Below are 72,089 nucleotides of genomic sequence, written 5' to 3' on the forward strand. Positions count from 1 at the left end.
ACATGTCAATGGAATGACCACCAAATGAAATGGTGTGTATGTCAGGAGGAAATAGTTGGGAAGATTTCCAATGCAAATTATATAAGATTTCAGTGACAAAGGTGAGTGGAGATCCAGAATCCACCGTCACTTGAATTACAATATCACCAATGGTGATGTCACAGATAGGACCACCATCATCTAATTCAGCATCAATGTATAAAATAATCTTATTAGATGGAACCACTGTACATACATTTTCTGGTTCAGAAAATTCAACATTTTCAATTGTATTAACTTTTATAGGGTTTCTGTTACACACCCTGGTGAAGTGACCAGTACGTTTACAATTAAGACAAATTTTATTAAGAACTGGACAACTTTTGGAATTGGCTAGATGTGAAGAAGAACCACACCTAAAACAAGCAAAATTTTTCTTAGGTTCTCTGGAATCTTTGTTTTTAAATTGGAAAGATTTTGGTTTAATATTTAAAGCACTGACAGTTTCAGTCAAGGTTTCATTTTTATTTTTGTTTAAAACTCTTTGTGAAGAGACAGATCTCTCAATTCCTCTAGCAAGTTCAAGAGTTTCTTTGAGAGATGGATCTCTGCAACACAGTAATCTCTCTTGGACCTTTTTATTATAACAATTAACAATTATTTGATCTCTGAGGTAAGAGTCTATGTTGCCATCAAATTCGCACGTTGCGATCAAAACTCTAAGTTCAGTTAGGAAAGTGTCAATTGACTCATATTCAAATTGATGTCTGGTATAAAATTTGTGACGTTCAACAACTACACTGGTTTCATCAATAAAATACTTAGCTAGTCTGGAAACAGCTTCTTGAAAAACATCCCAATCAGTTTCATGAGGTTGGGGAGAGACAGGTAAATGATCAAAAATGCGCTGGCCTTCAGCTCCAAGACTGTTATAAAGTAAGGCTAACTTCCTGTCTGGTTCATATTTTTGACCATCTAAAGCAATGATATAACTACCAAAACCTTTGAACCATTGTTTCCATTTGGTTTTGGGTACACCTGGATCAGAAAGAAAATAAGGAGGAGTGACAATATTTTGTGACATTTTCGTATAATATGTGAATAATGAATATAATAAAGTTAAATGATATAAAATGTAAAATAATTGTTTTTCTTAAACAACTATGCTGAATAACTTTTATAGTACTTTGTAAGATGTGCACATCATCGAGTAGAATTCCAAATAGATGTGCTGTGAAATGTGTATAATCACAGTTTTTAAACTAAAATAGAATCCAAACCTGAAGACGACTGAATTGCTTGAAGTCCAGAACTGGGCTGATAAAAATAAGTTTAAAATTGAAAAACGTTTTGAAATGTTGTTAAATGCGATTAGCCCTTTTGTGATGATAATATTTTGAGGAAACGAACGATTTCATCTCACGATGAGAAAAGTCTTGAAGAAACGAGCGCATGAAACTGATTGCGCACTTCAATATGTTGTGGAATCTGCGTGAACCGCACAAAGATGGAGGCACGTAGGGTGAACTGACGTGAAAAGCGTCACTCCGTTGTGACCTGGACGGAGTTTTATGACGACAGCAGCTGACTGGGAGTATGAGACGAGGATGGCAGGAGACTCTGATTACGTCCAATGGAATGCTCAAGCCGTGAATCGCTCGAGCGTTAGGAACGTGGAGTCTTAGTGGCGCTCGAGCAGCAGTTCGCTCAAGATTTTGAAAAGCGCTATGATGATTAAGTGTCTCTGGACAGGTAAGATTTGTCCGACAAATAAAATTTTCATACGACCTTGTGTGGATGACGGGCGCTTCTTCAAAGTAATGTTCAAGCGCACTCGGGTCGTCGAGAAGGTCTCCCAATGCTTTGGTGGTTGCTGGTGATGTGAAGGAATAAATCCCAATCGTCGCCAAATGTTACATCCAGTCTTCAATAAAGAGCGGAGAGAAGACTGGTGCAGAAAGAAGGTTCTTTAATACTTGTCCTTCACAGCAAACACGAAGCACGTCAGCCAGGAACAGAAATCAGATAGTAACTGACAACAGGTAGAACACTAAACATAGAACCCTCAATGCATTCTAGGCAATAGAGACAATTGGTGAATACAGATGGTCTATAACTCTAAACCATAGATACCACAACCTCCCTTAGGTCTGCCAAACACACCTGGGGACGCCGAGACAAAAAATGTTTTGAAGCCCAAGAGATGAATCGGGTCAGTTGACCATGTTTCCTGCAGGCATACTACTTGATGTGCGCTTATCGTATCCAACCATGGTTGCAGGTTGGATTTTGGGCGTAAACCTGCTACATTCCAGAATAGTATGGAAAAGGTGTATGGATTATTGTGGGAAAATCTAGATTCATGGGATTTCAAATCCTGAGGTTGAATGGGGTCATAGGATATCGAGGGTTTGGAATGCATAGGATTTATCCTATCATTAAGATCTGAAGATAAGTTACTGTAACCCATATTCTGTTGGGTAACCTCTGTGCTAGCTGCAACTACTGTGTGAACAGGAACCAGAATTTGATTATAGGGGTTAGGTTCTCTTTAGTGTCATTGATCCTATTCGACGGAAATATAGTATCTTCGAACCCCAACCGTCATTCGCAGCCATCAAGGCCCGAGAAGGCTTCAAATCTGTTAGGAACTTCCAATGGGGTAAATGGAAGCAAGTGATCCATATCCCTCATACCATGTGGATGATCCCTCCCCCTAAAACTGTTACCATAGCCCCTGTAGGGCACAGTATCCCACCCGAAGGCATTTTTTGGGGCCATAGGTTTGGGCACATGCGGCGGATACTGATTACTAAAATTCATAGATTGATTGATCAGTGGGCCAGAGGGGACCCAGGGACACATTATAGGGGCCACCAGGGCTCTCGGGTAGAAGTACATCAGATCAAAGGGCACAATTGTCTTACTGGTGTTCCCTGGCATCCAATTTAGGATGTATCTGACCGCACCCGGATCCCTAAAGTTTATGACTATTAGGTCGCCCTTGATGTCTTTCTCTCGACTCCCCAACCAAGGGAGGCGACGCACATGCACAATTTCGCCATTGATGTAACCAGGGAGTGGCCTATTCTGGGTGAGCCAATGCATGGTTTTATTTTTTAACTGAATGGTACCCTCTCTCCTGTCATCCTCTAATATGGGGACACCCGTGAGCACAACTACATAGGGGACTGCTTCTGGAGGTAGTTCAACTTGACGGGCTCTACGGTGTTCTACTCTATTTAGGGACGCCCTCCCTCTTGCCTCCGGCTTGTTTCTTGTAACAGCTGTATTCCCCCCCTTCGAGGTTACCTTAGGGACATGTGGGGCAGATTGATGGGCAAATATATCTCGATCAACCCCCTGATGATTTCAGCTCACAGAATTACTAGATGGATGTAAGTCCTTTTGGGTGGCAAGATTAGAAGCAGGCACTACGACTATATGGGGTGAAGCTGAATTAGCTATGTCCTTAGGAAGTCCGACTTTGTTGGTAATAGCCAATTCTAAATGCTCCATCTGTTGCTCAATCCTCTTCAGTCTTTCTAGGATGGGTACCGTAAATGACCTAATCAGGCGTTCAATGGAAGCTAGAGAAAGGACAGATGACTGTTCGTTAAGTGTGCGATCCCTAACAAGTTCTGGGCCAGATGTCAAAGCAGTTAGTGTAGGGGTCGATGATATTGCTTAAGGAATCGTTTGGGTTAAATCAGATATTAAGGTGTCTTTTGGTGTAGGTGCAAGTATAGCTCTTGCCTTAGTGCCTTTACCAAAGTCAATATGACTGATCTTGCCTCTTTGTTGAACACCACCCCTCCTTCGTCTTTTGTTCGGTGGCGGACCATACACTTTGGGCGCATCCGATTTCTTAGGTTTGGTTTTTGTAGTCACCATCACTACTTGCGGGGTATCGGATATAGCTTCTGACCCCATACTTGAGTTACTAGGAAGTAATGTAACGTTTGTATCTATATTGTTGGAGACAACTTGTGTAGGGGATGTTTCTCGCAGGAGTGATGGAATACCCTGAGAAGATAGGGGTCCTCGTTTTCTAAGACCAAACCTATAACAGGAGAGTTAGAGATCTATTTGAGATTCCTTAAATGCAAATCATCAACCATTTTCAATTTGCGAATTTGCAATTTCTGGCCGCTATTTACCACGAAGTCAGACTTCGTGGTAAATAGCGAAAACTCAGAAAAATGCACTTTAGTGCATTTTTCTGAGTGGTATGTTACATACACACATGTCCTTTGGACATGTGTGTGCGCACCATCTGGCTACATTTGCTTTTCAGGGGTGCTACAGGGTGTCCTTTGGACACCCCTGGCACCCTTGAAATCGCATCCTTATTTGCGATTAGCAAATTGCTAATCGCAAATAAGGAATAACTCCCCATTCATTCCTATGGGCCTTTAGGAATGAATGGGGAGTTATTCCTTATTTGCGATTAGCAATTTGCTAATCGCAAATAAGGAAGATGTAGGAATCGCAATATTTTTTGCAATTCCTACATGAATCCCGTTTTGCAAGTCCTTAATAGCGATTCCTCATGAATCGCTATTAAGGACTCGCAAAACTGGATAATGATGAATCTAGCTGAAAGCACCACTCGCAGTTATCTGGTCGTGCGAGACAGAGTCAATGTAACAAATTCAGGCTGACCATGATGGAGCATGGGCCGTATACCGGGACCAGGTTAGTCCCATCGAGAGGTGCTTTCAAAATCCAGCGTAAAGAGTTTAGTTTGCAGTGGAGGGACCCCGAGCAGCAGGGAGAGCTTTGCAGATGGTTGTCGATTAAGTCAAAGAGCAGTCTCTTGTCGCTATTGTGAGAACATTCTGTCAGGCATTATGAACCGTTGTTGCTGGAGATTTGCGTTGGTGGTCAACACTGGCTGTTGATTCTGCAGCACAAAGTGCAAATATTGCATTGCCAGTTGTCACTGGTGGTCACTGTGGTACAAAGAGTCGTGTTCACCGAAGCCTCGCATTGGTTGGCAGCGAAGGTGTCAAGATCTTGGCAAGAACAGGCCCATTCAGTGATACAAAGAGCTCAAAACTGCAGGATTCTCCTTTGCCTTGAAGAATAGCTCAACTGATGCCACAGCAAGGCTTTAGGACATTAGGGGCAACCTTTAGGGATGAGGCTCAAACTAGTAGAGACCAGAAGGGCTCAGGCTCAGGCAGGTCCAGTTGCAGGTCCTGTTCCAGGTCCAGGCAACTGATCAGCTGGGTAGAGGCACTGAGGGCCCGATTCACAGAACTAACTTAAGACAAAATCCTAAACTTACTACTTTCTATATTCACAGAAGGCATTTAGTAGTAGTAGAGTTAGGATGTTGTCTTAAGTTTGACTTAAGATAAACTTAAGACAGACTTAAGACAGACTTAAGTTAGGATTTTGTCCTAAGTCTGTCTTAAGTCTGTCTTAAATCTGTCTTAAGTCTGTCTTACGTTTGTCTTAAGTCAAACTTAAGACAAATCCTATTTTTACTACTACTACTAAATGCCTTTTGTGAATACCAAAAGTAGTAAGTTTAAGATTTTGTCTTAAGTTAGTTCTGTGAATCAGCCCCTGAGTCTCTGGAGTTTTTTTGCTCCCTGTAGCTCAGAACAGGAGGTCAGTCAGCTGCCCCTTGGAGTCACTCCACCCAAGAATGAAGGCTGTAGGTACAGTCTGTAGTCTCAGCAAGCAGGTCAGCAGGAAGAAGGGCTGAAGGGCAGCAGGACAGCAGAGTAGCAGTCCTTCTTACAGCAGAGCAGCACAGCACCACAGCAGTCATTCTTCTGTAGTATCCACAGGTCCCGGGGTGTTCTGAAAAGTTGGGTCTGAGGGTACAATATTTATACCTGGTGCCTGCTTTGAGGTAGGAGAAGGTATCTGGAAGTTGGAGTCACTTCAGCCTAGGAAGAAGGGTGAAGGTTTAGTCTGCTGTCTCAGCAAGCAGGTCAGGAGGCAGAAGGGCAGCAGGACAGCAGAGTAGCAGTCCTTCTTACAGCAGAGCAGCACAGCAGACATTCTTCTGTAGAATACATATGTCCAGAGGAGTACTGAAAGGTTGGGTTTGAGGGTACAATATTTATACCTGGTGCCAGCTTTGAAGTAGGAAAAGGTTCTGGAGGCTTTCATCGACAGAAGTGTTTGGCATTTCTTGTCCACCTTCCCTAGCCCCAGCTTGCCCGGGGACACAAAAAACTACTCTCAAATCCTTTGTGAGTGCGATAGACAGAATCTTAAGGATGTGCATGTGTGATAGTTGACAGCTCCTTTCCTTCATCAAGTCAGAGACGATCCTTCCTGCCAACACCTATTCCCCCGTTGTCCCACTGTCTAGGAGCAATACAAAAGGCCAAGGGCCATATGTATTAAAATGTCTTTTTGCGATTCTCAAATAGAGATTTTTTGCGAATCGCTATTTGAGAATCGCAACATGCTATGTATGTAGGATTTGCAATAAATTTTGCGAATCCTACATATTCCTTAATTGCGAATCTCAAATTGCGATTCGCAATTCAGGAATACCTCCCCATTCATTCCTATGGGTCTAGAGGCCAATAGGAATGAATGGGAAGACAGTCTCAATTTTCGATGAGCAATTTGCGAATCGCAAATTGAGAATGCAATTTCAAGGGTGCAGGGGTGTCCAAAGGACACCTTGTTGCACCCCTCAAATAAGCATGGGTGCACATGTGGCACACATACATGCCCTGAGGGCATGTATGTGCTTCACACAGCACTTTGAAAAATGCAAAAAAGTGCATTTTTCAAAGAAATCGCAAATTACCACCAACTTGAAGTTGGTGGTAATTTGCGACTCCTTAAGGCAAAATTGCACTTTTTTGGTGCTTCTTACATTGCATTTAAGGAATCGCAAAATGTGCGATTCCTTAAATGCAAACTAACGCATTTGTGCTTGATACATATGGCCCAAACTGCCAGCTACACCTAGTCATGTGACCCAGGATACGGGCTGCAAGAAACAAATGGTTGGGACAATAAAACATAACTTTCTAAAAGTGAAATTTTCAGAATGGTGACTTAAAATTTGACTTCACCATTAAAGAGGATTTTAAATCATAATTTTTTAGATACCAGACTCAACATTTCTACCAGCTTTCAATTTCAAGCTATCACTCATTGTATGTAATAAGTTAACCCAATGTTATCCTACATGAGAGGTAGGCCTTGCAGGAATGATAAATTAATTAAGAGTTTTTCAATATCTGGACATGTAAAAGTTCAACGTACATGTCTTACTCTTGAAATACAGTGCACCCTACCTTATGGGCTATTTAAGGCCTAACTAGAGGTGACTTATTTGTATTAAAAAGGATGGTTTATGTCTGGCAAAAGTTTTATTTTGCCAGGTCGAAATGGCAGTTTAAACTTCATACACAGGCTACAGTGGCAGTCATGAGAGATGTTTCAAGGTCTACTTGAGTGGGTGGCTTATAAGTAAATTTGCTGGGGACTTATAAGTAAATTTAATCTGCCAATGGATGTAAGCCAAATTTTACCATGTTTAAAGGAGAGAGTGCACATTTTTAAAGCCCTGGTGCAGTGGTAAAGTGCACAGAGTGCACAGGCCAACAAAAACGAGGTCAGCAGAAATGGAGGAGTAAAGCAAAAGGTTTGGGGGAAGACCACCCTGAGGTGGGCAGGTCTAAAAAAAAATTTGAGGGGGTGTGACCAGGCATCAAATTGCCGTAGGTCCCTATGCCTTTAAAAAAAGCACTTTAGCGTTACTTTTCTTTTATTTACTGATTGACAGAAAAAATGCCACCATCTTCATTTTGTAGGTAAGCATGTAGAATGACAGATGCGTGCATCCACATCATGCATTAGGGCACGCACAAAATGATGCACCCCTTCAGCGGCGTCATTGTACCTTTTTGTTTTGGGGTTTTTAATTCTTTTTTTGGCCATGCTTCACAGCATCTTGCGAATACCCTACAGCATTGCCGAAAGGCATTGGTAAAGTCAATGGGTCCCAAAGGCGAGATTGACTGGCTTTGCCAATGCTTGTTTTCTAGTTCTTCTGAAACCTCCCCTTTCACAGCAGGGTTCATGGCATACATGCTTTTTATAACACAGCCGGAGCCCAGACGTCTGAGCAAGCACGTGCACTTCCTAGCATTTCTTTTCTTTCCCATGAAATGTCCTCGCTTGCATGGAGCAAGTCAGGGCAGGAGAAGTCAGATCTCCTGAGAGCGTTTATCAATAGCAGCAGGAGTCTATAATCCAGGGTGTTGAACCTTGGATTGCCTGGATCTGTCAGAGGTCAATCCCTGACTTCCACGAATAGGACAGCTATACTGTTGCATAATGTTGACAGGGGTTTCCTGTTTCGGAGCATATAGGCTTCCCTTCTGCTTACTTTTGTGCTTTAGGCAGCTAATTAGGCAGCTAATTGGGGTCTCTTTCATGGACGAATTACGCAGGGCACTTAAATTGCAGCAAACATGTTATCTGGCACTTTACAATCTAGACTGTTGTGTTAATCATCGATAAGCTGCATTTGATTAACTCGCATATTCGATTTACCAGAACTGGTCAAAACAAAAACTCTGATAACCCAGAGAAATATATAGTTTTGATTCACTGGCATTGTTAATAAGCTGTCTAATCATATGCCATTTAAACAAATACCCCTTGGTAGTGTATACATTTCCTTGTTATGGATATCCAGTAGCACGATTAATAAAAATCAAATGTGCTGCTTAATGATAAAACATAATATATACACAATTGATCAACTGCCCCATCACCTATCTTTCATAATAGCTGATGTAACTCTTGAGAACTATTGACACAATAGGGCAACCAAATGATCCCCAAAGAATTTGGTAAAGTGTATGCACAAAATATTCCTTGAGGATTTACCTGTATTAACAATGAGTTCTCACAGTTATTAACGGTCAAAGGTGTGATCCAGAAAATGGAAGAAAGACATTTTTATTCAAGGATGTATTCAAATATAAATGTACTTTACTTCATTTATGTTGTATTTCATTCATTAGTGCAGTTAATACCAACAAGAGAGAGAGGGCATGAGTAGACACTCCTGTGCCCCAGAAAAGGTCGCAAATAACAACAAAGGAGTGACTCAGTGAAAAAGAAATAGAAAAAAGGTGCTGCCTTAAACAAAGAAGTGAAGCTTTTTGTTCACTCTGTACTGTGAATGCGGTCGTTATTCCCACAAACACACGTACATGGTGTCCAATCTCTGTCCCCCTGTGAATACCCAACGAGGTACCTTACCAGGACACAACCCATCGGGTACAAAGCTCACCCAAGAATAATGTAAGGGAGAGGAAATTCTTTTCTTTTTGAAGGACCCTCACTCACCACTAGTTGGTGACATGCTTCATCATTGGGTCCCCGCTGGGGTGACCGAATGTCCCCCCAGCGTGCTACAACGCCTGATTACAGCGGAGCAGGATGTGGTGAGTGTAACAGTGCCCAAATTAGGAGTGACTATAAGTGAGTGTGCCAGTGTGTTAAAAAATGCGAAGGTTGTAGCCTTTACAAAAATCTTTAATAATGGCCAACCTGCATTAGATTAAAAACAAAGTGAACGGACTACACAAGGTTCTGAGTTAGGGAACCGGAGTCCTATTAAGTATACAAAATGGTCAACATGTTTCTGCTGTATTCAGTTGCAATTTGCTCAGCATTCGTCAGGACCTAGCAAAAAGTCCTCCGGTGGTATGCGCGCACTAAGGCGCACCCTACCGTGAGGCTCTATATGTGAAAAATTCATATTTATGTGGGAAGATTCACACACCCCAGTCCAAAGATCTGGGCCCAAATCCATCGTTTTTCCACTCCACACCACCCTGGGTTAGACAATGGCGATATGCAAATGGTTAGACATGGCTTTTGTAGTTCGGACTGGACTGTTCCCATGGGGCACAGGGTCAGCGCTGATTTGCATATCGCCATTGTCTAACCCAGGGTGGTGTGGAGTGGGAAAACGATGGATTTGGGCCCAGATCTTTCTGTCCATCACTGTTGTGTTTGCAATTAGCGACTTTCTAAAAGTGGCATTATCAGAAATGTGACTTAAAATTCAACATCACCATTACAAAGGGTTTTAAATTACAATTTTTAGACACCTAACTCAACTGCTATGCCTGCTCCCATATTAAAGTTATCACTTATTATATGTGATAAGTTAACCCAATGTTATTCTATGGGAGCGGTAGGACTTGCAGTACTGAGAATGAATTTAAGAGTTTTCACTACCAGGAGAAGTAAAGGTTAAAAGTACATCTAACTTTTTAAATAGACTGCGCCCAGCACAAATGGTTTAGGCCTGGCAAAAGGTTTATTTTGTCAAGTTGAAATGGCAGTTTTCGCTTCACACACAGGCTGCAATAGCAGTCCTGAGATGTTTGAAGGGGGTACTTGAGTTGGTAGCACAACAAGTGCTGCAGGCCCACTAGTCATATTTAGTTTACAGGCCCTGGGTACATGTAGAACAACTGTACTAGGGATTTACAAGTAAATTAAACGTGCCAATAGATGTAAGCCAATGTTACCATTTGAAAGAGAAAGCACATGCTCTTTAGCACTGGTAGCAGTGTAAAAGTGCACAGAGTCCTAAGGCCAACAGAAACAAGATCAGTAAAAATGGAGGCATGAGGCAAAAGGCTTGGAGGGAAGACCATCCTAAGTTGGACAGGTCTAATATTTATGGGTTTTTTTTGGGGGGGGGGAGATTGACCACGTGGCAAATTGCCTAGGCATCCATGCCTTAAAATAAATGCACTTAAGCGTTACTTTTCTAAATTTATTTATTCTATATTCTTAGACTGATCAAGAAAATGCCACCTGGTTCATTTTGTAGGTAATCATATTATTATTATTATTTTAAATTTGTATGGCGCACATCTACCCGGAGGTTTCCGGTGCTTTCGGACGCACATTATGAAGAGGACCACGCTCTACTGATTAAATAGCTAGGTTTTTATCTCTTTCCGGAATTTAAGATAACTTGTTTCGTACCGTAATTGGAGTGGGAGTGAGTTCCACAGGAAAGGAGCCAGGTAGGCAAAAGAGCAGCCGCCCATTCTGGCTAGTTTAATCCTTGGAACTTGGAACTTCAGCTGGTTGGAGGACCGTAAAAGACGTGAGGGGAGATAGAGATGCTCCAAGGCACCCCGATAGTCGGATGCTAAGCCCATGTTGATCATATACATATAGCAAAGGGCCTTAAATTTGGCACGATTGCCAATTCTCAGCCAGTGGAGTTCACGGAGGGGACCAGTGGTGGAGGCCATTCTGGGTAGCTGGCACAGTAGTCTGGCTGCCGAATTTTGGACTACCTGCAGTTTACAAAGCACTTCCTTACTTGCGCCCATATATAACACATTTCCGTATTCCAGTCTTGACACCACCAGGGCCTGGTGAAGTTTTTTTGGGTGCAAGGCGGAAGCATTCAGAGAATTTTCCTAAGCCACTTTAGGATAGTAAAACAGGTAGACGCAACCTTGACAAGAGGCAAACCTGACAACTGGTTGTCAATAATAAAGGCAAAGCTTTATCATATAGAAGGACACACATGTGCACCAACATCATCATACATTAGGGCACCCACAAAACAGCGCGGTCCTTCAGCCACTTCATTCTGTTATTTCGTTTTGGGTTTATTCACTTCTGTTTTTTGGGCCATGTCTCTCAGCATTTTGTCAATACAGGATAGCATTTCCAAAAGTCATTTGCAAAGTCAATAGGTCCCAAAGGCAAGATTGACTGGCTTTACCAATGTTTGTTTTCTACTTCTTCTAACACCACCCATTTCACAGCAGGGTTCATGACATACATGCTTTTTATAACAGACCTGGAGTTCAGGCGTCTGAGCCAGTATGTGCGCTTCCTGGCATTTCTTTCTTTTCCCATGAAACGTCCTCGAATGCATTTAGCACATGAGGGCGGGAGAAGTCAGATCTCCTGAGAGTGTTTATCAATAGCAGCAGGAGTCTATAATCCAGGGTATTGAACCTTTGGATTGCCTGGATCAGTCAGAGGTCAATTCCTGACTTCCACAAATAGGCCTGCTATACTGTTGCATAATGTTGACATTGGTTGCCTGTTTCGGAGTATATAGGCTTCCTTTCTGCTTTCTTATATATTTGTGTGCTTCAGGCAGCTAACTGAGGTCACTGTAATAGACAAATTAAGTAGGGCATATAAAGTGCAGCAAACATGTTATCTGGCACATTACAATCTAGACTGCTCTGTTAATCATCGATTTGCTGCATTTGTTTAACTAGCATATTCGATTTACCAGCACTGGTCAAAACAAAAACTCTGATAACCCAGAGCAATATATAGTTTTGAGCAACTGGCATGTTTAATAAACTATCTAATCATATGCCATTTAATCAACTGCCTCATCACCTATCTTTCATAATAGCTGATGCAACTCTTGAGAACAGCATACAGGGCACACTCTCCTATTTAGATCAATCACCTACAATTCTATTTTGTGACACCCTAGGCTGTGGAGACAGAGCATGTCTGCATGCTGCTTGATTATTACTTTGATCCGTGCTACCCTGTCACCATCATATATCCCAAAAGATGGCTCATCAACCTGCACTTCTATAAAAGCTCTCCATTTTAACTTAAAGTGGCCATCGGGGAATGATGTCACAAAAGACCTCATAAAGCAAGCAGACGTCATCAAACAAAGAAACGTTATGGAATTTTTGTTGGTGAATGTTAGAGATGCAAGATGAGTAAAGAGAACTGCTCTTGCTCTCTGCAGTGAATGGTCCTTTAATTCTATTGAGGCCAATAAAACAACTACTCTGGAAAGCACCTCAATGCCAGTTTTCTCCTGCTCTGATTGTAGCAGACTTTTTATAATAATGACAGAGAAGTGTGATGCCTGCGGGTGCAGTGGCCTAAAGGCACCCAATTCGGATGCCATCAGTTGTATTGGCCATTACAATGACATTGCTTTTATACAGCTCTAAAATATTAAAAATGTGAATATTTATAAACACTGTAAATAACAGGCTCTGCCTTTACTGCTATCACTACTCAATGTAATGATTCTCAAGTTATCATTATGAAAGCATGAAAGGCGGAGTTAACTTTGCCAGGAGTCAAACTGCTTATCCAAACATCAGACAAACATCAGCAGTGAGTGTTTTACTCCTTGCTCCCAAATATAAGGATCATAATTGACGGAAAACAAACGCATTGAAAGAATCCATATTTTTGATAGTTGCCACAGGCTAAAACTTGCAGATTGAGATATCGCTGGCAGCTCTGTGAGTGTGTTCTTCCATGGTCATTATATAGAAGATCCTAAGATTCCTAGTGTATAAAGATATTTCATTGGACCCTGTAGGGGCTGGTGTGGAGAAAGACTCCCTTTTTGCACTTCCATACTAGAAAATTTACCTTTCCACAGCAAAGCTTCCTGTATTGAGTCATGGCTGTTCTAAAATTGGTCATATCGAGATATCACATTGTTTATTTGACAGAAGATCTGAGGCTACGAATGCAGATGGCAACTGCAGACCTGTAGTGACTGTACCCTGATGCTTTCTTTCACCCACTCCTCCATTGTCCATCACAACCACCGTCTTTTTAAAAATATATATTTTCTTTATTGTAGGAAATTGGGATACAGGCTGAGGGGGAAGGAACCGTATTCATGCAGCCACCACAATTTCTGTCAGGGTGAAGTCACAAGCAAACCCCAAATTAACTTGTGCCAAACCCTCTGGTAGCTTAGCACAAAGCAGTCGGGCCTAACTCAGAGGCAGTGCATAAAGTATTTATGCAGTGATTCAAACAGTAATGAAGTGAAAAACAACACAAGAAAATTTCCACACTTATTTAGAAAAATAGTGTAAAGTTTAATATAGTTTTCGGGACCAAAACGACAAAAATCCAATCAGTGGGTCCAGGGATATGCAATTTCAAAGACTTAAGGGAAGTATACCACCTAAAAACACAAAGCACCATTCACAGTAATTTGGTCGCGAGAGACAGGTTTAAAGTCACATGTTCAGGCCGACCGCATTGGAGTACGGGCCGGATACAGGGACCATGTTAGTCCTATTGAAAGAGTTACCTTCAAAGTCCAGCGTGAAGTGTTCAGTTCACAGTGGAGGGGCCACGAGGAGCAGGAAGAGCATTGCGCATGGTTGTCGCTGAAACACAAAAAGCAGGCCGGTCACGTGAACTGTCTTCACTATAGTGAGTACAGCTTATCAGGTATCACCGATGGTCACTGCTGGAGATTTGCGTTGGCGGTCCACACGGGCATGTTGATGCTGCAGCACTAAATGCAGATATTGCATTGCCAGGCCTGGTCCTCCCTGGACCGGAAACAAGCATCCTTGGACTGGTTTCAGGGTATGTCACCCTTCTTCAGCAAGGCTAGCTTGAATCCAGTGGCACCGTGAGCAAGGGACCCACGTCTGTGCACACCCATCCCACTGAGGGCGAAAAGTGTTACAGCAAACAAATGATGGACGGAATGCTGACAATGCAAACATTCTCCCCCAGTCAAAAGATCTGGGTTAAATCCATCGTTCTTTTGCCCACTACGCCACCCCAGCTTGGACCCATCCATATGCAAATCAGTCTTGACCCTGTGCCCCATGGGAACTGGTTTGCATATGGCTGGGTTCAAATTGGGGTGGCGTAGTGGGCAAAAGAACGATGGATTTAACCCAGACCTTTTGACTGGGGAAGAATGTTTGAATTGTCAGCATTCTTGTCCATCATTTGTTTGCACCCAAATCATCATGCATTAGGGTACCCACAAAATGATGTGGGCCTTCAGCCGCATCATTTTGTTGTTTTGTTTTGGGTTTTTCACCTTGTTTTTGGCCATGCTTCACAGCATCTTGCCAATACTGGATAGCATTACCAAAAGGCATTGGCAAAGTCAATAGGTCAAGATTAACTGGCTTTGCCAGTGCTTGTTTTTTTACTTCTTCTGACACCTCCCTTTAACAGCAGGGTACATGATATACATGCTTTTTATAACAGAGCCGAAGCCCAGACGTCTGAGCCAGCACGCGCAGTTCCTAGCATTTCTTTTCTTTCCCATGAAGTGTCCTCAAACGCTTGGAGCAGGCGAGGGCAGAAGAAGTCAGATCTCCTGAGAGGGTTTAGCAATAGCAGCAGAGTCTATAATCCAGAGTGTTGAACCTAAGGATTGCCTGGATCAGTAGGAGGTCAATCCCTGACTTCCACACATAGGCCAGCTATTCTGTTGCATACATTTGACAGGGATTGTCTGTTTCGGAGCCTATAGGATTCCTTTCTGCTTTCTTTTGTATTTGTGTGCTTCAGGCAGCTAAATTGAGATCACTGTAATGAACAGATTGCGCAGGGCGCTTGAAGTGCAGAAAACATGTTATCTGGCACTTTACAATCTAGACTGCTCTGTTAATGATCGATTTCCTGCATTTGGTTTACCTGGATATTTGATATACCAGGACTTGCTAAAACGTACACTCTGATAACCCAGTGCAATATATATTTTTAATACACTGGCATATTTAATAAACTGCCTAATCATAAGCCATTTAATGATAAAACATAATATATACACAATTAACTAGAACATCAATTCTCTGTAGATGACAAAAAGTGTCAGCCAGTATTCCCTTTTAACCATTATTTTGATAGGGTTGCTCGCATCATTCACAATTCATAATGTTCATATAAGGTAACTACACCTGGCCCTCCCTGGGCAACCCCTTGCTAATTATTTTAACCCAAGATTTCATGGACCAGCATTAGTTGTGGGTGTGGACATTTCAAATATGGCTCGTCCATTTTCAAGACCACAAGTTTCAAGCAGAAATGTACATTTTAAAAGTGATACATGTTTAAATATAACTTTGTCACCCCAGAAAGGGATCTTTCAGAATTGTTACACATGTGCATTTGTGCTTGCCAGAGGTAATTTATCTATCTTCATAAAATTATTCAAATTCAGCACATCGGGCCAGATGCATCAAGCTCAAATCCGCTCGCAAAGGGCCAGATTCTGAGAATCTGGCCCTTTGCGAGCGGTATTTTTGCATTTGGGATGCATCATCCCAAATGCAAAAGTCGCAAATAGAGAATTCGCTAAATTGCGATTGTTTGCATTTAAGGAATCTCAAATTGAGATTCCTTAAATGCAATGCATGAAAGTTTCAAAAATAGCGAATTAACTTTGAAAAATGCACTTTTGTGCATATTTCAAAGTTTCATGTTGCGCACACACACGACCTAAGGGCATGTTTGTGCGCAACATATGTGCACAGATCAAAATCAGGGGTGCAACAGGGTGTCCTTTGGACACCCCTGCACCCTTGAACTCGCAATTCTCAATTTGCGAATCGCTAATTGCGATTTGCAAATTGAGATTGTCTTCCCATTCATTCCTATGGGCCTCTAGGCCCATAGGAATGAATGGGGAGGTATTCATTAATTGCGACTCGCAATTTGCGAGTCGCAATTAAGGAATTCTAAGGAATCGCTATTTTTGTAGTGATTGCTTGATGCATTCCATTTTGCTATTCCTTATTAGCGATTCCTTATTTTTCGCTAATAAGGAATCGCAAAATGGATGCTTGATGCATCTGGCCCATAGTGTGGTAAAATTACAAAAGAGAGTTGCAAATCAGTCAATTTACCAGTTGAAAAATAAAGCGGTCTCATTTTTAGGTCTCCCCTACGCAGCGCGCATGTGCTGCTTAGGAAAAAGATCTTTAGCCATCGGTTCCCTTTTTTGCCCAAAAACGTGCACGCGTTGCATTGCTTTCAATTGCAACACTTGCACGTTTGGTGATTCCCTTGCGGGAGCGAACAGGTGCGCCATATGTTATCAATGATCGCGCCTTGCTGTTCGCCCCCGCAAGGGAATCGCACAGTCACCCTCCTCTCCCCCTCACCCTGCTGCCGCGCGAGGTGCGCGCGCTTGTGCTTGTTTTTGTTGGTGCTGTATATTGGTCCAAGAATCCCACCTCCTGTTTGTGGTCTGAGTCAAATGTATGGTGTCTGATAATGCTAGACTCCACAGGAAGGCGATGTGGTGTTGTGTGGCTTTTTAGGCTCCGAGTGAATTCTTCCGATTCATGCCCTTATATAGGTACAATTCACATTGCCCTTATATCGGTACATAAATCAATCCCTTATTTAGACATAGCCCATGCAGACCAAATACAGGCATGGCTACTTCCACTCGTACCAAACGTCACAACGATTTTTTGGAAAATCGGCTTAAGCAGTTAGGGAACTTCCCCTTGCTTGAATATTGATTTGTCCAAGAACTCATGTACTTTGCAAAGAACAACTATTCCTTAGGGGTTCTTTCCTGACGTTATTATGCCTGACTTTACGCCAATCTACGGCATTCCTAAACACCTTCAAGGTATAAATATACCTTCACTTGCTATGGCAAACTACAGTGGTTCGGAGCAGTTCGACTATCTACTTGTCTGACGCAGCTCGCTACAGCAAGTGTCGAAGGAAGCCGACCCTCCAGCTGACACACTGATCAAAACACTGCCTTTTTCTCGCCGAGAATCCAGCTCCAGTGTTTCCAAGCTCCCCTTGCGGGGAATTGGGAAATCGAGTCCTGAGGCAGAGATACCAGACCTCCTTCATTCTTAACCAAGGTATGGAGCTGATTCAAACCTAGAGAAACCTTTGGTAGATTCTTGGGAAAAACAACTAAACCTATGTTACACAATACTTACTTCTTCCCGCGTACTAGACTTAGGTTAGGTACGTTGGGGTAGGCGTATTTAGAAGCACCAGTTGAGCATTTTAGTCCATGTTATTTATGTATGTATTTTTTTATGGCTTAGAAACCATACAATACTTATTCAGTATTATTTTATAATACTCTACTCGCTGTACGCATTATACTTTGCGGTCTGCTTAATGATTGTAGCAGTTCACTTCTCTTGCATGAGAAAGAAGACTGTTCAATAAACCTTTTTATTGAAAACGCCCGTCTCTCTATTTCTCTGCAACTCTGTTGAAACGAAGCATGCATGATTGACTTAGTGAAATACTTATATATTGTTTCTGCGACTCTAGAGATATATTTCTTATTCTTGGGAAACAAAGTTGTCATGTTTATGCGGTTGTCAGAAACAAATCCCTTCTTGTGAATTCGAGAAAGTTTCTAGTGACCTCTGAGCTAGCTGGCACTCACTATTAAGCTTAGTACATTCGAAAGAGACCTAGTCAACCTCAGTCCTACGTCTAATCTATAGGATATATTATTCCAATGCGCAGAGCATATTGAAAATATAGGAACTACACTACATGGCACCCAACATTTGCTAAGGCACTAATTTAACGAAGTAACTCAGTCGTGCTTTTCTCAGAGGCCCCTTTTCCCGTAAAATACTCCAATAGACGTCTGGAGTGGGTAAAGGGATAAATATCTGCCATAGCTGAGTAGGACGAAAATCCTATGTATTAGTTTTTGGTTTATTTCAAAGTTGAAGAATACAGTGTTCCAAAACATTGTGCACCTTATCTTTGTTTCCTTGAAACTTGCTCTGTAAACTTTCATTAAACAAAAATGCCGTATAGCGACACCGAGAACGGTGAAGTTACAGGCAGCAATGCGGCAAAAGCTTTAGACTTTACAGGTCTCCAAGAGACCAACGCAGATGCTATAAGCATTCCAGAAACTTTAAGGAAAGCCATCATTATGAAACTTATAAGAAATGACCTATCATCTAGAGGTGGTAGGGTAGTTTTTGTGATAGAGGCACACAAATATCATCAGACAGAGGTATTCTATTCATGGATAGTCTTCCCTGAAGAAAATCCAAGAACAAAAGTGTTTCACTTCTACAAAGAAGATGAAGCTCCAGAGGAATACAATCCTTTCGAGGATGTTGAAATTCCACTAACATACCAAGAGCATGCGCTCTAGTTTAAAGGCGCCATAAAACATGCACATCACATTACCAGGCTCGGTCCACTAGGTAGACCAGGAGCAACATGGCCAGTATTAGCCAGCTATACACCACATCCAGCCATTGAAATGATGACAGATGCGGAACTATTAGTTCAAATAAAAGAGCTAATTAAAATCCATATACAATTGGTTCAATATGTCATGCGGACCTTTACTGTCCAAACAGCAATTAGGATTCCACAACACACCCCTTACCAGGGGAACACAAATAAAATTACACCACAGACCACCGTTCCCTCTAGGCCGCGCGCGCGCACCTTCCCTGACATCAGCGCGCACCACCTAGCATGGAGCACGCACACAGGACGTCCCTAAAGAGTTGCGCCGCCCGCCGCTTTAAAAAGCGAGCAGAGCGAACATGAGGCACTTTTCCAGTGGTGGCGGCGGTGCGGGCGTGAGTAGTTGCAGGTAAGGAGGCGGGAGGGGCGGGAGGGGCTGGTGGGGATTGTGGGGATTGTGGGGATTATGGCGCTTGCGGCTGTGTGGGAGCGGGGCAGACTGTGGCCTTTTGTTTAAATATTGCTGACAATCAGAGCCCCTTCACGGGCTCCGATTAACAGCAATACTTAAACACAGTCTTCCCCGCGCTTTCCTAACAAAAGCGTAGACACTTTCCAGACACAGCGTGTGCTAAAGTACACGCTGTGTTTGGAAACTGAATATTGGATGGCTTTGGGGATTTTTGTTGATGCCGTGGCCTGGAGATAAATGCTGACAAAACAAAATTTATGATATTTAATCCTCCGGCATCCACTCGCCTGTATCATACCCTGGGTACTGTGATATTGGAAAGGGTTACGACTTTCCAGTACCTAGGGGTTATAAAGCATAAAAATTTAGATTGCCTATGTGAAAACCACCAGCTTTTGCAAGGGGGGTTACCTGGGTTTTTGGCCCCGTGCTAGACAGCCATCTATGTAAACCTACCAAACCCACACATTTCTGAAAACCAGACACCCGGGGGCTTCCAAGGAGGTATGGCTTGCGTGGATCCTCCAACGTTCTTTTACCCAGAATCCCTTGCAAACCTCAATTTTAGCTGAAGAAAATCAGTTTATTCACACTTTTTTGTGTGGGAAAAGCGTGGCATCACTGGGCTCACATAAATTTCCTCCCACCCAGCGTTCCCCCAGGTATCCCGATAAAAATGGTACCTCAATTGCGTGAGTAGGCATAGTGGCTGCAACAGGAAAAGACCCAATTCGTACGGTGGAGACTTAAAAATTACCTTTAGCAAAACTACCTTCTTTTTTTGGGGGGTCACCTGAGCTTTTGGCCCGGGGCTCGCCGGGCATCTTTGAAAACTACCAAACCCAAACAGTTCTGGAAACTAGACCCCCGGGGGACTCCAGGGAGGTATGGTATGCGTTGGTCCCCCAATGTTTTCCTACCCAGAAATCCCTGCAAACCTTACATTTTGGTTAAAAAAACACTTTTCCATACATTTTTGCGTGGGATCTCCTTGCCGGCACAAATGTCCTACCACCCAGCGTTCCCCTTGATCTCCCGAGTAAAATGATACCTCACTTGTGTGGGTGGGCCAAAGGCCTGTGACTAGGATGACCCCAAAACAGTAGAATTCTCTGTGCTTAATTTGTCAATCCTGAATGCTACAATTTTTTAAAAATACATTTTTGGCCTGTTCTGCTTTGGCCCACCCACACAAGTGAGGTATCATTTTACTCGGGAGAACAAGGGGAACGCTGGGTGGTAGGACATTTGTGCCGGCACGGAGATCCCACGCAAAGAAGTTTGGAAAAGTGATTTTTTTACCTAAATTTAAAGTTTGCAAGGAATTCTGGATAGGAAAACATTGGGGGACCCACGCATGCCATACCTCCCTGGACTCCCCCGCGTGTCTAGTTTTCAGAACTGTTTGGGTTTGGTAGTTTCACAAGTTTGCTGCCGAGCCCCGGGCCAAAAACACAGGTGCCCCCCCAAAAAAAGAAGGTAGTTTTGCTAGAGGTTATTTTGAAATCTCCACCGTACGATTTGGGCCTTTTCCTGTTGCAGCCACTATGCCTACCCACGCAAGTGAGGTACCATTTCTTTCGGGAGACCTTGGGGAACGTGGGGTGAGTGGAAATTTGTTGATCCACACAGATTCCAGAACTTTCCACCACAGAAATGTGAGGAAAATGCGTTTTTTTGGACAATTTTAAGGTTTGCAAGGGATTCTGGGTAACAGAACCTGGTGGGAGGCAGTTGAGTCACCCCATACTGAATTCCCCTGGGTGTCTAGTTTTTAAAAATGCATAGGTTTGCTAGGTTTCCCTAGGTGCCCGCAGAGATAGGGTTCAAAAACGAAAGGTAGTCACTTTGCCAAAAAAGGGCCCGTTTTCACTGCAAAATTGCGGTGCGAACACGTTGCGTTTTGCGCTGTTTCCTGTCGCAGGCACTTGGCAGACCCAGGCAAGTGAGGTACCATTTTTTTCGGGAGACCTGTGGGAACGCGGGGTGGGTGGAAATTTGTTGATCCACGCAGATTCCAGAACTTTCCACCACAGAAATATGAGGAAAATGCGTTTTTTTGTCAATTTTTTAGTTTTGCAAGGGATTCTGGGTAACAGAACCTGGTGGGAGGCAGTTGAGTCACCCCATCCTGAATTTCCCTGGGTGTCTAGTTTTCAAAAATGTATAGGTTTGCTAGGTTTCCCTTGGTGCCGGCAGAGCTAGGGCTCAAAAACGAAAGGTAGGCACTTTGCCAAAAAAGGGCCCGTTTTCACTGCGAAATTGCAGTGCGAACACGTTGCGTTTTGCGCTGTTTCCTGTCGCAGGCACTAGGCAGACCCAGGCAAGTGAGGTACCTTTTTTTGGGAGACCTGGGGGAACACGGGGTGGGTGGAAATGTGTTGATCCACGCAGATTCCAGAACTTTCCACCACAGAAATGTGAGGAAAATGGGTTTTTTTGACAATTTTTTAGATTTGCAAGGGATTCGGGTAACAGAACCTGGTGGGAGGCAGTTGAGTCACCCCATCCTGAATTCCCCTGGGTGTCTAGTTTTCATAAATGTATAGGTTTGCTAGGTTTCCCTAGGTGCCGGCAGAGCTAGGGTTCAAAAACGAAAGGTAGGCACTTTGCCAAAAAAGGGCCCGTTTTCACTGCGAAATTGCGGTGCGAACACGTTGCGTTTTGCGCTGTTTCCTGTGGCAGGCACTAGGCAGACCCAGGCAAGTGAAGTACCATTTTTTTTGGGAGACCTGGGGGAACACGGGGTGGGTGGAAATTTGTTGATCCACGCAGATTCCAGAACTTTCCACCACAGAAATGTGAGGAAAATATGTTTTTTTGTCAATTTTTTAGGTTTGCAAGGGATTCTGGGTAACAGAAGCTGATGGGAGGCAGTTGAGTCACCCCTTCCTGAATTCCCCTCGGTGTCTAGTTTTCGAAAATGTATAGGTTTGCTAGGTTTCCCTAGGTTCCGGCAGAGCTAGGGTTCAAAAACGAAAGGTAGGCACTTTGCCAAAAAAGGGCCCGTTTTCACTGCGAAATTGCGGTGCGAACACGTTGCGTTTTCCGCTGTTTCCTGTCGCAGGCACTAGGCAGACCCAGGCAAGTGAGGTACCATTTTTTTGGGGAGACCTGGGGGAACACGGGGTGGGTAGAAATTTGTTAATCCACGCAGATTCCAGAACTTTCCACCACAGAAATGTGAGGAAAATGCGTTTTATTTGACAATTTGTTAGTTTTGCAAGGGATTCTGGGTAACAGAACCTGGTGGGAGGTAGTTGAGTCACCCCATCCTGAATTTCCCTGGGTGTCTAGTTTTCAGAAATGTATAGGTTTGCTAGGTTTCCCTAGGTGCCAGCAGAGCTAGGGTTCAAAAACGAAAGGTACTCACTTTGCCAACAAAGGGCCCGTTTTCACTGCGAAATTGCGGTCGAACACGTTGCGTTTTGCGCTGTTTCCTGTCGCAGGCACTAGGCAGACCCAGGCAAATGAGGTACCATTTTTTTCGGAAGACCTGGGGGAACATGGGGTGGGTGGAAATTTGTTGATCCACGCAGATTCCAGAACTTTCCACCAGAGAAATGTGAGGAAAATGCGTTTTTTGTCAATTCTTTAGCTTTGCAAGGGATTCTGGGTAACAGAAGCTGGTGGGAGGCAGTTGAGTCACCCTATCCTGAATCCCCCTGGGTGTCTAGTTTTCACAAATGTATAGGTTTGCTAGGTTTCCCTAGGTGCCGGCAGAGCTAGGGTTCAAAAACAAAAGGTAGGCACTTTGCCAAAAAAGGGCCAGTTTTCACTGCGAAATTTCGGTGCAACCACGTTGTGTTTTGCACTGTTACCTGTCGCAGACACTAGGCAGACCCAGGCAAGTGAGGTACCATTTTTCTCGGGAGACCTGGGGGAACGCTGGGTAGGTAGAAATGTGTTGATCCACACAGATTCCAGAACTTTCCACCACAGAAATGTGAGGAAAATGAGTATTTGTCCTCAATTATTTAGGTTTGCAAGGGATTCTGGGTAACAGAACCTTGTGGGAGGTAGTCGAGTCACCCCATCCTGAATTCCCCTGGGTGTCTACTTTTCAAAAATTTATAAGTTTGCTAGGTTTCCCTAGGTGCCGGCAGAGCTAGGGTTCAAAAACTACAGGTAGGCACTTAGCCAAAAAAAGGCCAGTATTGACTGCGAAATTGAGGTGCGACCACGTTGCGTTTTGCGCCGCTTCCTGTCGAAGGCACTAGGCAGACCCAGGCAAGTGAGGTACCATTTTTCTCATTAGACTTTGGGGAACGCGGGGTGCGTGGAAATCTAAAGATCCACGCAGATTCCAGAACTTTCCACCACAGAAATGTGAGGAAAATGCGTTTTTTTCCACATTTTTTAGGTTTGCAAGGGATTCTGGGTAACAGAACCTGGCGGGAGGCAGTCGAGTCACCCCATCCTGAATTTCCCTGGGTGTCTAGTTTTCAAAAATGTATAGGTTTGCTAGGTTTCCCTAGGTGCCGGCAGAGCTAGGGTGCAAAAACTACAGCTAGGCACTTTGCCATAAAAGGGTCAATTTTTAACTGCAAAATTGAGGTGTGACCACGTTGCATTTTGCGCCGTTTCCTGTCGCAGGCACAAGGCCGACCCACACAAGTGTGGTACCGCTTTTATCGGAAGACTTAGGGTAATACAGATTTGTAAATCAACTGTTATTACCTATTGAGTTTTCATGCATTTCTCCCTTCCCAATGAAAGACATTGTGTAAAAAAAAACAATTTTGAAAAATTACCAATAATTCTCATGCTAGTATGAGTATTCCCAATTTTGAAAATGTACAAATATATACTGTTTCTAAACTCTATAATTTGTACCCAATTCAGAAATACATAGGTGTCTTTCATACCGACTTTTCAATATATACATTTTCCAAGAATAAGTGCTCTATACCCAGTAAATAATAAAATACCATTGAAAGTTGCTGCTCAGTTTTTGGCTCTGGGTTCGTCGGGTTCTTGGTGAAACTACAAGTCCTATATATCCCCACAACCAGGAAGGTCAAACGGATGTAACAGTATATTGCTTTCAAAGAGCTGTAAAAATTACAAGAAGTTATAGGTGAAAACGTTGAGACAAAAGGCTGTTTTTTCAACTAATTTTTAATTATTCCAATATTTAAGTGTTAGTTTCTATAAAGAAACCTTCATGGATTTAGACAAATGACCCCTTTCCGAATTCAGAATGTTGTCTACTTTTTGAAAATGTATAGCTTTCCAGGATCCATTATTGCTTTCAAACTCATTTCTACCATTACCTGGAAGGTTGAAAGCTCTAAAAATAGCAAAAATAAGCTATGTCCCAGAAAGATGCCAAAACTGTGTGAAAAATGTTGGTTCTCTGACAAAAGACTGTCATTCCCTAAAAGCTGAGAAAATGGAAATGTCAGCCCCACAAACCCTTTTTTGATAACATTTGCAGGGAAAAAACCCAGAGGTTTTCTTTTTCAGCCCGGTTTTCCCATTTTTCTGAAAAAAACAAAAATGTCACTGTATTTTGCTTAATTTCTGGGACCCCTCCACGGGAATCCACAAACCCTGGGCACCTTTACAATCTACATGATGTTGGTAGAAAAGGATGCAAATTTGGCGTGGATACCTTATGTGGTCAAAAAGTTACAGGAGCCTAAGCGCGCACTACCCTAAATCGCCAAAAAAAGGCTTAGCACAGGAGGGGGAAAGGCCTAGCAGCGAAGGGGTTAAAGAAATAAAAGCCCCCATCTTGGGAACCATGGGGCTCAGCACGGGCTCCTCTTTCCTATTTAAATCACTATTGTGCCCCGGGAGCCACTCAGACTCTTCGCCCATACTGACAACGAATTTGACCCCATTGCTGGAGCGCACTGGCTCTGGGGGAACACAGGCCCCCTGGACCTCAGGACCCCCACGGGGCCCTGGAAACAAATGAGGCCATTGGTGTAGCAGCCCGCGAAGGTGGGTCCGCTCATCTCCCCAACAAGAACTGCCATGTTGGAGCGGCCCGCAACAGCGGGACCGCTCGAGATAACAAGAAGGGGCCACCCCCCCCAAGCCCTCGCTTATTGGGCTCCGGGGACTGGGTAGCAGCATCGCTCTGCATTCTTTTCCCTCAAGGCGGCAACACTTCTCCAGTGGTCACGGTGTGGGCAGGCACCGGCAATGTGCCTCGCGCCCTCACTGAACGAAAGGCTGCACAGCTTTACCCGGGCCCCCTCTTGGGACCCGGGGCGCTTCTCTCTCAGCCGCGACCGTGGGGCTCTCTCCCTCTTGAGAGCCTCGCAGGCGGCACTTTCGTCACGGCGTTCGAGGAGGCGGGGTGGGCTCCCGACCTCTTCTCTCAGCACACAACTTCCGGCGGTACTTCTCCTGCTTCCGTCCGTGAGCCCCGCCCACAGTCAGGGGGACCGCGGTTCACGGCGGCAGTGATCCTTCGGGGGCAGGAATTGAGGGGTAGGCTCCCTCGTAACGCAAAAAAATTTAGAAGTGGGGTGGGCACCGGTGCTAGAAGCCAATAAGCGGGGTAGGCTCCTGTATTATTTATCAAGTCAAAATGAAGACGCAGGGTGGGCACCTGCGCACTCGGGGCATACAAAGGGCATGAGCACTTTCCTCCGAGGGAAAACGACAGCGCTCTGCCCAGAAATGAAAAATAAAGCGCTCTCAAGGCGCTGGGGGCACAGACAGCACCAAAAGGCCCTAGAGATGACCCCTAAAGCAAGAAGGGTCCCAGCAGCACAGGACTAAGCTTCCAGGGCAAGGAGAGTCTCCCAGCCATCCTCAGGCCAGGCAGAAGGGGCCCCAGGAAGAAGTCCTCCAGCGATCCAGGGGCTGGGCAGGGCCCAGGGAGGCAAGCCTTCCCCTGGGCCCCAGCAGCAGCACGCCCCTGGTAGATTCAAGTCAGGAAACAGGAACCCTTAACATGAGGTCACAGCCTATTTTTATACACAGAAATCCTTTGTCTCCAAAGGTACAGGTAATAGGCGAACCAGATGCAACTGGTTCCTGAGCACTTTGTTTTGCTCAGCCCCCCTGCCTATTCACAGGGTGGGTCAGGGACATCAGACACACCACAGGGGGCGGAGCCAGCATTGTGGAGGGAAAGCCCAGCCCTATTCAGGTCCCAGGTGCACCCCTCCCTCACATCAACATGCAGATCTCTCCATTCACCACCGGGGCAGACCCATCCTGACTCCAGGAGCCAGGCACACCAGCCAGGTTCAGCCAATCACAAGCCAGACAGTCAATTCACATTCACTGCACAGACACACCAATTTCTAGAAGTGGCACTTCCACACTAGACACAGTAAATCCGCGCACATCATCGCGCAGCATTTAATCACACGAGTTCGCACATACCAAACTCGACGCTGCACTCCCCACACATCAGGAACTACCATGGACACACATATTCCCCAAGCATTCCTATGGGAGGGCAGGTCACTCTCACCACACATACACAGAGAGCGCACGCACTTTAAACTTGACCACAGTGAAAAAGTGCGCAGAGGCCTAAAATCACCAACACCAGGTTACAGAAACAGGCTAGGAAAAAGCAAAAAGTTTTGGGGTGAACCTGCCAAAAGGGCCAGGCCCAAAGAAATGCTTCTAGTGGTCCTGCAGCACTGATTGTGCCACCCACTTAAGTAGCCTTTTGAACATGTCCCAGGCCTGCCATTGCAGAGAATGTGTCTGAACAGTTGAAACTGCCATTGTGGCCTGGCAAAATAAATCTTTTGTCAGGCCCAAACCTTCCTTTTTAATAAATGTGCGCCACCCCTAGAGTAGGCCCTGGACAGCCCAGAGGTTAGGGTGAAATGAATTAAAAAAGCACGACATGTATTTTTAAGTTTTATATGTTCTGGTAGTAAAAAACATTGAAATTCGTTTTTCACTACCCATAGAATAACACCGGAGTTGCCATATTAATTTTTATTAGTGTAATTTCCAAATGGTAAGATAGAACTGGTTCAGGTTTGGTGTCTCTGGAATCACAATTTAGAATCCTACCTAATGGTAAAGTCGGATTTTAGCTTGCAATTCTGAAAAATTTGGTTCTTTCAACTTGTCTCTGGTCACAAGGCTGGGTGTAGTTGGCTGTTGGGCTTTGTGGCTTCCTCCTAGGCAGCCATACATATGGGAGCTTAGTTGTGACTGAGTAGGGGAATCACTGACAGGATGGGAGTGAGGAGCTGGGCCCATCCTCACTTACACCTGAATAGGTTGTGTCCTGTCTCTACACATGGGGCCGCATACCCCCATTGAGTAAGTCAGGAGTCAGAGCAGGGAAGGCAGGGCATCTCTGCACTTCAAAGGCATTTTCCCCCCACTTCAAAGGCACAACTGTGCATAAAAGAAGGACCTCAGACACCACCACTTCAGTACAATTCTGGACCCTGTGGATACTCTGCCAGGAAGAAGGGCTGTTTTGCTGCTGAAGGAATGTCACACTGCTGGACTCCTTCTTTGCTGCGCTGACCTGCTGCCCTCATGACTGGGTGAAAAGTACTGGACCTGCATCGCTTGAACCCGGAACCCAGAATCACTCTATGAGCTAGTTGGCTGGCCTTCTCATCTGAAGCCTCAGGGACATACCAGGGTTCTAATCTCCTTGCACCTGCACTATGCCATCTGTGAGTCTACCCTGCAAAGTGGTGCCACCTTAGCGCTGGACCCTTGGAAGTAGGCCTAAGGTGCTTGCCAGTGGAACTGATGCATCTTCTCTGGTGAGTGACGCATCCCTAAATAGGACCAACACCTCTCCTCGGCTGAGCAGCGCATTCTCGAGCTGAACAGACACATCACATCTGCCGCATGAATTAGACCAGCAGCAAAGATCCACATCGTCCTGACAAAGTGGCACTTCCACAACCCAGTTCCTTGCATCTCGTCAGCAGCAGCATCAATGACAACGATGGACTCCGCATCGCAGCCCTTCTTAACTGACGCATCACCCACTACGCACTGCATCCCCGACACCGGACTTTGCATCGCAAGCATCGTCAATAGGATCCTCGACAACAAAGCAACTGGACCATTCACCACTGCCTTGCTGCATCAAGGAACTGACTTGTCGCTTCTGTTACACTGTGCATCTTCAACACACATCCATCCAATGCTTCAAAACCGGAATTTAAGGTACTCTGTTCAGCGGGCCTAACAGGGTCCCTGTAGCCGGCCCACACTCCATTGCAGTCGGCTACTTAACGCTTACTGCTTTTTCATGCTATTTTCACTAAAAGCTTTATAATTTAATATCTCTGGTTGTACTAATTGGATTTTTTTTCACTTGGGTCTTGTTGTATTCATTAAAAACTACTCTATTTGTCTAAAACTGTTGTGGGTTCCTTTTGTGGTGCGTTATCACTGTTTTACTGTTTGAAACGTTGCACAAATACTTTACACATTGCCAGTGTCACGCTTGATTCCTCAGTTACAAGCTACCAAGGGGGTGAGGACAGTTTTGCTTTGGGTTTGCCTCTGCTTACCCTGACAAGGATTGTAGTTGCTGCTTGACCAGAGCTTACACCCCAGTCAACCAACAACCCAATTTCTTACAATGGGGCAGTGCGTTAACACACTTATGCCATTGGCTAACTTCACTGTAAATGATGGCATTCTGCTCTTTCACAAAAAGTAAATACACACAAAGTAGTTATCTTCTGTATGTTTGGACCACTGTGGGAAAATGTGTATTATAGGCCCAAAATGGTGTGTATCACTTACAACGCAACTTTTACGTCGTAATGCTGTTACAACGCAACTATTACAACGCAGGATCCATTACAACGCATGGCATTACAACGCATGGCATTACATCGCAGATGCTATTACAACGCATACCATTACATCGTAAGTATTGGTAAGTATATAATTTATTTTAATTTTATTTAATATTATATAAATGATTTAATTAATATTAATTATAAATAAAAATAAATAAAAATATTTATTTATGTTTTTAAATATTATAAATTAAATTTATTATTTTAAGTAATTTTTTTAATAAATATGAGTATAGGAGTATATGTATAGGTGTTTGGGGGTACAGGGTGTTTTTAGGTTTCAGGGTAGGGTTTGGGTTTTGGGGTACAGGGGTGTTTTTAGGTTTCAGGGTAGGGTTTGGGTTTTGGGGTACAGGGGTGTTTTTAGGTTTCAGGGTAGGGTTTGGGTTTTGGGGTACAGGGGTGTTTTTAGGTTTCAGGGTAGGGTTTGGGTTTTGGGGTACAGGGGTGTTTTTAGGTTTCAGGGTAGGGTTTGGGTTTTGGGGTACAGGGGTGTTTTTAGGTTTCAGGGTAGGGTTTGGTTTTTGGGGTACAGGGGTGTTTTTAGGTTTCAGGGCAGGGTTTGGGTTTTGGGGTACAGGGGTGTTTTTAGGTTTCAGGGCAAGGTTTGGGTTTTGGGGTACAGGGGTGTTTTTAGGTTTCAGGGCAGGGTTTGGGTTTTGGGGTACAGGGGTGTTATTAGGTTTCAGGGCAGGGTTTGGGTTTTGGGGTACAGGGGTGTTTTTAGGTTTCAGGGCAGGTTTTGGGTTTTGGGGTACAGGGGTGTTTTTAGGTTTCAGGGCAGGGTTTGGGTTTTGGGGTACAGGGGTGTTTTTAGGTTTCAGGGCAGGGTTTGGGTTTTGGGGTACAGGGGTGTTTTTAGGTTTCAGGGCAGGGTTTGGGTTTTGGGGTACAGGGGTGTTTTTAGGTTTTAGGGCAGGGTTTGGCTTTAGGGATAATTAAATTATATTTACCATTTTAAAATTAATTGAAATATATTTAATAAATTTAATTAATTATTTTACATTAATTACATTTTTTAATTAAATTAATTAAATTAAATAATTTAATATTATTAATTTAATTTAATTTCATTATAAAAAATATGTACATTAAACTAATTACATTTTTTAATTAAATTAAATTAATTACAATTTTTATTATATTTACATTTATTAAATAGATATTATTTTATTAAATTAAATTAATGACAATTTTTAAATGTCTTTTAATTAAATTATTTAAAAAAATTTAATTACAATAAACTAAATAACATTTTTAAAAAAAAGTCAACTTACCTATACTTACGATGTAATGCCATGCGTTGTAATAGCACCTGCGATGTAATGCCATGCATTGTAATGACATCCGTTGTAATGGATCCCGCGTTGTAAAATCTGCGTTGTAACGGAATGCGTTGTAATACAACGCGTTGTAATGACACCAATCCGCCCAAAATATATATTTTTTTGTGTTCAAACGTTTTTATCGTCAAAATACATAAAAGAAAAACAGAAAAGCAAAGAGCAGATACATAGTGAGAGATGCTTGCACATTACCAGGTAAGGTATATAACAGTTTACGATTTCATTGTAGAATGACATTACAAGAGATATGGTCTTACAGGTCGTTTTAATATTAGTAGTTGTGGTTGCCACTGGCCTTCTGAAGCTACGAAAGGGAGTAGCAACAAGTAAGAATGGACCGTGCACAAAATATTTTTCCTTTTAGTTGATGTTTATTTTTTATATTGGCGAGAGCCCGGCAGTTCCTCAGAAATGAATGATCACAAAAACCATAATAAAACAAGCACTAACAAAGCCATCACTAGACATATTGGCTTTACCAATGTTTGCTTATTGATTGCACTTGCAATGGCACAACACTGCCGAAATAATTCCATCCTGCACAGATTACATTTGCACTGCCAGACAACTGTAAAAAATTACATCTGCACCAATTAACTGGGAAAAGATGGTTTGCATACATCAGTTTGTTTGAATGGTCCAGATGGAGAAAACGTGTGTGAGACACCGACGCCAGGACCACTCAAGCTATATAAAACAGCCTGTTTTTTTCCTTTTTCATAATATATACTCCGTGGAGTGACTGTTTTGTACTAGTGAATTCGAATCTATGAATGCATTGTGCTTCTTCCTACAGCGTGTGTAATGGTCATAATCTTCACGTGTATCACTGTATTATTTGTATTTCAGTATTAATTAAATTCCAATGCAAGCTTCAACGCAATAGGGTAGGTAAGGCTGTCCAATGTTACTTTGGAAAATCGAGAAAGTACTGCAGAACTATTTGAACTACAGCTACCGGTGGTGATAAATAGATCCAGCACCAGCTGTAAAGGAACAGCGCGCAACCCCCAGTGAAAACATATCGAACATATTATTATACACATCGTATAGTACTCGAGTACTAATAGTTTAATCACGTATTTTCCATGTTGATTGAGTGCTATTTACAACCCACGTCACAAATTAAAGCACGCTAGGGATTTTGTAGGCTTATTTACAAGGCCCTGGCGCCGCTGGTACGTTACTTTTTCCCATTTAAAAAGTGACGCCGCTGTGGGGCAAGGGGCTTGTAAATATATAAGCAAGCCCCTTAGTCTCACAGCAAGCATGCAGCTCAGTTACTGCAGTTCACTAGCTCGCCGTCGTTACACGCCCGGGAGAGATCCCACGTAGGGCGGACGTTGCCTCACTTCACATGGTCAGCGACTAGCTGCCGCCTCCCCCCCAATCCGGCACCCAACACCAAGGAACGTGGACACGAGACGTGTTTACTCTTTGGAAGGCGGGCGCTAGTCGCCCGGCCGTATTTATTAAAGTATGAAATTAAAAAGGGTTTTAATTGCATAATCAACGATGAAATACAAAAATCAGCAGGACATTCAGTTATACAATCGTTATCAACAAGTTTGAGAGCCTGACCTTAACAAAACTCTAATACAAGTTGTTCCTAGCTTAACTAAACATCCTATCTTGATTTTTGTACATTTCTGGCCATATGGCAGGGTCACTACCGGTGTCAGGTCCTACAAGCTGCGCCTTCCCCTTAGAAGTGCGCATGCGCAGTGTTACCCCGGGAATTGCCCGGTCTACGCCCCAAACTCCATTTACCCACTAAGGGAGGGCCCTTACTCTGCGCCGGTGGCGTCGTGAGTCCACGCGCGCGGGGTGGCTACCAGCCTAAGGAAAGCGTGAACTACTCCTACCCGCGCTCCTTTGCATATTACCTTGCCCCTGGAGTACTGGGAGTGGCCCGCAGGCTCCTCCCCCTGGGCGGGAACCTCCATAGGATGATGCCCGCCCCCTCAGACCTCAAATATGTGCTCACCGATAATGACCTTACCGCATGCCCCATACCTAATAAATACGACGACCTATGGAAAAAAGTCTAAAGGACAACTACACTGGCTAATAAATAACAGTATCCACGCATAGCTAAAGGGGAAAAAAGCCCTAACGACACATGGCATAAAATTACAATTTAGTTCACGCATGTTGCTCATAATCACGATATCTACGTATATCTACAAAGGGAAAAAAGGCCTAACGACACATATCTTCAAATATAGTTCACTTCACACATCATTTTCTACAAAGGGAAAAAGGTCCTGACAACAGATCACAAATACCACAACAACCTATTCTCTCCCGCGGTCTATACCTATGAAACTTACCATTAGACCGGACATAACGCTGCTTAAGCTTTGTACCAAGGGATGGTGGGTGGGAAACAAAGAAGCCCCGAACGCGGGGCACAACGTTCAGCGAGGGAGCGTCCAGGGACAAGGGAGTCTCCTGGGCGCTCCCTACTTCTTATTCCCGAGGGGCCGGGTGGCCCCTCCTCACGCCCGCCCCCCCCGACCCGGAACCAGTCCATTGATTCCGGGTCAGGAGGGGCGCCGGCCAATCGGCGGTGGGCCGCGCCCCCAGGGCACGCCCCCACCGTCGAAAGACCCGCGGGGAGAGGGAGTGAGGCGGTCGCCGCGCCGCCATGCGTGCGGGGGGGCCGAGGGCCCCCCCTTTTCACATGGTCAGCGACTAGCTGCCGCCTCCCCCCCAATCCGGCACCCAACACCAAGGAACGTGGACACGAGACGTGTTTACTCTTTGGAAGGCGGGCGCTAGTCGCCCGGCCGTATTTATTAAAGTATGAAATTAAAAAGGGTTTTAATTGCATAATCAACGATGAAATACAAAAATCAGCAGGACATTCAGTTATACAATCGTTATCAACAAGTTTGAGAGCCTGACCTTAACAAAACTCTAATACAAGTTGTTCCTAGCTTAACTAAACATCCTATCTTGATTTTTGTACATTTCTGGCCATATGGCAGGGTCACTACCGGTGTCAGGTCCTACAAGCTGCGCCTTCCCCTTAGAAGTGCGCATGCGCAGTGTTACCCCGGGAATTGCCCGGTCTACGCCCCAAACTCCATTTACCCACTAAGGGAGGGCCCTTACTCTGCGCCGGTGGCGTCGTGAGTCCACGCGCGCGGGGTGGCTACCAGCCTAAGGAAAGCGTGAACTACTCCTACCCGCGCTCCTTTGCATATTACCTTGCCCCTGGAGTACTGGGAGTGGCCCGCAGGCTCCTCCCCCTGGGCGGGAACCTCCATAGGATGATGCCCGCCCCCTCAGACCTCAAATATGTGCTCACCGATAATGACCTTACCGCCACGGGCCAGTATTGTTAACCGACGATCTGGCCTCCCCCTCTAGCCCCTATCTAAGGACACATCCTCCTACCCCAGCCCTCCAGCCAAGCCCAGATATTGTCAGCCCATAGGACATTACCCTCTTCTGTCAGATGAACCCCGTCTTTCAAGTAATACTTTTGACCCCAGATGCACCCATGAGGTATTGACTGTAACACAGGAGTTCGGAACAACCTATCCAGCCGTGTGTTGATCCTCTTTACCGAGTGATTCAATGCCCTGACTGAATCGCCCCCCCGCCACTGAAGTCGAGGTATTAGTTGTGACCATACTAGCGTGCACCCGGGGCAGGTCCTAGCTATCCAACCCGCTGTTGAGATAATCTCCTCAATCAAGGTGCGACTGCCCAGTGTTGCCAATTCGTTCGCCCCAAGGTGAAGTATCACCACTGACGGTGGAGCCCGCTGGCGTGCTAACAGCCCCTGGAAGAATCCCCTAAACTCGTGAAGACACAACCCTCCTCTGCCAAAGAACGTGATATTCAATCCTAATTGTGCCGCCCTTCCCTTCTTGACACCTGACAGGAAGACACATTCCGCTCGCTTCACATATGAATGACCAACAATCCAGACATTGCTCTTTGTTGTTTCCTGGTCGCCGCTCCGTGCCGATGAATACTGGCGGTGCCCGACGACAAATTCCTCCCCTGCGTAACAGGTCTGAGAAACTGTAAGAGAGCGGAAAATAGACCAAGCGTGAGTGACAGGTAATCATAGCATGTCAATCCGAACATAACGTTTATAGCAGTCTGACGACCACCTCCCAATTGTCTTCACTCTTTCCACTGGGAGGCCCCCCGCCACCGCCTCAGTTGCTGCCCCAATCCTGAAGGAATGAGATCCAAAATCTCTAGGATCAAGACCCGCTCTTGTAACCCCTAATTCGAACACTCTCCTGAATTGATACCTGGTTAAGGGGCTCCCGTCGGCGTGGCAGAGCAACGCCCTGCCTGCTGAACCGACCAATAACCCCATGAGTGACTCCACGTGCCTCACCGGGCAGCACGGGTTGGCGGGGGCCCGTTGCAGAACTATGGTGTGACCCCTAGCTTCTTGATCGGTCTTTGATTTCTGGATAATCACCCACATGGTGTCACCCCTTATCGTCACCCCAGCCTTCTGCAAGCCACCTAGTATGTCAGCCTTAGATCCTGCCACCAGTTCACTAATTCTCAGTGCCCCATAAAATGCCAGGGAGAATGCCGCCCCAAAAAGAAGCACTTCCCACTCCGAGTTACAAACTAACTCCAGCGTGCCCAGTAAGGCTGTTAGCCGGGCCAACCCCATGGGCTTCCTCTTATCCTTCTGGTGTCCCTGAATACGGCGCCATCCCCTTAAAGCCTTGCGTATCATAAAGGTATTGGTGGGATCCCGGAAGCCCCTAGCTTGAGCGAAGAATGACACTGCTGCCCCATGTCTGGTTGCCGCTGCTACTGAGCGCCCCTCTTTGTGCATCCATTCTAAATAGGCTGCAAACCCGTCCTCCTTCGCCCAAAGCACTTCCCACTGTGGCCCCAAAAAGGAACAATAAGACAGAAACGCCCCTTCGTAAGCCGTCTTGGTCCTGGGAGCTAGGCTAGCGACCACGAGGTCTTGTAATCTGGGGCACCAATCTGCCAAAGTACTGCTGGGAAGTGTGCTGGCGAGGGGTCTGCTGTGGGGAGATGTTCCCTGAAAACCTGCATTTTGAAGCGAGAAAGGGCGTCAGCAGCATTGTTTAAAACACCAGGGACATGTTTGGCTCTAAAATTAGCATTCAGTTTAAGGCAACGCAGAACAATTTCTTTGATCAAACGAAGTATGAAAGGACACCGTGCCCCCTGCTGATTGATACATTCCACCACTGTCATGTTGTCTGACCAAAACACCACTGATCGGTTACATAGGTGTTCGGGCCAGACCATCAGTGCCACCCATATTGGAAAAAGTTCCAGGAAGCCAATGTTGCCGAGCAAACCCCATGTATTCCATTCCTCTGGCCATTGTTGAGCGACCCACCTATTCCCTAGGATGGCACCAAAGCCCACACTACCGGCCGCATCGGTCCATAGTCCCAACTCCGCTGATGTAGTGAGCGGGCCGGGCCAGACCACCCTACCGTTAAAATCCTCCAGAAATGCCATCCAAATAAGCATATCCTGGCGAATTTCAGACGATAGGCGCGTGCGGTGGTGCTTTTCCCTCAGCCCCTGCATCGCGTGCGCGATGGAGCGAGAGAAGGGGCGAGCCATTGGGATGATCCTTAGTGCGAAATTCAGTTGCCCTACCACCTCCTGTAATTGCTGCAAAGTGACCTTCTCCTTGCGGAGGCATAACCGTAGCGACGTCCTGAATTTGTGCACCTTGTCCTTAGGTAGTCTAAAACATTTCTCCATCGAGTCAATCTCGATGCCCAGAAATTCCAAGCAGGTGGTCGGGCCCACCGTCTTCCCAGGCGCAAGCGGGACCCCAAAAGCCCGCATGAGCACGCAAAATTCCTGCAATGCTAGTGCGCACTCCTGAGAACCCGCTGTACCGAGGAAGAGGAAATCATCTAAGTAATGCATGACCCTCTGATGGCTTGTCACCTGTCTCATGGCCCATTCAAGAAATGAACTAAACATCTCAAAGTAGGCGCAAGAAATAGAACAACCCATAGGCATGCATTTGTCCATGTAGAACCTATCCCTAAAGGTGAAACCTAAAAGATGTTGATCTGCCGGGTGGACTGGGAGGAGGCGGAAGGCGGACTCTATGTCTGATTTCGCCATCAGCGCCCCGGGTCCTGTGGCCTGTAATAAGGTCACAGCCTGATCAAAAGAGGCGTACTTAACACTACAGATACCTTCGTCAATGGCATCATTCAGTGAGGCCCCCTTTGGCGCTGATAGGTTATGAATCAATCTGAATTGCCCCTTCTCTTTCTTGGGGACAACTCCCAGTGGGGAACACACAAAGTTGTGTACTGGCACTGCAGAATAAGGGCCAGATATCCTGCCTAAGGAAAGCTCCTTGTCAATTTTGGCAGCCACAACAGCCGGATTCTGTGTGACTGATAATTGATTTCTACAGTGCGCACTGCCTGTGTATCCCCCGGCCGGGATCCTAAAACCTTTAGAAAAACCTTCCTGGAGTAGGGTGGCCGCTTTGTGGTCAGGGTATCTGTTCAAGAATGGAATCATTGCCACCACATCCACTGGAGTGGGGGGGCGTGACGTGTCTGACTTATAGTGGCTTACCCCTACCCCTCTGTCCCGTGTTACCTTGCTTGGACCTACAGGTAGATTCTGGATGAGAGGGGTGCCCACAGGAGGCACATGCATGCCTAAACTTACACGCTGCCCTTGTGCAGGTACGCTTATTAAAATCCCAGCACACTCCTTTCTTCTCTGGCCCACCTGCCCTAAATTTCCCAGGTACTTCACTCGTTTGGGGGGGCCGAAAGGGCTGCTGCGGTCTAGTGAACACCCTGCCCGCACCGAACTGAGGGGGAGGTGCAGTGTCAGAGAACTGTTTGTGCCAGGCCATGGAATCTACCGAGTCCCATGGTAATGCTCTATTGAATTCCAATGCCTTCCTAAAATTTACATCATAACCCTTCCATGCTTCCCCAGAATACTGCTGACTCCACCCCACAATCCTGCTCGAGTAGCAAGCCAATGCAGCCTGCAGATCTGGAGGACGCTCAGCCTTAACTGCAGTGAAAACAGCCCATGCTTGCATCCAATTATTGAGATTTTCCTCAACCCTGAATCTAGTGCACTGCGCCCTCCATTCACTTGGGAGCATCCACTCTTTCAGTGCTTTCGCCTGCTCCATTTCCCTATTATCCAATAATAAAGAATAAATGTACACGTATTTATCAGCCCAAATCATTTCTTTAACAGCTAAAGACACATGTTGAGCTAGATTTTCGCTCCTGGAAGGTACTACCCCGTCCCCCAAGAGCGGCAATGCCACTTCCTTACCAAGCGCGGGCACCGGGGGCGGCTGCCCTTGCACTCCGTCCAGCTGGGGAACACTTGGACCTGGAAGGGGAGAAGAAATTGGCAATGCAACACTGTCGGCGATCGGTGCCGATCTAATTTTTTCTACGAACCTTGCCGCCTCTGCCGCATGGTCTGCAGAATTCGGGAAGGCTCCTCCTTTTTGGAGCCATGGCATCATGGCCGTTAACTGAGATAACAATTCGGGTGGCATTGAATCTACGTTACCCCCCGGGACAACAGGTACCACTGGGGTTATGCCCAGTGGTCCTGGCACAGCTGGCAGAGCGGGCGTCGGGTGCGGCCCGCCTGTACCCGGGATTGTGGGCACCGGTGCGGAAGCAGCCCCAGCGTCTACTGGTTGACCTGCCGGCACCGGCACCCCAGGGGCAATGGGTGTAGGCACATGCGGGGGTGGGACCACCGCGGGCGGTGCGGCGGGTAACGTATCCCCTGGGCCTGGGGTGGGTACCGCCTCCTTGGGTCTTTTGGACCTAGGTTTCCCTTGCGGGGTGACAAATTCCCCTCTTGGCACTGGTGCCACCCTCTTGCGGACCGGTCTCCCGGACGGGCCCGGTGCCTCGCCATCTCTATCCTCCAGCAGGGCTTCCCGCTCCTTAATTTGTCCCAGCTGTTGTTTAATGTCACTCATCTCCCGCATCATAGCCCGCATCATAGCCTCCATGTTGGACCCCCTTTTTCCACCCCTTGGACCTGGCATGATGCTAACCCCCCCCAAAAACACCCGCTGCCTACTTAATTCCCAACAGGTCAGCTGTGTGTACCTTTCAGATGGAGGGTCACCAGGGGGCTTTCAGCACCATGCAACGGCGACCGCAACACTAGCGGCTTGTCCGCTTATGTAAGGGGGTGAGTAAACCTAATGTAGACCCACCCGGCGGCCACCAGGAGCTATGAATGCTAGCCCCCCGTACCCCTCTTACCGACCCCTCCTGTATCCTCGTCGACGACGGTGGTCTGCGGTCACAGCCCTCACCACGTTGTGTGCACCGTCTGCTGAAATGTGCCAATAATGCAGTTAAGGTTGCCTGGAACTGAAAACAAGTATTAATACCGTGTAATAAAGCAGTTGGAAAACCCACCTTAAATACAGCGGACGGTTGAACCCTCCCTTGTAAGTTGCTGTGCGGCCCTAAAAACTCCTTGTATCAATGGCCTTAAATTATACTTATGCAACCGACCGGTACATTCCTGAGCCCCTTTATTGTGCGCTTTTGTGCAACTACTCGAACAACAAGTTATTGACTAATCAATACCCCACAATAGTGACCAACACTTGAAGCAATGCCACGTTTGTATGCTTGAACAACAATTCACATCCCAGTTAATACCATATAGTAGTGAAAACACTTTCAATAAATGTCACCTTGCTTTTATATCATTCGTGGACTGACAATTACCACATTAAAAACTGTGCAGTAGTAAACAATTACGTGCTCGAGTATCATCTGCTCTTGTTCAATTTCAAAATTGCCCCACACCGGCCTTATTAGCCGTTCGCTGGAGTGCGCGCCAATTTCCCGGCGCAATTCGCTCCCACCCTCGCTATGCTTCCAAACTTAGCTCCCTCCGGCCTTATTATGCCGTTCAAATTGTTTGTGCAGTCCAGTAATCCTTTGTACAGCGTGTAATTCCTCGGTAGGACACTGTGTTGGGCCGTCCCCGATTACCGGAGCACCCCCCCGACCCTAGCGCGGTATGCAGCAGCCGGCCCGCTGCTCGACCCAGCCCTTCGCGCCCCAATTACCTTGTCTGGTCGCCGCGGACACTACCCGGTGACGCACAGTTACTTGTAACGCGGACCCCTTCTCGGCAGCTGCAGCCTCCCTTCCTCTTGCAGACGACGATCTCCTGACGCGGCTGGCTCCACGCGGCTGGCCTCGATAACCCCTGCTAACCTGGAACGATAGAAGGGAAAAACACCGGCCGCTCCCCGTTCGCCTGATGAACGCGACCACGCCGTGCAGCCGAGAAACAGAATCCAGTAGCGGTTTCCTCCACCTGCGATCACCAGGCAAACGACGCAGCTCGTGCAGCACACCAACCCGGCGACGCGGCTCGTTCAGGACACCGAACCGCACTTTCCACCGCTCCCGATCTCCTCACGATGGTCAAAACAGCGAACCTGAAAAAGGGAAGCAGAATTTTAACAAAACAAAGAAGCCCCGAACGCGGGGCACAACGTTCAGCGAGGGAGCGTCCAGGGACAAGGGAGTCTCCTGGGCGCTCCCTACTTCTTATTCCCGAGGGGCCGGGTGGCCCCTCCTCACGCCCGCCCCCCCCGACCCGGAACCAGTCCATTGATTCCGGGTCAGGAGGGGCGCCGGCCAATCGGCGGTGGGCCGCGCCCCCAGGGCACGCCCCCACCGTCGAAAGACCCGCGGGGAGAGGGAGTGAGGCGGTCGCCGCGCCGCCATGCGTGCGGGGGGGCCGAGGGCCCCCCCTTTTCATTTGTCAAGGGTGTCCGTGCAAGGAGCACGGGCTGGATTCCGTTTTCGGCGGCATTCTTGCATCGCCGGTGAGTCGTAGGGCGTGACGAGGTGGTGATTCATCTCTAGTACTGCCCTCCACCAGCTGGCCACGCCCATTTTGCTGTTTCCCATGGGAGTGAAAAGTGCAGTCCGCGCGTGGCACGGGGCAGCACGTAGCCCACGTTACTCACGGCCGAGCAAGAGGAAAATACGAGTCACTCGGTGGGACTGAGCAGAGGCTTGAAATCACCTCAATGAACTGGGAAAAACAGTCTGCCGTGTAATCAATCGTTCAAAGACAAAATTATCTCTTGATAGGCGTGCTGTGTGGCGTATTCATTCTGCTTTCCTGCAGTGGCGGCTAGTGACCTGTGAAAGTAGTGAGGCAAAGGTCTCGAGGCTCACGGTTAAAGCATGCATGCCACGGGGACTCGTGTTAACACCAACGAAAGTTAAGTGCTGCATAAATAATGCAAAACACAATTAGGGAACCTTCTGCAATTCCGTCTTCAGGTGGAGAGCTTCTCCTATTTAGTATGAAGCTCATATACAACACCAAATAGATGCTGTTTTCATTTTGACTAATACGAAGCCTCGGTACTCTACAGGCAGACACAAATTATCACCAGGCTTACAAAGGTCCGATTACAACAATCAGGCTGCAAATGGGATTTCAAATGGGGCTCAAATTGCGAGTGTTTTTTGTACCACAGGTAAAATCCAGGTCCAAAAGGTGGGATAAAATAGCAAATATGTGCTGTTCGTTCACACCAGAATAGGGAATAACATCTTTTAGTGGCGTTTTAATACCCAATTCAAGTACCTGAATCGAAATTAATGGTAAATAGTGCATCCATTAATTTGTGTACTCTGCATTAATACTAAATAGAGAATAACAAAAAAAAGCACCTACGTCAGGGGACACTACAAACATAACGCAGCTTACGGTACAATTAGAAGCAAACGCCAACAGGCAATGAGAGACTATAACTGGAGAGGCCAGGGAGAAGGCTGACATGAATCTCACAGGGACCTGAAAAAGGCACAGACACGAAGAGGCAGTGATAGCTCAGCAAGAACCAAGCTAAGGCAGTTACCAACAGCGGTAGGTAAGGGATAATTGTCAGTGGTTTTTGTGTGCACCACCGAAGCTTCTGTGGCATTTTGTTGGACAATATCTGCACGGCTGCCTAGACCGTGGGGGGTAGCACCATCCAAAGGATTTGAAGGAGGCTGTGTGATTGGAAGTGTTCCTTTCCGGTAAGCAGCAAAAGCCACTGGAAGTGATTTAACTTGAGGCTTGTTCGGGACACACTGGGGGCAAAACAATGCCTTTTAAAAAATATTATCGTTTCTCAAGGACCTACTTAAGGATAATTATGGGTTCCGTGTGGGACTACTGTATCCAGCATGCAACGGAGGGAAGGTGCATTCAGTGTGGGGTAATTTACAAGCATGCATACACGGAGCCGCCGGTGAGGAGGATATGACCTATGAAAAAGAGTTTTCTCGAAACGCGTCAGGTCAGAAATGGAATCCTGAATAAAGCAGCAAGTTACCTGATAAATAAACCGGATGGTGTCAGTGGTTTTTGTGTGCACCCCCGTAGCTTCTGTGGCATTCTGTTGGACAATATATATATATATATATATATATATTACCTACTGGCGGTCGCCAGTAGGTATATATAGTTAGGATTTTTTCCCTATGGGATTTTTGAAAATTCTATGTCTAATAACTTTGGCGTTTGTGGACGGAATTGGCTGAAATTTTCTGGAAAATGGAACATTTTGTTTCTGAGCAGCCCCTGGAAATTTGGGGGGGGGGGTTCGTCCAGGGGGGGTCGAGAAAAAAGAGGGGTCCCAAAACGTGTTTTTAACATTGAGTTTTCCATAGGGCGGTTGGCCTCACTTTTAGCCCGAACGGCTGAATGGATTTGCATGAAACTTGGCAAAATTGTAGGGACTGGTAGCCCGATGTGCCTTTTGTAGGTCTCAATATATGTGCTCCAGTGGATTTTGAGAAATTAACGTTTAAAAAAAGATATATATCTGTAACAGCGGACCGGTCCGCGCCCCGGTTCGCGGACCGGGGCGCGTACCGGAACTTCGCGTAGCGAAGCTGATTGGCTCTCCGGTGTCTGTCAACATTCTAAACAGTTAGTAGCGGCCGCCATCTTGTCTCTCGGTAGGATTGAGAGACAAGAGGAGGCCAAAACAAAGGGGGAAATGACCATAAGGGGGCATAGTAGATCCTCCCTGACCCCCTAGGTTTAATGTGGAGGCTTTAAAAGGGCCCCGCGGGGCAAAAAAAAAGAATTTTTTTTTTGTTTTTTTTGCGTGGGTAGCGCCCGGTACGCGAACCGGGAAGCGTTCTGGGCAGCGTACTACAATGAAAAAAGAATGAGAGACTTTTCAAATGCAGTATGTTAATTGATTGTTGGTTTTGTTGATTATTTTTTATTTTCTTTATTTTTTAAGCATTTTTTTTATTGTGATTGTGTTTCATAATTTATTAAACTTTCTAACATTTCATTGTCAGAAATTTCATAATTATCATGGAATATACATTGTAGTCTCTGAGGGTGTAAAATGTCCTCATTTGCAAGGAGGTTATCTACTGCTTGTACACATTGCAGTAGTTCATTGTCCCAAGTTTCATCGAAAAATTCAATGTCAATTTGATCAATTGTATCAATCAATTCTTGGCTGCTCTCTTGCAGGTCCATTTCAAAAGAAACTTGGTTTTCGCCTTCCATTTTGCCTGAAATTTGGATTAAAAAAATATATATTAGTAGAGATAGGGCAATGTTGGGAATAATTTTAGATAGGCATTTTTTATCAGTGAATTTATCTTTGGGCAGTGTATAGTATCAGAGTGGAAGTAGGAATTTAAAAAAGTGTATGTGATTTAACGTAAGTAAATTCATAATTATACAAGAGAAGCCTAACTCCATCCATAACTATAACAGAGAAGTCTCTCTAAATCTATAACTACTACAGAGGGATAGTATATATCTATCAGAAAAAGTTTACCATATTAACTTATAGTGCACAATATACTTCAGTTTTAAAAATAAAAACTTACCTTTAGAAAGAAGTTGAAGGAATTAGTGAAAATACTATTGAAATGTACAGCAAGAAGTAGTAGTCAAAATGGCTGTGTTTTCTTCTCTTCCTTTATATATATTCAGGTATATAACCAATGAAATGTCAGGTAAAAAAAGTAGAAAATGAAAGTAACATTTTCATTGGTTGTCAATTCCAACACTTCAGATGTGTTTTGTGAAGTAATTTACCTCAGGGTATTTAGAGAGGTCTACAGGCTAAATGACTAAATGGAATTCCAATCAAATTTGTGAAAATGGTAGGGATTGGTATGTAGTATGAGCTAATCTATATTTGGTGAAATTGTCTCCAGTGGCTTTTCTGTGAACTACTTTCCCACCTTTTTTGATGGTGCGCTTCCCAGGGAGCGACCCGGTACGCGAACCGGTGAGCGCCCCGGTACGCGAACCTTAAGCGTAACGGGAGTCCACCATTTTGTGTTTCGGTCGAATTAAGATACAAGATGGAGGGCAAATAATGTTCAGAATAGGTAGAAGGGGGCACGGTAGACTTATCTTGACCCCCTAGGTTTTGTGAGGGTGGCTGAGGAGGCCCATATGTGCGAAAAAAACCCATTTTTAAAAAAAAATTCGCGAGGTTAGCTCCCGGTTCGCGTACCGGGTAGCGCCCCAGGGAGCGTACTTTGTTGAAAATTAGTGAAAAATGTTAGAGTAAAATAATAATTGTGAGTGATCAGATGTAGGGTAGCTCTGAGAAGAGCTTTTGGGTTTATGGTACATTTAGGTACTTATAAGTAGGTACCAATGCACATTCTTAAATTCAGAGTGAAAATTCTGTTGCCCTCATCTGAGAAGTGAACTCCATCTCCTCTGTAGATATCTTGCATGTAGTAACGCAAGTTATTGTTGTACAGGGAGCCCATTCCATGGTCTCTCATGTAAGCTGAAACAGATTTGTTTACATGCTTCCTCGACTTCTCAATTTGTGGACAAAATTGGTTCGACCACCTCCATTTCTGTCTTTGGCATATATTTGAATATACCAAGGCAGTCTGAGGAAAAAGTGCCATTAATTGCTCAAAGGTGTCCTTTAAAAGCATTTCCAGACCTACACCAGTCAAAGTGCCCAAGTCATTACCTCCACAGTGCACAATTAACAGGTCAGGTTTGGGCAAATGCATAAAGGTTTTCACCAATGGTATCAATTGGTGACATTTTAATCCTCTGTGGCCAAACCACTTAATTTCCACATCTTGTAAATTGAGGTTAGTTAATTTCCTGTTTTCAACGTACCTTTGAGCCCAGTGAATATAACTATGTCCAACAATCCAGACAGAAAACATGGTGAGAGAAGGTTCTCCTGCAGTCAGATGAAGTGTGGCAATGAAATGGCAGTTGAAAAAATGAGAGTTTAAAATGAAAAAAACTGTGGAGTTTCTGTGTTCATGAAGCAGTAACAGTGATTGGTGGATTTTGATTGCTGAAAACAGAAAGTTAGGGTGCACGGATGTGTTCTTTGAAAGATGTATTTTGAATGGTCAATAAAAAATCATTAAATGAAAGAATGCACTGGATATGCAGGTGCACTGAGAGTTCAGAGTTCAATTGCAACAAAGTTGTGTGAACTTGCAAACACCAGAAGTCTTCCAAGAGGTGGTTGCCATGCAGAAAAGGCATGAAATGGCAGAGGGGGGAAGGGTTTTCATTTGAAAAAAAGTGAGGGAAGAGTTTTGATTGGGTGACATGAGAGATATGTGTGAAGAATTACAGCATTTCTGTGCTTTTGATAGCTGCAGACTCTGGAGTGCATACCTTTTGCTCTGCTGAAGACAAATTGGTGTGTTTCTGAGACTGTTTTCAAACTCAAAGTATTTGCTAAGGTGAGAAAATATTTCTTTAATTTAGATAGAGAATAGTGTGCTTTAAGGAGAAAATTATGAATTATGTGGCGCAAATTGCTTGTAAATATGATCCCACATGTGCATGGAAAATTTAGATTTTGAATGTTTGTGTTACATAGCCATGTTAAAAGTGATACAAACATGCTGCAAAGGCAATCAAAAAACGCTTTTATGTGTCTTAAGGACATTTTAAGTAATTTTCCCATGTGCAGTGTTTTGAAATTATGATTTGAAAATCGTTTTTGGGGAAAAGGAATTGTTTTTAAATTTATGACAAGGACATAATGGTGTATGCTTCTTTATACGGCAATTGACTGTCCCTGATGTTATTTTTCCCATTTTAATGTAAGACCTTTCTCTGTGGCGCAAGTTGCTTGTAAATATGCTCCGACCTGTGCATGGGAAATTTAGATTTTAAATGTTTGTGTTACATAGCCATGTTAAAAGTGACCCAACCATGCTGGAAAGGCAATAAAAAAACACTTTCATGTGTCTTAAGGACATTTTAAGTAATTTCCCTGTGGGCAGTGTTTTCAAATTATGAATTGAAAATCGTTTTTGAGGTAAAGGAATGTTGTTAAAATTTATGTGCGCCATATGCCCACAAATTTCGTTTTCAGGGGTGCAGCAGGGTGTTCTTGAGACACCCCTGCACCTTTGGAAAAATTCCTAATTTGCGATGAGCTAATTGCTAATCGCAAATTGCACCTTCATTCCTATGGGCCTCCTGCTCCATGGAAATGAATGGGTAATTTGCAATTAGCAATTTGCTCATCGCAAATTAGGAATGGTAAAGAATCGCTATTTATTCCTTAAAATTTGCTATTTTGGAAATGCAAAATAGTTATATGATACATATGGCGGTTGATGTCTAACAAGATAAGAAGCTTAGGGATACATTTATGATGACTGGCGCAATGAAGTGGACATCACTTACTTCATTGGTAGAGCTTTACATGTATTATGTCCTCTGTATTCTTCATCAAGCGTAACTTTAATCTGCAATCCTGAGTAGGCCTCACCTTAAACAAACCTCTGGATAGGCCACACCTTATCGTCATCCTGAATTAATCATTTAAAATGCTAGGGACAGATTTATGATAGGTGTATGCCTCTTTTGCGCCACTTACAAAACACTGTCCACGGGGAAATGACTTAAAATGTCCTTAAGACACATGAATGTGTTTTTTTAAAGCGTTTGCAATTTTTTGGGGTGACTTTTAACATGGCTATGTGACTCAAACAGTCAAAATCTAAATTCACCATGCACAGGTGGGAGCATATTTACAAGGAATGTGCTCTATGGGGAAAGGTCTTATAATGTAATGTGGGAAAAATGACATCAGAGACACTGAAATGCCTTATAGAGAAGCATACACCATTATGTCCTTGTCATAAATTTTCAAACCATTACTTTTCCCCAAAAACGATTTTCAAATCATAATTTGAAAACACTGCACATGTGGAAATTACTTAAAATGTCCTTAATTCTTAAATTTGCTATTCCTTATTTTGCGATTGCACTGAAGGATTTGCAAATTTTGCGATTCCTTAAATGCAATGTATCAAACAAAAAATATGTAAAAAATGATATTAAGGATTTGGAAACTACCACCAACTTCTAGTTTGTGGTAATTTGCGAATTCTTTTCAAAAAGCATTTTTTTTCCAAAAAACAAAAGGTGCCATATGACGCCTATACATGTCCTTAGGGCATGTATGTGTGCCATATGCCCCCAAATTTCTTTTTCAGGGGTGTAGCAGGGTGTTCTTGAGATACCCCTGCACGCTTGAAAAAATTCCTATTTTGTGATGAGCTAATTGCTAATCGCAAATTGCAACCTTCATTCCTATGAGCCTCCTAGCCCATGGAAGTGAATGGGTAACTTGCAATTAGCAATTTGCTCATTGCAAATTAGGAATGGTAAAGAATTGCTATTTATTCCTTAAAATTCGCTATTTAGGAAATGCAAAATAGTTTGATGGTACATATGGTGGTTCATCTGTAACAAGATAAGAAGCTTAGGGATACATTTATGATGACTGGCGCAATAAAGTGGACATTACTTACTTCATTGGTAGGCCTTTACATGTATTATCTCCTCTGTATTCTTCATCAAGCGTAACTTTAATCTGCAATCCTGAGTAGGCCTCACCTTAAACAAACCTTTGGATAGGCCACACCTTATTGTCATCCTGGATTAATCATTTAAAATGCTAGGGACAGATTTATGATAGGTGTATGCCTCTTTTGTGCCACTGTGCGTCACTTTTATGATGCAGCGGCGGTGCTAATTTGCAATTAGCAATTTGCTCATTGCAAATTAGAAATGGTAAAGAATTGCTATTTATTCCTTAAAATTTGCTATTTAGGAAATGCAAAATAGTTTGATGGTACATATGGTGGTTCATCTGTAACAAGATAAGAAGCTTAGGGATACATTTATGATGACTGGCGCAATAAAGTGCACATTACTTACTTCATTGGTAGGCCTTTACATGTATTATCTCCTCTGTATTCTTCATCAAGCGTAACTTTAATCTGCAATCCTGAGTAGGCCTCACCTTAAACAAACCTTTGGATAGGCCACACCTTATTGTCATCCTGGATTAATCATTTAAAATGCTAGGGACAGATTTATGATAGGTGTATGCCTCTTTTGTGCCACTGTGCGTCACTTTTATGATGCAGCGGCGGTGCTAATTTGCAATTAGCAATTTGCTCATTGCAAATTAGGAATGGTAAAGAATTGCTATTTATTCCTTAAAATTCGCTATTTAGGAAATGCAAAATAGTTTCATGCTACATATGGCGGTTCATCTGTAACAAGATAAGAAGCTTAGGGATAGATTTATGATGACTGGTGCATCACCAGGGATGTGTCAGTCGTCCTGCGCCGCTGTTCCGCCACCCATGGTGTGCTGCATTTAGAATGCGGGGCATCATGGGGCAAAAATGGCACAGATGCGTGACGTATCTGTGCTGTAAAGGTAGTGATTGCTGGAGTTGTATCGCAAGTGCGATGCAGCTCAAGCAAGGCTCAGGGGTGCCCCATCTCCACAATGTTGCGTCAAGACCTATGCCTGCTTAAAGCAGGCGAAGGGTTTTGACGAAGCTTTCTCCTATCTGATTGTAAATACGGCACACCATGGGTGGCAGAGTAGTGGTGCACGTTAACTGGTGCATGCCTGGGGATGTGCCATTTAACATAAATCTGCCCCTTTACATTTAAGTATGTGCAGGACACACAGAGTCGGTGAGGCTTATCCAAGGTTAAGAAGAGATGAGTCCTGTTCACTGAAAATTTAGACATAGTCTTCACCTGCTCAGCATTGCTGGACATGGCTAAATAATAGCTGCAAAATATTACTCTTGTTAAACAATTTTACTATTATAATCTCTGAGATTTGTCTCTTACTCTGCAACATCTCATTGTTGTTATCTTTCTTTAAAGATAAAGACAACCTCAACATGAGCGACAATCTGCAATCAGTTGATTTTGACCTCATCATTGAACTTGTAATTGAAACATCAGTGGATGTTGATCCCTTGGATGATTTAAATCCTGAGGATGAAGAAGAGCGTGATGAGGATGCAGATTTGTCCGAATTATATGACATAGGATGGGAAGCTGACCTGCTTGAGCCTATGGAAATATAAACATTTATTTTTAAAATTTATAATTAATAAAAAGTAAAAAGGTAAACCGTTTAATTTAAAAATAAAGACACCTTCAAAAGCAGGTTATGTGTAGTGTCTTCAATAAAATATTAAAATATGCTCATAAAATTAGATCAGATTCACATATAAAATAGCACAGGTAACATAAATATAAATGTCATTTCTTTTCTGCTATTTCTGTATTGTAAATTTGCAAGGACTAAAAAATCTTCTATTTAAAATGTCAAGTAGTGTGTTAAGTTTTTGATCACTGTTATTGTTTTACTGTTTGGTAATAATGGTTAATAACATTTTTTATTATATTTTACCACAGATTCAACTGCAGATCATTTCAAGATTTCACCATGCCAACAATAGAAAGACAGAGAAAGGCTGCAAAACGTCAAAGACAGCAGGTGAAACAAAATAAGCAGCAGTCCTCTAACAAAAAGATTTGTCAAGTCACGAAGAATGCACCGGGTAAGAGCACAAAATATTTCATAAGAAATATGTGTAGTAAAAAAAATATTACTACAGAAAATGTTTCAGTCCATAAAACGAGAAGGAATTCAAATGGAAAGGAAAGGCCAATGAAAAATGTTACTGCTAGAGCAAGAGATAACTCTGTGCATGATAGTAGAAGGAAACAACAGTTTAGGGAGATTCGTAAACGAATGTTCCGCAACAGGATAATTGGCAATTTGTTAAAAAATATTAAGAAAGGTCAACAGAAACTGGTTTTTTATAAGAGAAAAAAAAAAGTTGAGAAAGTTATTGATCAGGCATTTGAAATTAAACGTAAGTTATTTATTTTGATAATCAATAGAATTAGGAAGCTAAACAAGGCAATTTATGATTTCAAAAGAAATAGTAGATGGAAGAGAATAGTTAATCGTAGTAATTTTTGTGAAGTTTTTTCTGGAGAATGGATGCATAGTTCAAGCTGTGAGGCATTTTTTAATGAGGAGAGTTATTTCCAGGATAATGATTTGGTGCATGCAGTTGACACCAGTGGTCGTGCTTATGAAGTGAAAGATGGTTGTCCAGTTGAAAAAGAAAAACTTGTGACAACAGAGGCAGAAGAGGTGTTAGGTAATGAGGTTTTAGGAAGACGTGCTAAGGGTCCTGTGTACACCTGGAAGTGTAGTAGTATTTGCAGTGTGCGACAGGATACCATCAATTTGCTTTGTGATTTTGTACGGTCATTTAATAAGAAAAGTTTGAAGCAGAAAATGATGTTGTTGCAAGAATTAGATCCTTGCAGAGTGAGAGAAGTGACAGGTTTGCATGGTCATTCACTGGCTTGTCTTTCCAGGAGAGTATGCCAGAGTGTTTTTCATCATTTCAGGATGCTAGCAGTGCATCATAATAAAGTGAGGAAATTAGTTAGAATGTTGTATTATGCTAAGAGTCCAGCAATTATGCTTAAACAATTATGCGCTGCTCTTTTGCATGGTTCTGAAATAGATGTGAAGAATATATGTGAAGAAATTGAGTTTTGTTACTTTGGAAGTAAAGAGGAGAATGTTGAAATTGACCAAGAAGAAGCGGGTAATGTGGAAGATAGTGTACAGGTTTCCAGTACAGATAATTTCCAGAGGGAAATTGCGACGTTTCAGGTCAAATCAAGTGAGAGGCCAAATTTCACTTGTGTGTGTTGTCGACGCACTTATTATAAGAATCAGACTAAGTTAGTGGATTTATATGCAAAAAGTGAAAGGGAAAATAATAGTGAATGGAAGGATTTTGCAACATACTTGATGGTAGAAAATTGTTTTGATTTGGGATTGGATCAACGTGTGTGTAGTTATTGTTGTTGCAAATTAAATCAAAACCAGATGCCTGCTAGAGCAGTTCATAATAATCTGGAATTGGTTGAGATTCCTTCTGAATTGAAGGATTTAAATACTTATGAATCTATTTTGAATCAAAGTATCCATCCCTTTCAGGCTATTGTAAGAATGGAGCCAAAGACAGGGAAATTGCCTCCATCAGATTTACAGAGAGGATTAAAGGGAAGAGTTGTTTATTTGCCTCTAGATTTGAAGAAAAACATTAACACAATTGGAGTAGAAAAAGTGGAAGAGGAACCTCTGGTTATCTTAGTTAATGGGGTTCCGACAAAGAATAAGAAAATATGGCAAGATTTAGTAGATGTTAGGAAAGTTAAAAAGGCAACATTGTATTTGAAAAAAAATAATAAATACTATAAGAATGTATATGTTGCAGAAGAGGAAGTAAGTGAGGAAGAGGATAGCGATTTGTGTGCTGGTCAAATTGAGAAAGTAGAACCCTCTACTAGTGAAGAAATATATGAACATTATAGTGTTCATCCTTTGCATTCCAAGGAAGTCATGGGGAATGCTATTGAGTTGTTTCAAATGAAACAAGCCAAAGGGAGTCCCATTAGTGTTTGGGAGGAAAGTTTGGAAGCTCGGTGTTTCCCACAGCTTTTTCCAACAGGTCAGGGAGGAAGATATGATGAGCGACCTCATCAAATTCCTGCTTCTGAATACCGGACTTTGCGATTGTATGCAGGAGATGCTAGGTTTCGACAATGCATTCCCTATTTGTTTCATCTCCTGTTTGAAAGCGATCTGTCTGGACTGTCATATGCAGTGAACCACATCTTGAAAAGTGGTATACACATGCAAAACATCTCGGCAAGTGACTTTATGGATAAAGTCAATGTCCAAGACAGTATTTTGGATTCTCACCTGATTAATCTCATGGCGTGTCAGCGTGGTACTAATGAGTACTGGTACCGTCGTCATGGTGATTTAAAATGTATGTTGAGGAACTTAGGTACTCCCACATGGTTCCTCACTCTGAGCTGTGCCGAGTATGGCTGGGAAGACTTACTTGAATTTCTACGAGAGGCAAATGCTAACGTAGATAACATCGAATTCAAGACACCCGGAGAACTGTGCTCTTTGGATCCAGTCAATGTATGTAGGTACTTCAATCATAGATTTGAAGCTATGATGTCTTTCATCATGAATAAGAAGAATCCACCTCTTGGAGAGGTGTTGGATTTCTTCTGGAGAAAGGAGTACCAAGCAAGAGGTGCTCCTCATATACATATGTTGCTGTGGATCAAGGATGCACCTAAATTTGGAACGGATCCAGAAGACTCAGTGATGAGTTTCATCCAACAGTATTCTACGTGTGCTGTTCCAAACGCAAAGGAGAAGAAAAGCCTAAGAGAAAAAGTTATGCGTTTCCAAAGCCATCGATGTGGAAAGTACTGCCGTCGTAAATTCCGAAACAAGGACAAGTTCTACACTAAATGTCGTTTCGACTTTCCACGACCGGTGATTTCTAAAGGAAGAGTAAACAGTTTGATGTCTTCGCTGCGACACAATGTCATGAAGAAATCACCTAAAAACACTTACAATTTGAAGAGGAACGAAGAGTCCAAGTACATCAACGACTACAACCCGGTGATTTTGTCCATGTGGAATGCTAACATGGATATACAGTTTGTGGCTGATAACTGTATGGCTGTGGCTCGGTATGTGACGTCTTACATCACCAAAAAAGAGAAGACAGAATTGAAGGATATGTGGGAGGACATTTCCCATGAAAAGAGCCTCAGCAAGAAGTTGTACAGTTTCAGTCTGAAGATGTTGTCGCATCGAGAAATCGGAGCGTACGAATGTTCTGACCGGTTGTCTTCAGCAAGTCTCTATGCCAAGTCCAGGAGTATCGTTTGGGCGAGTCTTGGTCTTGCAGCAACGCGTAATCGAGTTCTCAAACCTGTGCGGGAAATTGAGTATTTGGCGGAAAAGGAGCCAAACAGTACCGACATTTTGAAGACAAACATGTTGGATACATATTATCCAAATCAAAGCAGTCACCTCGAGAATGTTTGTCTGTATGAGGTTCTGCAAAATTACATATTCAAGAGGAACATCAAAGAAGATACTGAGAAAAGAGTGTATGCTGTAATAGGAAGTGAGGGATGTCTGGTCAAGCAAAGAAAATGCCACTTGGTAAACCATCGAAAATTGAGTGGCGAATCTCCTGAAAAAAAGGAGTTTTTCTATTTAGCACTTTTGCAACTTTTCAAGCCTTGGCGTGCAGAAGAGGAACTGCTTGGAGATTTCCTCTGTTACGAAGACTCTTTCAATGCCGCCAAGGAGACCATAGAATGTCCTGCTTTTCCCAAATATGTAGAAATGTTGAATGCGGAAATTGAGCAGGAAGCAACGATTGCAGCCGAGATTGCCAGAGACAGTTCTCAGGACAGTCAGAGTTCTGCTTCATTGAGTCAGGATCCACTAGGAGGACCTGTTATTGAAAATGAAGCTGCCACTGCTATGAATGAAGTGGAAAGAGCCATGGCACATGCTCAAGAGGATGCGGTTAACTTAGAAGAGTTGGAAAGACAACTCAACGTTGAGCAGAGGAAAATATATGACGAAGTTACCATGCAAATTGATCATGGATTAAGTCATGATAAGAAAGAGTGCTCATGTACGTCGTTGAAGCCTGTCCGACTGTACGTGAGTGGAGAAGCGGGAACTGGAAAAAGTTTCCTCATTAAAGCAATTTCATGCTATTTGCAGGAAAGGACAGAGTCATCGCTGTCTTGTGTTGTCACTGCTCCAACTGGACTGGCAGCACATAATATTAAAGGGATTACTTTACATCGTTTACTGATGCTGCCAGTGGAGCATGACAACAAATTACAATATCACAAGCTATCTGGAGATGCTTGTTTTGAAGTTTCAAGAATCTTGAGGAAAATGAAACTTCTTATCATTGACGAAGTAAGCATGGTTTCCAATGTCATGCTTGCCTTTGTGCATTTGAGGATGCAAGAAGTTCTCAAAACAGAGTATGATGTGTTATTTGGTGGCAAACACATCATTGTTTTCGGAGATCTTCTGCAGCTGACACCAGTGAAAGGGCAACCTATGTTCAAAATGCTCACGCATGAAGATACCAGGAAGTGCCTAGGCAGCATTGGCAACGTCAATATATGGTTAAACTTCAATTATGCTGAACTGCATGAAAATATGCGTCAGGCGAAGGATGAAGTTTACAAGACTATTCTACAAGATGTTAGAATTGGAAAAGTGACCGAGCATGGGAAAGAAGCTTTACATGCACGATTACTGTCAAATTTATATCCAGAACAAGATGTTGTGCCTGAGAATATTTTTCAGAAAATTACTGAGAAGAAATCTGGAATATGTTTGATGCCAACTCTTGCAGAATGTGCCAAATTTAACAACAAAATGTTGCATTTAGAAAAGCAAGAGATTGTGAAACTGGAAGCTATTGACAGAGTAGAGCATATGGGATCAACAATTATTTTGTCTGAGAATCTGAAAACAAAATTGGATTCATTAGAGAAGAGTATATCTAAAACTGCAGGTTTTGAAAAGACTCTGAATGTGTGCTTGAACTGCCGTATAATTTTAAGAAGGAATTTACATGTTGAAAGAGGTCTGGTAAATGGATCAATGGGTAATGTTGTTGATTTTGTGAAATACAGAAATAGAGATGGAATTGAATTTTTAAAAATTAAATTTGATGGCATTGAGGAAGTACAGCTAGTTGCTCGTTGTTCTGCTAGATTTTTGCTTGTAAAAGACTTATATGTTCGCCGTAAGCAGTTTCCTGTTTGCTTGGCATATGCGGTGACAATTCATAAATCGCAAGGTTTAAGTGTAGACAGTGCATTGGTGAATATTGGCAGTTCTGTGTTCAAGGAGGGTATGGCATATGTGGCATTGTCACGAGTTAGAACTTTATCGGGATTGTACTTGATTGAGTGTGATGTCACAAACATTTGTGCGGATCTAGATTGTGTTAAGGAATACAATAGGTTAAGAAGAGAGTATGCGCCACATTTGCCTCAGTATCCTTTGTTTGAGAAACGTGTGGTAGGCCGGAAACGAAGAAATGAGAACAATACTAGGGAGGTTGTAGCAAAAAGACAAAAAGTCAATGAACCTAAAATTACAAGCAGAAACAAAAAGGATTCTGTTGAAGATGTTGTTGGTTTTCAGTTTGAAAACAGTTCTGGTGTCAACTGCTATGCTAATGTAGTGGTTAATGTTTTGTTTTCTCTAAAAAATGTAAAAGAAGAGATTGTGGTCAATTCTGATCAAAGATTTTGCAGTTTGTTAAATTCTGTGTTAGAGAAATGTACCACTGATAGAAGAAACATAGAAAGTGTGTCTGAAATTCGAAATCTGTTAGACAGATGTTCAGGCCAAACACAATTCTCTCAAAATATTCAGCAAGATTGTCAGGAGTTTTTAATGTATATGCTTGATGTATTACATGCTGAAGGTGTAGATGTAGATCAGCTGTTTGAGCTTTCTTATCAATGGCAGCATGACTGCGAGAACTGTATGGTATCAAGTACTACTAGTGTAGACTCAGAAAGATTTATATATTTAACTTTGCCAGACAGTAAATCAGTTTCCTTTAATAAGCTAGTAAAAGCAGCTGATCACAACATGGAGTGTAGCCAATGTAAATCTGAAATGATGTCCACATTATTTATACGAACATATGGCCAGTATGTCATTTTAATGTTCCAGCGATGTAGGCCTGATGGAACAAAATTGACAACTTTAATTAAAAATTTTGTAGCTTCGCAGTTGTCAATATCAGGAAGGACTTTTGTAACTGCAGCAATTATATATCATGATGGCCCTTCAATAACATCAGGACATTACACAGCTTATTTAAAGTCTAGAAATGGCTGGTCATTCTGCAATGATTCTGTTTTAATTTTCAAAAAAAAATTGCCGTATGACCTTAAAAACTCTTACCTGGTGTTTTTAAAACCAAAATTTTAGGGAAATAATCTCGGGATGTGCTCTGTGGAATTTCAAGAAGTTCTAATGGCTCCTACACAATTTGGCCTTGAGGATAAGTGTATTTCAGAGACATAACTTCTAACCATAGGACTGGACGTCATGGAGAAATATGTGCACTTTGAATGAGTTCAGAAAAACTGTTTCTTTTTATAAGCTAATTGAAGCAGCCAATCAAAACATGGAGTAGAGGGAATGTAAGTCTGCAATGCTGTCTACTGTTTTACATTGCTTTGTGATTAAAAGTGATGTAGAGAATTAAATAATTGTAGTAGTCATAGAGGTAGTGTAAGTCTGCTTCATAGTAAGCAGTATCAGTGTCATAGGAAATGTAGAACATGACTGAGCAAGAAGGGGAAGATATTACTATTCCAGGATTGTGAAAATGATCTTCAACATTTTAATTCTGAAAGTTGCGGAAATGCCAAATGACGGGATTGGCTTACAAGAAATCCAAGAGTTATAAATGGCTCTGACCAGATTTGGCCTTGTGGAAACTTGTGGTAGAGAGCAAGAAGTCATTTATTGCATGTAACGTGTTTTTAAAAACGATGGAGATTTTCTTTCAGAAAGTGGCGGGCTGAAAGTAATAACAGCACAAAAGAGTGTAAGCTGTTCATAGGACATCCTTGGACGTCATGGAAAGTAAGTTCACTTTAAGGAGTTCTGAATTTTCATTTCTTATGTTGTATGGGTTTTTTAAACACAATCATTTTGATTGTGTTTTTTTTTCCCCGCTGTTATATGATGAATACCTTCAAGTCACTGTTTTTAGTGAATTTTGATACATTCTGAGAACAGCAAAAATAAACCATTTAACATGTATAATTAATTCTGTACTGTTTGCATTTATGATGTATATGTAGAACTGTGTAGGAGGCATGGAGAAGCTGAGGCTTCTGTAAGTGTCAAAGTTGTTGCATGCAGTGCTGCACTTCTGCGTACTCTTTCATATGATAGACTACATCTGCACAATGAGATACCTAAGCAAAGGAAACACAAGTGATGTGATTGTGAAATGAGCAAAATAAATTGCACGTATTTCATTTACATCACCTGTGTTTCCTATCATTACGAATCACATTGTACAGATCAAGTTTAGGTCTGTCCAGGGAAACATAGGAGGTTTGAACTTTGTTGAAGAGTGCAGTGGACATGACTCACTTCATTGGTAGACCTTCACATGTATTATCTCCTCTGTACTCTTCAACAAGTGTAAATCTCATCTGCAACCCTGAGTAGGCCTCACCTGAAACAAACCTCTGGATAGTAGACATCTTATTGGCATCCTGAAGCAATTATTTAAAATGTTAGTGTCTTGCGACACTTTTCTGAAACAACAGCAATGCAAAAGATGCACCATGTTTTAAGATAGGCCTCACTTCATCTGCATCAAGATACTGTTAGTTTAAAATGTATATCTTTAGGACTGTGTAGGGGGCCTGGAGAAGCAGAAGCTTCTGTAAGTGTCAAAGTTGTTGAAAAACTGTTTGTCCTTCAATCTTTTCCCTTGTCTTTTCTAATTTTTAAATACATGTTTTAATATTTTTCAAATGTTTGTTCTCTCTTTCACAGATTGAAAGTATAAAAACAAAAAGTGAGTAAGTTAATGACAATTATAAGGTAAATGTTTTGTACTCTTTTCGTTACATTTCTATCACATTCACCTACTAGTAGTTTGACAGCTTCATTTCTTTAACCCTCAGTTTCCTGCCTTTGCTACTTCCCTCATTCCTTTCTCTATTACCTACTTACTCAACTCCTTCCACTCTTTTTCTCAGTCCCTCTCTTCTCTTAGTTCCTCACTCTTGTTCACTCACTGCGTCTCTATTACTCTTAGTGTCTTTGACTGATCACTCTATCACTACTTGTTCATAATGCTTTCTCTGTGTAGTTGAAGCACACTAAGGGGAATATTATGAACACAGCCAATAAAATTATTGCTCTTTTTATTGGCAGAAAACTGGTGCAAAAGTGGTTTTAGTGGCAGTTTTCTGCCACAAAAGCAGCTTTAGCGACACATTTCTGCCAATAAAAGCTGCAAAACTTTTATTGCCTATGTTGATGATATGGCTCTATGTTACTTACATTTCTTTGCTGTTTCAATTAATCTTTTTCTGTTATTTTTTGTTTTCTGTTTTCTATTTTTTCTCTCTGTTATTCCTCATGTTTTAATCTTATTTTGAACATTCACTCACATTCTCCAAGAAACTCTTCTTTGTTAATGTTATACTCTCTTTTTTTTTCTTTCACTTCGTTATCTATTTTGTTTTTCACAATTATACCCTCTTCTGTCTTTTCTTCGGTAAATAGATCTATTAAACAGTATCTCTTCTTTACTCCCTATAGCTGTCTTTCTTTTAACATCACTCTCTGTTTCCTTTCCTTATACTTACACTTTTTATTTTTTTTGGTTAGCTCCCGGTCCGCGTACCGGGAAGCTAACCCGGAAGCGAACCAAAAGAAATAGAGCTTGCCAGAGTGCTAAACATTCTAGCAATTTTTTTGGAAAGGGAAGGTAGTTCTGAAAATAACTTTTTTTTAAATATTTTTGTTGTTTTATATATTTATTTATTTTTGAACATTTTTTGTTTTTTTTGTCTTTTTTGAACGATTTTATATTTTTTTTGGTTTTTTTTGGGGGGGGGAAACAACAAAAAACAGGCGTTGAAAAGGGCTCAACAGGAGCAAAAAAAATTACTGGGGGCGGTTAGGGCAATCATGGTGTTCATACGCCAGGTTTATAGCATTGATGCTCATGTTGCCACAAGCTAATAATGCACGACAGTGCATACATAAGTGAATCATGTGCCCAAAATTTTCTTGAATATTTGGCACAGTTTCCCGTGCCTCTTCTGGTGTTAAAGAAACCGGTATTGTTGGTCTGGCCACAGGAGTTGGTCTTGGATTGTCGTGCATATCCCTTAATTCCGCCCGGCTGTAATTTAGGTGATGTTTCCTCGTCATGTGCCTGTGCATTGTATGATTTCCAAAGCTATATTTTTTGTCCGTCCCTCTGGACAATTGTTCCTTGCATATCAGGCAGGTGACATACCTCGCGTTGACTTTTTTTTGGCCACGAGGTATTGAAAAAAACTGCCAGATGAAACTGGCTTTCTTTCTGGAAACCCGGGGCAACTCTTCTAAAAATTGTGGTTCTTCTCCCTCCTCATCCATTTCTTCCTCTTCCTCCTCAGTGTTGGTCAGGACCTGGGGAGGTGGTCCTCTCTTCCCATGAGGAGGTGGTGGTGGTGGTGGGGGTCCACCAGCTGAAGCTACCAATGAAGCCATTTTCCAACAAGCAAAATAGGTCTTCCTCTCACAATGATGAAAGTCAGAGTGAGGAAAGAAGGAGGGGTTTTCATCATTTGGGAAAAAACAATACTTCTCAACCAATGAAAAGTGTTATTTTTAAGTCACCTGACCTAGCCTTCCATCATTATGAAACCAAAAGTGAAATGAACCAATGAAAAGTTTTATTAACAAGTCACATGACCTCTCACGCTCATGTTACGCGCTGCGGAACGCTCCCCGGTTAGCTTCCGGGTCGCTAACGCGATACGTCACAAGACGCATTTCGCGGCAACGCGATACGTCGCGCTTTTGCGCCGCGGATCGCTTCCGGGGAGCTGCGTTTCGCACCTCGGTCCGCGCCCCGGGGCACTTCCGGGTGCGCTAACGCAGTACGTCATAAGACGCATTACGCGGCAACGCGATACCGTCACTATGTTGATTTCTTACCGGTTCGCGGACCGGGTCGCGGCATTAAATTGAGCTAACGGGAAGCTTCCCGGTTCGCGGACCGGGAGCGAAACAAAAAAAATATTTAAAAAATGTATTAATAAACATATAAAATATATTTTTGGATTTAAAGAAGAATACATTTTACAGCTATAGATATTAGCTTTTAAAAAACCAATGAAATTCACTGAAAAAACCATAGGTTATAGACCATATATAGTTAGGAAATAGCATTTACAAAACCTTGAAAATTCACTGAAAAAACCATAGGTTATAGACCATATATAGTTAGGAATTAGCATTTAAAAAACCTTATTTTACTCACACAAAACCATTGAAATTCCATATATAGTTATTTGTACTAACTATATATCGCGCACCCGCAATCCACTGCTGATCATGTCACATATTACATCATTCATGACATGGTCAGTGACATCACTGATGACATCACTGATGACATCTCAAATGACATCACTGATGACATCACTGATGACATCTCAAATGACATCACTGATGACATCACTGATGACATCTCAAATGACATCACTGATGACATCTCAAATGACATCACTGATGACATCTCATTTGACATTACTGATCACATCACTGATGACATCATTCATGTGATAATACGATGAACCTCTTCAGACTCTAATATAACCTTAGATACAATCAGTGTAAACAGACACTCATAGACTGTCACTCATCCATGGAGTTACTCAGACACTTAGTCAGTCATACAAAGAATCAATCACACCTCCATTTCCTCAACTATACAGTTATACACACCTTACTTATTCAAACATATACTAAAACATATTTACTCACTTATACAATCCTGGATACAAGTTCACAATGATCCATACAGCCACTCACACATTCACTGGCTCTTATGCACAGTTATTTATATATGTCAACTCTCACATGTACTGTATTTTACATATGTACTTACTTTAACATGTAGCACTGAGATATCCATTCACTCACCAATACACTCATGCACACAGTCAACTGCCCATACAGCTGTTTCCACAGGCACTTTTGAACCCATACATCTAGTCAATCAACTGCTCACACATCTATGCAGAGAGTCATACACCTCCCAAAAACCCACACACACACTCAGTCTCCCATACAAATGCTTGGGCAACCAATCAATAACCCATATAGTTAATCATATAGCTACTGATCAACACATGCAGCAGTTTACAGAACAACAGACATAATGATGCACAAATTAAGACAGTTTAGTCACTAACCCATGCACTCAGTGAGACACATTTAATCAGTCACTCATACAGTCAGTCATGCCCCTACTAAATCCTTCATCCAGACACTTATACATCCACTCAAGACATATTTTAACTTTACAGAAAAATACAGTCACTGGATGTTGTCATCAGTGATGTCATCAGTGATGTCATTTGAGATGTCATCAGTGATGTCATCAGTGATGTCATTTGAGATGTCATCAGTGATGTCATCAGTGATGTCATTTGAGATGTCATCAGTGATGTCATCAGTGATGTCACTGACCATGTCATGAATGATGTAATATGTGACATGATCAGCAGTGGATTGCGGGTGCGCGATATATAGTTAGTACAACTAACTATATATGGAATTTCAATGGTTTTGTGTGAGTAAAATAAGGTTTTTTAAATGCTAATTCCTAACTATATATGGTCTATAACCTATGGTTTTTTCAGTGAATTTTCAAGGTTTTGTAAATGCTATTTCCTAACTATATATGGTCTATAACCTATGGTTTTTTCAGTGAATATATATATATATATATATTACCTATTGGCGGTCGCCAGTAGGTAGTTATAGTTAGGATTATTTTCCATAGGAAATCCGCAACATTCTATTGGGAATAACCTTGGCGCCGGTGGACGAATCTTCGCGAATTTCTCAAAGAAGATGGCCCTCTCCGCTCTGCTCCTTCCCTGAAAGTTTGGGGGGGATTCGTAAAGCGGGGGCCGAGATATTTGGGGGGTCCCAAAACGTGTTTTCCCCATGTTAATTTCCATAGGGCGGTTGGACTCACTTTTAGCCCGAACGGCTGAATGGATTTCCACCAAACTTGGCAAAATTGTAGGGACTGGTAGCCCGATGTGCCTTTGCTATGTCTCAAGATATGTGCTCCAGTGGATTTTGAGTAATTTAGGTTCAAAAAAATATATATATCTATAAGCACGCCCCGGTACGCGCACCGGGGCGCGTACCAGCGCGCTACGCGAGTTTGCGAGCGGAAAGCTGATTGGCTCTCGGGTGTCTGTCAACATTCCAAACAGTCCGGAGCGGCCGCCATCTTGTGTCTCGGTAGGATCGAGACACAAGAGGTGGCAAAAACAAAGGGGGAAATGACTAAAAGGGGGTAGGGTAGAACCCTCTGAATCCCTAGGTTTGATGTGGGGGCCATAAAAGGGCCCCGCGGGGCAAACAAAAAAAAATATTGATTTTCGCAGGGGGAGCGCCCGGTACGCGCACCGGGGAGCGTACCATGGGAGTTGTTGTGTTGTGTGGGTGATTTAGCCGTACTGTATGAGCCCAATAGATCCCTTCGCTCCAAGGGAATGGGTATGCTCAAAACATCGCTTCCTAAAAAAGCCAGAATGGGAGGCAGGTCCTTCCGCACCCTTGCAGCTAAGAAATGGAATTCCCTCCCCATGAATATCAGACTAGATAAAAATGAGGTCTCCTTTAGAAAACTGGTGAAAACTTATCTTTTCACTCTCTAGCTGCCTGTTATATGTCTCCATCCTCCTAAGACTCTCTCTCCACAGCGCGGGGACACGCTGGGAGGCGTCACCAGGCGCTTTACAAACCCCTTTAATAATAATAATAATAATTTAAGTACCAACATGTAGGTACCAATGCAGAGTCTTAAATTCAATGTACACCTTCTTTTCTGTAGATATCTTGCATGTTGTTACAGAAGTTATTGTGGTATATGGAATCCATACCATAGTCTGTCAGGAAAGCAGAAATGGATCCTTTAAGCACTCCCTGAGAAGGCCTAGGGGATCATGGGTAGTCTACCCTGCTCCCTTATGATGTTTTAAAAGTGCACAGTATACGGTAAGTCTCACTTTATATTACAATCATTTTGGTACTACTTCATGAGTTGTTCCTTTGCTCCGGTTCCGTCACTACCCCTCATTCCCCATCCTTTACTGTCCTTCCTTTTACTTTCAACACCCACTCACATTCTCCCAGTACCTCTGCTTTAGTCTTCTTCTTCTCTCTTCCCTTCTTTCGCTCCCTTATTCATTTTCCTTTTCTCACTTACACCCTATTAAACCTTCTCTCAGTCTTACTATCTAATAAACAGTCCCTCTGTGTTGCTCCCTCTACCTCTCTTTCTCTTAACATCACTCTCTCTGTGTCCTTCCCTCATGCTTACTCCTTTATTTTTTTGTATTTTTTTTTTGGTACGCGCCCCGGTACGCGTACCGGTGCGTGTACCGGTACGCGTACCCTGGAGAAAAAAGAATGACAGAGTTTTTTAAAAATGTAGCATTTTTTTTATAAATTAGAGGTGGTTCTAAAAAGAACTGTTTTTTTATTCTTTTTGTTGTTTTATATTTTTTTTATTGTTTTTTTGAACATTTTTTACTTTTTTTGGCTTTTATGAAGAATTATATAATTTTTTTGTATTTTTTATGGGGACAAACAAAAAACAGGGATTTGTAAACGGCTCAACTGGAGCAAAAAAAAAAACAGGAACAAATTAAGGCTTCTTTGGGCACTTGTGGTTGTCACCAGCAAGGTTGATGAGATTAATACTTTGCTCACCATAAGTTATTGTTTTTCCACAATTTATACAAACGATTGTGTATGCACCAAACTTGGTTTGTATGTTTGGGACCATCTCCCTTGCCTCTGGACCCGATGGAGTGGGTTCTTGGCTTGTTGAGGGTCTGGAAGACGATTGTGGAAGGTTTCTGCACAGTTCTCTCACCTCTGCTGCAGAATAGTAATTGGGGTGCAATTGTTGCATGTGGCGAATCATTGTGTGATTCCCAAATAAATATTTTTGGGCAGGGTTCCCCCTGGATAGTACAGCGCCACAGATGAGACAGGTCACCTTTGCAGCGTTTACCTTCTTTGCACCCCTTGGGAATTTAAAAAACTCCCATATAAAGTGCTCCTTTGGTTTATATGGGGGATTGTCTTCAGGCAGGAACTGCCTTCTCTCACCCTCTTCCTCCTCCTCCTCCTCCTCTTCTTGTTCACCACCAATGTGATGTTGTTGTGGTCCTTGTGCTGGTGGTGGTGGTGGTGCTGATGCTCCAGCTGCTGCTGCTACTGTAGCCATTTCTCTATCAATAGAAGCAGGTCTTCCTCACTCAAAGAACAAAGTGAGGATGAGGAAAAAAGGTGGGGGTTTCATCATTTGGAAACCAAAACTGTTCTGAACCAATGAAAAGTGTTATTTTCAGGTCACATGACCCGACGCGCTTACGCTACGCGCCCCGGTGCGCGCCCCGGGGCGCCCGGCGGCACTTACATTGCGCGATCGTATGCGCTCGGGCGCTTCCGGGTGCGCTTACGCTGTGCGTCATAAGACGCATCACGCAACTACGCGATACGTCACGATGTTGTTTTCATTCGCGGCAATGGCGCTAACGGGATGCTCACCGGTACGCGCACCGGGGCGCACCATAACACTGCGCTTACCGGTGCGTTCACCAGTACGCGCACCGGGAGTGCACCAAGACAAAAAAAAAAAGGGAAAAATATACATAAAAAAATAGTATTACATAAATATACAATATAGGATTTATTATAAAAAATATTATATTTCATAGCTATAGAAATTAGCTATTAAAAACCTATGAAATTCACTGAAAAAACATAGGTTTGAGGCCCTATATATAGTTAGGAATTAGCATTTACAAAACCTATGAAATTCACTGAAAAAACCATAGGTTTCACACCAGTTATAGTTAGGAATTAGCATTTAAAAAACCTATGAAATTCACTGAAAAAACCATAGGTTTCACACCAGGTATAGTTAGGAATTAGCATTTAAAAAACCTATTACATTCACTGAAAAAACCATAGGTTTCACACCAGTTATAGTTAGCTGGAAGTTTTACTCGCATAAAACCATTGAAATTCCCACGTTATAGTTAGTTGGACTCACTATAACTTGCGCGTGCAATGCACTGCTGATGACGTCACATATTACATCACTCATGACATGGTCAGTGACATCACTCATGACATCACTGATGACACCATCCTTGTGACAGAGTGACAGACCTCCTTTCACTGTAATGTAACCCTTGAAACACATATTCAATAATAGAAACTAAAATTTTCAAAAAAATGGAGATACCCATACCAGTTACAACAACCAATTTAATAATTCCACCATCTATATACACATCCACTCATTCACCAACAGTTCTATATAGTCACTCATACATATACTCACTCATCATATTGAGTGATACACCTATACATCCTGTTACACACCGACAGTCATCCAAAAGATACTCTCACACATACTCACACATGCAAATAAACTACTGAACATCCATTTATTTGCATATACAGCTATACACACACTACCACCTTACTTCTAAGGAAACTTATACATACTTACTCTCTTAAACAATCACTTATAGAAACACATACTTATTTAAACAGGAACTCTTACAATCCCTCACTCTCACATATACTCACTTATATACATTAATATTCACATATACTACATTAAAACATATGTAGTTACTGATAAAGACACTAGTGAGACAGTCATTCACTCACTAACACACACATATACACACTCATCCACCCATACAGTCCTGCACATATGCTGTCTTCAAAACACATACAAAGAGAGAGTCAGTCATTCATGCATCTATGTGCTAAGTAATACCCCCACCAAACCATACAAACACTCATACTGATACTAAGAAAAACATCTAATAACCCATATGCATACACATGTAGCTACTCACCAACCCATGCAGCCACTTATGCACAAAGTGAAACACTAATACATATATTTAAATATTTAAACATTACTCTCTAATATATGTATTCACTAAGATACACTTAATAAACCAGTTAACCAATCAATTAAAAAAAAAACATCCATGTAAACACTTATTTAAACATTTATTCTTCCATCAACTTTTACATATACATATATAACACATATTTATTTTTTAAAAAGACACACATTCACTGGATGGTGTCATCAGTGATGTCATGAGTGATGTCACTGACCAGGTCATGAGTGATATAATATGTGACGTCATCAGCAGTGCATTGCACGCGCAAGTTATAGTGAGTCCAACTAACTATAACGTGGGAATTTCAATGGTTTTATGCGAGTAAAACTTCCAGCTAACTATAACTGGTGTGAAACCTATGGTTTTTTCAGTGAATTTAATAGGTTTTTTAAATGCTAATTCCTAACTATAACTGGTGTGAAACCTATGTTTTTTTCAGTGAATATATATATATATATATATATATATATATATATATATATATATATATATATATATATATATATATATATATATATATATATATATATATATATATCAGGGATGTGGAATTCCTATAGCCCGACGCCCAGGACATATTGTTAGGGGTCAAGGACAACAAGTTTTTATGGGTATTTTGTCCTTGGGACAAGTAGGCCCAACCCCCTGCAGCACAAACCCTTTGGCTGCCAGTTTGCAGTACCACATTATGGATCAGGGAAGGGCACTGCCTGCAGTTAAGGTAATATTGTTGTCCATATGTTAATGCAGTTCACACTTGTATTTATGGTTCAGTAATGCAAAGCCTTTATTATTAGGGTGAGCGCTATAAGTAATGTTCGAAGCTCTGACTGCACTACTTACATTGTTTCCAGTATACATGTGTACACACGTTTTCAAAGTTTAGCAATATGAGGCTATGTGTAATGCTCCCAGAATGCTCTCTGATTTGATGCAAACATTTGAAGAAGCTTGACAGCAAGATTGATGATACTTTGCTTTCAAAATAAAATGTTGGTAAAAAAATGAAAGCAGCAGAAAAACATTTTGCTAAACTACTGTAAAATGTCAGGTACCATTTTTTGCAGTATCATTTAGTAACGTGTTGATGCATGCTAGTATTTCCCAAAAATATTCAGAATGAAAAATCTGTGTAACCAGTTTCAATAAGATTATGGAAAACTAAAATAAACAAGCACTGGCAAAGCCAATAGGTCTGAAATTGGTGGTCCGCTTTTTAGTTTAGCAATGTGTGACTTGTTTTGGCATGGTTTTTGCAAAACCTTATTGGTGTGGGAGCTGCCGGGCCCTCATAACAAACACTGGCAAAAGCACAAATTATTTTTAGTCTCAAAAAGCACACACTGCCACAGTAGTTACTAGCACTGAACACAACTACTTTGTGTGCTGATATGCTCCTTCTGAAAGAGCAGAATGCTGTCACTCACAGTGAAGCCAGCCGATACAGAGAGACAGAATTATAATAAACGCAAAAGGTTATGGTCAACGGCAGACTAAATTAGGGGCCCATTTATTAAAGAAAGTTTCGAAAGTGCACCCATGGTATATGTCCTTGCATTAAGTGCAGCTATACAGCTTTTGTGAATTCCCAAGAATTTACAGAAGTAGGACAACAAATAGTACTTCTAGAAAATATTTCTGAACTGCATTTTAGCATGATCAAATATGCATGTGTAGATTTGCTCATGTGAAAATCTAAGTGTTTGCAAGTTCACTTTCCCTCCAACCACTTTTTTCCCATTTCTGGATGAAGGTTTATGTCAGCCATTGTCAAGAGTAAATTTCCAACATTTCTCAGTATGCGAAAAGATTAGAGAAAAGTTGTTGAAAACCCTTAAAACATGCAAGTTAGTAGGATTGCACAGACTCAAAAGGGCATTCTAACCATGGAACTATTGCTTACCACTACCTTCATCTCCAGTATGTAGGTCTGCGGAAATGTTGCAACATGACGGGATTGCAAGTATTCTATACTACTATGGTATGAGCCCTGGCATAATCAGAGAGGCTATATCAGAGCTCTTAAATAATGAGGTTGCTGCCACAGTTTGTCTTTGCACTACATGGCATCAAAGGGACAAGTTGATTTTGTTACAGGACAAGTAGATTTATGAAGCAACTTGCCCCATGGGCAAGTAGATATTTTATGAAATTCCACACCCCTGATATATATATATATATATATTACCTACTGGCGGTCGCCAGTAGGTATATATAGTTAGGATTTTTTTCCTATGGGATTTTTGAAAATTCTATGTCGAATAACTTTGGCGTTTGAGGACGGAATTGGTTGAAATTTTCAGGAAAATGGAACATTTTGTTTGTGGGGGTGTTTTGTCAAGGGGGGGCCGAGAAAAAAGGGGGGTCCCAAAACGCGTTTTTCCCATGCAATTTTCCATAGGGCGGTTGGACTCACTTTTAGCTCGAACGGCTGAATGGATTTACACGAAACTTGGCAAAATTGTAGATATTGTTTGGCTGATGTGCCTTTGCTAGGTCTCAATATATGTGCTCCAGTGGATTTTGATAAAAGAACGTTCAAAAAAATATATATATCTGTAACAGCGCTCCAGTTAGCGCCCCGGTTCGCGTACCTGACGCGTAACGGAACTTCGCGAAGCGAAGCTGATTGGCTCTCCGGTGTCTGTCAACATTCTAAACAGTCCGGAGCGGCCGCCATCTTGTCTCTCGGTAGGATCGAGAGACAAGAGGTGAAGAAAAACGAAGGGGGAAATTAATGAAAGGGGGCAAGGTAGACCACTCCTGACCCCCTAGGATTGATGAGGGGCAATAAAAGTTCCCACGGGGCAAAAAATAAAAAAAATAAAAATTTCCGTTTTTTCGCGGTAGAGGCGCGCCCCGGTTCGCGGACCGGGAAGCTAACCAATAGCGTAACGGGAGTCCGCCATCTTGTGTTTTGGATGAATTTAGACACAAAATGGAGGATAAAGAATGTTGGGAAAGGGTAAAAGGGGGCACAGGAGACGTATCCTGACCCCCTAGGTTTTCTAAGGGTGGCTGAGGAGGCTCATATATGTCGAAAAAGAAAAAAACAATTTGAATTTTTCGCGAGGTTAGCTGCCGATACGCGAACCGGGTAGCGCACCGGGAAGCTAACAAAAGTGAAAATTTGTGAAAAAAGGTACATTTGAAATTTGTAAAGAGTAATCATAGTTAAGGTAGCTCTGAAAAGAGCTTTTGGGTTCTGTGTAAGTTCTAGGTACTTATAAGTAGGTACCAATACATAGTCTTAAATTCAGGATGAAAATTCTGTTCCCCTCATCTGAGAAGTGAACTCCATCTGCTCTGTAGATATCTTGCATGTAGTAACGCAAGTTATTGTTGTAGATGGAGCCCATTCCATGGTCTCTCATGTAAGCTGAAACAGACTTATTTACATGCTTCCTCGATTTCTCAATTTGTGGACAAAATTGGTTGGACCACCTCCATTTCTGTCTTTGGCATATATTTGAATATACCAAGGCAGTTTGAGGAAAAAGTGCCATCAATTTCTCAAAGGTGTCCTTTAAAAGCATTTCCAGACCTACCCCAGTCAAAGTGCCCAAGTCATTTCCTCCACAGTGCACAATTAACAGGTCAGGTTTTGGCAAATGCAAAAAGGTTTTCACCAATGGTATCAATTGGTGACATCTTAATCCTCTGTGGCCAATCCAGTTGATTTCCACATTTTGTAAATTGAGGTTGTGTAAATTTCTGTTATCAGCATACCTTTGAGCCCAGTGGATGTAACTATGTCCAACAATCCAGACAGAAAACATGGTGAGAGGAGGTTATGCTGCAGTCAGATGAAGTGTGGGTATGAAATGGCAGTTGAAACAGTAGGAGTTTATAATGGAAAAAACTGTGGAGTTTCTGTGCTAATGATTCAGTAGCAGTGATTGGTGGATTTTGATTGCTGAAAACAGAAAGTTAGGGTGCATGGATGAGTTCTTTGAAAGATGTAATTTGAATGGTCAAGAAAAAAATCATTTTATGAAAGATTGCACTGGATATGCAGGTGTACTGAGAGTTCAGAGTTCAATTGAAACATTGTTGTGTGAACTTGTAAACATGAGAGGTCTTTCAGGAGGTGGTTGCTATGGAAAAAAGGCAGAAAGGGCAGAGGGGGGAAGGGTGTTGATTTGAAAAAAGTGAGGGAAGAGTTTTGATTGGGTGACATGAGAGATATGTGTGATGAATTACAGCATTTATGTGCCATTGTTGGGTGCATACCCTTTGCTCTGCTAAAGAAAAATTGGTGTGTGTCTGAGACTGTTTTGAAACTCAAAAAGTATTTGCTAAGGTGAGAAAAGATTCATTTAATTTAGATAGAGAATAGTATGCTTTAGGGAGAAAATTATGAAGAAAGTTGTGTATTTAAAATGTTGCTTTGTGTCAAGTGTTTTACAAATAGATTTTGTTTCTTTGAGTTACATGGCCATGTTAAAAGTGACGCAAATATGGTGCAAGGCCCTTAAAAATACGCTTTCATGTGTGTTAGGGCATTTTAAGTCACTTCCCCATGAATGTGGGTGAATAATTGGTTTACTCGATGTGTTTAAAAACGTTTCTTGAAGTAAATTAGGTTTCTTGATATGTACTGCTAGAGTTTCATAGGCTGCTTGGGGCATATTTACAAGGCCTTTGAGTCACTTTGACGTTATTTTCCCCATTTTAATTTAAGTCATTTCCCCGTGGTGCAAGGTCCTTGTAAATACGCCCCCATGTGTGCTTGGCAAATTAAGATTTTGTTTCTTTGAGTCATGGCCATGTTAAAAGTGACGCATAAATGGTGCAAGGCCCTTAAAAATACGCTTTCATGTGTGTTAGGGCATTTTAAGTCACATCCCCATGAATGTGGGTGAATAATTGGTTTACTTGATGTGTTTAAAAACGTTTCTTGAAGTAAATTAGGTTTCTTGATATGTACTGCTAGAGTTTCATAGGCTGCTTGGGGCATATTTACAAGGCCTTTGAGTTACTTTGATGTTATTTTCCCCATTTTAATTTAAGTCATTTCCCCGTGGTGCAAGGTCCTTGTAAATACGCCCCCATGTGTGCTTGGCAAATTAAGATTTTGTTTCTTTGAGTTACATGGCCATGTTAAAAGTGACGCAAAAATGGTGTAAGGCCCTTAAAAATACGCTTTCATGTGTGTTAGGGCATTTTAAGTCACTTCCCCATGAATATGGGTGAATAATTGGTTTACTTGATGTGTTTAAAAACGTTTCTTGAAGTAAATTAGGTTTCTTGATATGTACTGCTAGAGTTTCATAGGCTGCTTGGGGCATATTTACAAGGCCTTTGAGTCACTTTGACGTTATTTTCCCCATTTTAATTTAAGTCATTTCCCCGTGGTGCAAGGTCCTTGTAAATACGCCCCCATGTGTGCTTGGCAAATTAAGATTTTGTTTCTTTGAGTTACATGGCCATGTTAAAAGTGACGCAAAAATGGTGCAAGGCCCTTAAAAATACGCTTTCATGTGTGTTAGGGCATTTTAAGTCACTTCCCCATGAATGTGGGTGAATAATTGGTTTACTTGAAGTGTTTAAAAACGTTTCTTGAAGTAAATTAGGTTTCTTTATATGTACTGCTAGAGTTTCATAGGCTGCCTGGGGCATATTTACAAGGCCTTTGAGTCACTTTGACGTTATTTTCCCCATTTTAATTTAAGTCATTTCCCCGTGGTGCAAGGTCCTTGTAAATACGCCCCCATGTGTGCTTGGCAAATTAAGATTTTGTTTCTTTGAGTTACATAGCCATGTTAAAAGTGACGCAAAAATGGTGCAAGGCCCTTAAAAATACGCTTTCATGTGTGTTAGGGCACTTTAAGTCACTTCCCCATGAATGTGGGTGAATAATTGGTTTACTTGATGTGTTTAAAAACGTTTCTTGAAGTAAATTAGGTTTCTTGATATGTACTGCTAGAGTTTCATAGGCTGCTTGGGGCATATTTACAAGGCCTTTGAGTCACTTTGACGTTATTTTCCCCATTTTAATTTAAGTATTTTCCCCGTGGTGCAAGGTCCTTGTAAATACGCACCCATGTGTGCTTGGCAAATTTAAGTACTGACAGGGTGTGCTTCTACATAGGAGCTGTGTTGTGTTTTCAAATTATGACCAGAAAATCTGCACAATGAGATACCTAAGCAAAGGAAACACAAGTGATGTGATTGTGAAATGAGCAAAAGAAATTGCACGTTTTTCAATTACATCACCTGTGTTTCCTAACATTACGAATCACATTGTGCAGATCAGGTTTAGGCCTGTCCAGGGAGACAGAGGAGGTCTGGCCTTTGTTAAAGAGTGCAGTGGACATGACTCACTTCATTGGTAGGCATGCACATGTATTATCTCCTCTGTACTCTTCAACAAGCCTAAATTTCATCTGTAACCCTGAGTAGGCCTCACCTCAAACAAACCCCTGGATAGGCCACACCTTATCGGCATCCTGA

The sequence above is a fragment of the Lissotriton helveticus genome, chromosome 4_1 (assembly GCF_964261635.1).
Source record: "Lissotriton helveticus chromosome 4_1, aLisHel1.1, whole genome shotgun sequence".
NCBI lineage: Eukaryota > Metazoa > Chordata > Amphibia > Caudata > Salamandridae > Lissotriton > Lissotriton helveticus.